Source organism: Cupressus sempervirens, chromosome 5, assembly GCF_028749045.1.
Source record: "Cupressus sempervirens isolate cs-2001-9-10 chromosome 5, ASM2874904v1, whole genome shotgun sequence".
NCBI classification, from domain to species: domain Eukaryota; kingdom Viridiplantae; phylum Streptophyta; class Pinopsida; order Cupressales; family Cupressaceae; genus Cupressus; species Cupressus sempervirens.
Genome location: NC_143122.1, coordinates 921,859,436 through 921,931,524, shown reverse-complemented (window position 1 = coordinate 921,931,524; position 72,089 = coordinate 921,859,436).

Here is a 72,089-nt window from a genome sequence, read left to right as displayed (position 1 = left end):
TAAATTCAACTCCCTTGTCAAAGTCTAGTAACCAACATTAAAAAAATCAATTATTAATGATCTATAAGGTTTCTGCAATTGCATGAATGTACCTAAAAAATCTCAGTGCTCGAAAAGAGGAGTAAAGTTACAGCCAATGAACGGCCTACAACTAGAAAGGTATCTCCTATTGGCATGTTCTGTGTGGACAAAGGCTTGATGCATTGGTTGGTTGTCATTTTCTGTCTTACATATACCTAGATTGCTAAGATTAAAATTTTAAATTCCATTTCCTTAATCCCTCACAATTTCTTGTTTCATTTTCTTGCTACTTAAATAGGGACTGAAGGATCTACTACAGATGCTGGCACCGGGTTTGATGTTTGGATAAGATATTTTTAAATTAAATTTGATGATTGTATAAGCTATATGTTTCTAATAGCACTAGAAATTTAAGTTGTTCTTTCATAGTCATGTACTTTTATTTAATTTTGAGTAAATTTTATTGACTGATTATTGATTATATAGCTAACTCTTTTAATTTGTTTCAAATAGATGGTTGAGAGAATTGCTCAGTGCAGTCTGATTGGGAAAAGGATGAAGGTACAGCTAGAGAGTGGGTTCACACAATAGGAAAATGGCATGGGGATCTAGAGGACAAGGGTGTGTAGTTATATCTTGCTATTTTGTTTTTTAATAACCTTTGAATACTTAAATGATTTGGCTAAAATCTTAATATGTTTAAAAAGATTTAGGACTTGGTTATTAAATGTCCTCTCATTAAATCTGAAAAATAACACTGCACCAGATCAACATTAATAAACTAACACCTACTTTTGTTTTATAGTTGAAGAAGTATAGGAGTGAAAAACAAAATCTAAGTGTAGACTTGTAAATCTGAAACAACTTGTGTGCCAAGGGTATGGATGCAGGCTGAGACTTTTAAATCTAAAATAAAAGGCTAGTAAAAAATTAAAAGCTAAACTTAGATGTGCATGCACGTTCCCTATCTCACATCACTAGGTGTTGAGAATTACAAATCAAAAAATTCATTTTAATTAGGCTAGCTACAATATGCTCCTATTGAAGCACCTTTGTTGAGAAGAACATGGACTAAGCAACTAGATAATAACTATAAGTAAAAATGTTGGATGGTGTCACAAAATACATAAAGATTATCCAAATGATGACATTTCAATGATCATTATTTTCTATATTGGAGATTGTAGGCAATAGATACATTTTTATTTCAACATTTTCTAGTAGGTTTTGCATATTCTTGGCTCTAACATCAGTTTTTATCTTTGTCATAGGTGCATCTTCACAATAGAATTTTTGGATCAAGCAATAGACAGAGTACCACTTACAAGATTGAAAAACACCTTGTCTCAATAATTAACAATGGTATTGAAATCCAAGTTGAGTTTGGGGGCCAAATGGGCTACTATATAGATGTCCTTGCTTGTTCATCACAAAACTATAATGAAACACTAAAATTTATGCACCATCTTGTTATTCAGATCATTCAAAGACTATGTGCTTCATATGTAGGCTGTCAAGGAGTAATACTCATTGAGGGTATTTTAAGACCACAATGTGTAGAACAGCTTTAGAAATTCTCTCTACAAAGGTTAATTGGACACTCCATGATATTCTTCCATGCTTGACTAGATTAGCAAGTAGCCTACATAGGTCTCTAATCCCAAATAAGCCACTATTGTGAACTCTAGCAAAAACTTGACCAAGTTCAAGGCTATGTTTTGTAATAATTTCTTATTAAGCATCAAACCTACAATAAATTGTATATTTCTTAAGCAAGAAATTAAAAGAAGTCTCTTCATCATAGCAAGAATAGATATCATCTAGTTCAAAAAATTTAGTCAAAGGTGTGGGAATTAATAGTGAACCCCAAGCTCCTAGAAATCACCTACAACCAAAATGCATGTTACATCTGTGTCTGAGAGAGAATATGATCAAAAAATCATGCCTACTTTGGTGGTTTGGCTATTATTGCAGCACTACAAAGTGTCTTATAGTATTTCTCATTTTCTTAAATAATAGGCAATTAGTTCATGATTTCATCATATCTTATAGTGGAACAACTCCAAGAATCTTTCATAAATTGCTTGCTATAAGACTTTCTTGTATAGGACACTCAATAATGTGGGCTAAGTGGTGGGCACAAAGAGGAACAAGAAAGGATCTCTACAAGTGCACGGTGCAGTAGAATTCAAAAATGAAATTGAAGTGCTCTCATATATTCATTATAAGAATCTAGTCAGGAAAATTGGCTTTCATCTCCATTTATGATGGAACTTACAATGATGCATATCCACAACAATCTTTAACTTCTAGCAAACAAGTTAAACCTAAAGATAAGTTGTTTGAAGACTTGGTTGACTTTGCCAAGGAAAAAAGTAAAACTTCACCTAGTAAAAGTGGAAGTTTTTAAACATTAAAGGTTGTTCTCTGGGAATGATGCATATCCACAACAATCTCTAACTTCTAGTAAACAAGTTAAACCTAAAGATAAGTTGTTTGAAGACTTGGTTGACTTTGCCAAGGAAAAAAGTAAAACTTCACCTAGTAAAAGTGGAATTTTTTAAAAATTAAAGGTTGTTCTCTGGGATTGTTTGTACTACATATCTTTAAGTAGCTTGCTACAAGTGATGGTTTAGGTGTAGCATCAGTTTTATTGAAGCCGCTATATAGTCTTTTGTTCAATTGAGGTTTAGTATTCATTATGTGTTATATTATTCCTAGTGCACTGCAATTTAATTTATTTCTTGTTAACTTTTTTTTTTTTATATGAAATTCCTTTCAAAGATTTGTATATTGAAACAAACTTATGTTCTTACCTAGAAGGTAAACGATTTTAGTAATAGTGCCAAAAGATCCATATATATATTGCAATGTATTGTTGAAGCTTGTTATATTTTAGATCTCAAGTAGTGTGTGAGCATTATCTTTTCTTATCATAGTATTTGTGGGAAGTAATTGCCTGTGTGGCCTTCCACTATTCTTTAGGTGGAAGGGTATTAATAATATAGTTAGTAGGTTAGATGGTTAAGTCTGGGTACAAATTTAGGAATTGTTGGGTTCCTAAATGTGTGTTTATTACTCGTATGTATTTTCTTATTCAAAATATTTCTATAACTAGTATGACTCTGGGAATTATTGATTCACAATGTCTATTTGGTTGGTTGAAATTATTGGTATTCTATCAGTGGAAATGCCATACTAATTTGGCATCTCTTGATTTTTTTATGCAGGTACAATTCTCACAAATGCAAAATCCGATTGGCATGGCACAAGCTATGCCAACTCATCTTCTTATATACCCTCCTTGGAGGTCCAAGTCTAAGCCAACAAATGTTCTATGGATAGGAGCCACCCACACTCATGCCACCTCAAGTAAATATGGTATATATTCATATTTTTTGATAATTTGCTGCTGATGTTGTTAATCTGTGCTAATCAATTCAAATATAATTTTGATACCTTTCAAATGGCTCTATACTCATCTTGAAGAAAAGGATGTGTCAACTTTTGTTTTGTGACCAATCTAAAATGAAAAGCTCAATGTTCATCATCTTTTATTTGTTATGTTCTTATATAAGAACAAATTGCCCTTTTTAACATGTCATGATTGGAAAACCATTCCAATTTTTTCAATTTCTTCATTCAGCATTGTTTTGGTTGGTAGTTTATGATCTGATGCCAGTTTTGTCCTAGGCTGGTAGATTTGGTTATTAGTAGCAACACTTCCCTGTTATTAGGCTAGGAAATGTACCTATTCCAAATTTCAAGAAATGAGCTAGAAATGAGGAAGATTTTTGCCTAAGATGTTCATTTGTCTGGAAGTTAACTTTATTTTTCAATTGAATGTGCAAGAATCCTTAAGCATTCACTTGTTCTATATAAGATTCTTAAATACTTTTTGTCTTTAACATTTTCATCTTTCTATCACACTTGACTTACAAATTGAAGGAATTTCCACCGCTACTCGTGCTTTCAGTTTGACTTGGTTCACGATTTCTACATTTTCATGACCCACCTTGATGACTCTCTTGTTAATGTCTCCATGACACTTTGTGGGAAACTTGTTAACAACTTCCTGGGTGATTTTCTTGATAATTTCTACCATTTTCTTCCAATCCTCAATGAATCTTAGATTGTGGGTTAATGACGCACTCACTTCCTAAGGAGAGGACCTAGAGGCCAAAGCAACTACCACAACTAAGCCTAAAATGACCATACCAATGACCAAGCGAGGGGGTCCCCATTTGCAATGGGGAAATATATGAAAAGGTCACAACACTACTATTATACACATACCCATTTAGAGTGGCCTTTTTTTGTTTCTACTATTTTGCAGGCTCTTCCCTTACCTTTCTATTAGTGATTGTACTGGCTTAGCAAATAATCTTCTCAAGTTCACCCCATGCTTCAATTAAGCCCACTTTTTTGTATTCTCTTTGCCCCATGACTATAGTGATTTTTCTTCACTCCCTTGCTATTGTACCTGCTATACCTTTTGCTACTTTTAATCTATTTCTAGTTATTTTTGCTAGACATTGGTATAATTTCTTGGATCAGGAGAAAATAGATTTCATTGAATTTTATAAAATAAGCATATGTTTTCATGTTATTCGTTGCCAGTATTTGCATCAGAGTGATGCTTGCATCATCTATTTTCCATTGCTTGCTATTGAAATGCATTCTCAACTAGTCCTCCTTTTGAATCTCTTCTCAAACCAACAGGTGCCACCTATAGACTTGATTCACTATGTTGTTGATCACTCTTCTACCATATTCAAATTTGTTGAGTGATTTGTATTGTGTTTAGTAGATGTATTCCTATTTTAAGCTATAGACAATGAATCAGATATATGCACGTATTATGTCAATGCTTAGCAATTTAGTTAATTGTCCTAGGACAAGTTTTCCTAGTTTTCTTCTATTATATCTAATGTATTTTCTAGCTTGTTGACTTATTCTTGGTCACTCATGGTCGTTAATAAAGTTTCTACCTTTTTTCTTTCTTTCTTTGCATTCTAATGTAGGCTATTACAAAAGCAAAGTTAGGTTATGATCCATTGGAAGTAAATCATGAGGATATGGTCCACTTTGCAATGGAAGAGCCACAGGTCAGTCATAATGATACACTTGAATATTGATGCTGATTTCTTGATTCACTCATTTTGTTCTTCACTAAAAGGAGTAAAAGATAATATTGCATTGCTATTTGCATTGCTTGTTTAACTTACTTGTCAGTGTACTAGTTATATTGTTCTCCATTTCTAAGTGCCATGATATGTTCTTTTGATGCTTATTTTGTGCAGACAATGGCTTCCTATTCAGTATCTAATGTAGTTGTAACATATTACCTTTACATGAAATATGTACACCCTTTTATCTTTTCTTTAGCAACAATAATCCCTATGCCCCCTGATGAAGTTTTACGCAAAGGAAATGAAACTCTTTGTGAAATGTTACTTATGGTTCAAGTGACTAATCCAAGCTAGATCTTATTAAGTGTTATAATGCTTAAATGCTTTCTTCAAGTCCCAAATTTTCATTCCAAAATAATCTATTTATTTTCTTTAGCGATTTCATCCTTTTTGTTCACAGGTTTTTTGAAAGGTGCAGTGGATGCTATTGCTTATCCCTTCAGATATGGTAAGTTTGAATGACACTTTAATTTGATTTTTAAATTCAATTGTGTAAATATTTTTAGCATCATCATTTTGGATCAAATGAATTTGTGGTTTAGCATCAATGTTTTGGATCAAATGAATCTGTGGTTTAACATCAATGTTTTGCATCAAATGAATTTGTGGTAAGCATAATCTTGTAGCTCATCAACATTAATGTATTTGAAAAGTAAATTTTTTGTTTTTCAACTTGATTGTGTATGGTATTTTTAGGATCAATTTTTTGGATCACACTACAAGATCCATCATCAAGAGACAAGAATGCAAGAGTGAAGTGTAACAAATGATTTGGTGTAGGAGATGGAAGTGCTGGTGGTCCCATTGGGGGGCATTTACCACATCAAGGTTCATGTCAACCAATTAGAGGTATGGGATCTGGTTTCAACTTTCTTGGTCTTCAAAATCCAACAAGCCAAACTTTAGTTGGAGGTCTACTATCTCAAACTAGCTTATTGAGTCAGGTAATCATGTATATTTGCTAGCTTTTCTTTGATAGGTAGGAAATACTGGTAGTTGTAGAAAGCTATGGGAAATGATTTTTGAACATTCGAATGAAGTTTGTATTAATGTGTTATGGTAGTTGCCTAATCAAGGATTGAGTCAAAGCCTATGCGCAAGATGGGAAATTAAATCATATTATTGGCTACAAGAATTGATTTCTGTGTATTCAAATTTGATGTATCACTTTTCAAGCTTGATATTCCTCATTGAATACTAGAGATTGTAGGGATAGATTTATCAATTCACCCCTTGTACCACAGTTATCCTAGTATAGCCATGACAGTCAAATAGTGAAGGTTGAACTTCTTTTGAGATTCTCATGCATGGCTCTGAATATATTCTTGTTACATTAAATGAATAGACAACTATTGTTGCTAAGAACACATTTTCAGTCTACTACTATTTTGTTTTTTTATGATCCATAGTGTTAGTTTATAGTTAATAAATTATAATATTAGCTTATCCACCACCTATGAGCATCATCTAATTTCAATGAGTGCTAAGTGTTCCACTCATTCTCATGAGAGATGAGTCCTTGTGAACTATTACTCATTAAACATGGGTCAATGAGTTTGACTTAAAATCTACAAAGTTGAATCCACATAGCAATATCATAATTTGACTTGCTATGGAAAAATTTTATGCCTTCAGATCTAATGTTTGGAGGCCTTTGTTTTATCTTCTCTTTGATGAATTGCTGGGTGTATTTGAATTAGGCACAAGTTACAAGTTGTCAACTTTATTAACACTTATATGAAAATCTTTTGTAGGAGCCTAATTGGATGAGTCTTGGAAGTACTTTACCTATATTTACATCTCTTTCTTGTAGATTTGAGGTGACATGTTTGGATTGGATCTAGTTTAGGTCCTTGTTTACAAGTTTTGTGCCCAGATTTGGGTCTTATTTCATGTGGCTAAAGCCTATATGTTTCATGTTCTGGGCCGAGGCCCACATGTTACCCTTTTGAGGTCAGATCTATCTCAAACTTAGCCTGGTATATGTTCCCAAATTCACACCCTATATGCTAAAGCCCTAGCATATAGGTAATAACTCTGCTTGACATTCAAAAGTCTTTGATCATTGTTTTGAGAAGTGATTTATTTGTGATTTTACAATTGTGATTTGTGATTCTAGACTATTCCATCCAGAATTTCTTTGTCAGTTGTGGAGGGAATTAATTTTGGGCTTCATCATTGTTGTGGTGTACACAACACACGCCCCATTCCTCACTAGTAATGGGGAGCCCCTATTTTTTTTGACTCCCAGACTCACAATTCGAGTCAGGAGAAGAATTTTTGTTTGAAAGTTGAGTCCAAAAATTACAATAAAAAAAAATTTAAAAAAAATCAAAAAATCAAAAAACACAAAAAATTTTAAAAAACAAAAAAAAAAGTTGCAAAAAAAAAAGTTGGAAAAAAATAATAATAATAATAATAAGAGCACCACGCGCACCTGCACACTCGCACCTACAACACTTGCATCATACACTCGCACCGCGCGTCTGCACTCTCATTGAGCGCGCGCCTACACCGCTCACATGCGCTCGCACTGAGCGAGCACACCAAGTGCACCCCTGTGCTCACGCTGCACATTTGAGCTCTTGCCGAGCATCGTGCATGCCATGTGCCCGAGCGGCATCAAGCGCCCAAGCACTGAGTGCACCGCAACACCATGTGCATCGAGCGTCGATCGTGCCATGAGCCTCCTGTGCAATAGTGTCGTGCCTCACTTGCATGCGCTCTTCCATGGGTTTTTGCCTCACGCGCGTGCACTCTAATGCATTTCATACATGTGCGTGTGTGCATGACCAAGGGCCTTGTGTGGTTGTCAAGTTATTGTTTCACCTTCAATTTTTTCGAAATAGTCATGAGAGGGGTTTAGAATATGTCATTTAAGTATAAGAAATTAAATATACATCAAATTAAATATACGTCAACTTATACTTAAGATATATTTTAATATATGTGATGAATCTTTTGAGATAGGTTTCAGACCTCCTAGAGATAAGGTAAAGATTCTAGGAAATTTCAGGGCTTTAGAAATCCAGACTTAGCCAAATTTTAGGGCTTTAAAATTTCAAACTTAGCTAAATTTCAAGATTCAGCTCCAATTTTATTTGAATGGCTAGTGTGTTTTTTCTATGCATTGTTAACTCTATGGACTAATGTTTGCTTCTTTTGCAAGTAAAAATTGCATCCTCAACTTGTCAAGATCATAACTTTTGACTCAGGCCTCAGAATTCAGAACCGCTTACACCGTTGAAAAGAAGAATTGAAGATCTAATTTTAATCCATAAAATAATGAGCCTTTGGCTGCCCAATTTTAGGGACCGATGAAGTTTCTGACTTGAAATTTTGAGCAGGAGAACTCCAAAAAGGTCATTTAAAAACACCTAGAAAATTTGTGAAAAATTATGAAAAGTTGCAAACATTTGATCGTCTTAGATAATCTGGATCACTTGGTTTCTCATCGAGGAGGATTGGATAGGTGGAGAGAAGACAAAGGTCAAAGATATAGAGGTTGGACACATAAAGAAAATCAGATTCCTCATCATATGCAGCTATTGGTGACAACATTCAATGCAGGTGCCTTGAGATTTTCAATTGAAGAAGCAGAGGGAGTGCAAGTTTATGAAAGTAATTGGGTATAAAGAGGGTGTAAATCATTAGAAAAGGGCATGGAGCGTATACAAAACTTGATCTAAAACTTCATTTGAGAAAAACCCAGAAACTGTTTTCAAAATTGAGAACTTTGATTTTTGGCAAATTCAAGTCCGCAGCTCCGCAAGTCCACAAATCCACAGCTTTGTAGGTCCACAGGTTTGTAGTTTCGCAAGTTCATAGCTCTGCATTTTCATGTAGCTCCACAATTCAAAGGTGTACCAACAGTTAACTACCGGGTTCCAAAAATATCACTTTCCATGCATTGCGAGCACATTCTGATGGCAAGTTTAACACTGGCACATGCCTAGTGAAGGGGAAACTTCTATTTTTGGTGTCTTCATGCACTTCTAATTTGTCTAATGGCTTCCTCCTACTCTCACTCTCATGCTTTCATTATTTTTGACATGTAAATGGCTCATGCATCCAATTAATGAATAAAATATGGATGGAGTCCCTCTAAGCACTAGTTAGATTGATAGTTTGTATATATTTAGTTTGTTTTTATTGTTAAAAAGAATTTTATTGCATCAAGATATCTCTCACTCTCAACACAAATTGAGGAGATGATTTCTTATAAATACCCCATTGTAAAATGTAAAAAGGGTCACCATTACTATGCAATAAAGTTATGCTTTTGGTGCTTGCATTCAGAGTGTAGTTATTCTTGCTTGAATGTGTCATGGTTTTGTGAATTTTATTCATGAGATTGTGATTGAGCCAAAGGTTTATTGCATTGTTTCTATTTGTGCAATCTTTTAGTTTTGGTGTTTGCTACAGATATATGAATTCTATTGACATAACGAGCTTGAGAAGAGATCACCTGATTGTGTCTACATAGCTTTTTGTCTCACATGAGCACACTTTTTGTGGCCTTGCGATTTGATGAAGAGTGAAACATCATTCAATTTGTTAAATATTCTCATCGATGATTGCATTAGTTGATTCTAGGAAGTGCTGCTCCTATTTTCATTGGTTTCCTACCGATTTCTTCAAAGGTTTAACTCGCAACGTGTTATGTTCTGTAGCTTATGTCCATTTAGGAATTTTAATTTCAAGTTATTTGATTTCATGCTATTTGCTTTCAGTTTCATTATTTGCTTTGCTAAACCCCCTGTTAGAATAGGGCCTCATAGTAGTTGCATTGTTAGAATTGCATTCATTGAAAAACAGAAAACACAAAAAATATTGTTCTTTTGGTGTGATATTTTTGAGATAGCAAACAGATTTTACTTGATTCCAAGGCAAAAGAGTTTTTGGAACCAGCAAAGACCTCCTCATGAATATTCACATTTATTTTCAATTGAGCAAATTTTGGTATATTGCAAGACAAACACTGAACCTTGGAGTGGATCCTTAAAAAAAATTTCTTTTCAAGAGAGGAATTATACTATGGATTCCTGCCGTTGACCTTGTGCAAAATGAACACTAAACAATCATCTACTCATTCTTAGTGGAACAGGTTGTCTTTCCACATTCTTTTGATTTATATAGACCTCACTCCTTAATCACATAAATGTGTACATTTAGTTTCGCTGATGTATTTGTATAAAAAATTCATGATGCATTTTGAACTAAATGTTTTTTAACCTACATATTTCTCTACTTATGAATACAACCTGACTTAAATAGTACAGGGGTTCTGCTATTTGTACCCTGGCTTTCAACAGTTTCATTTGGCTTTCAATAATTTCTTTAGTATATTGACAAATTAACTGTGTAATTTGGCTATGTTCAATAGGATCTAAAATTTGAAACCTAATCCTGAAAATGGTCCTTTATTTTTCTATATTTGTTGGGGTAGCTATGGAAAATGGATTTGAGATTTTTCAAGTAGAGATTACTGTAATTTTTAGATGATTTAAGTAGTTTTTGTACAAAAACTTATGTTTTTTTTTCTTCTAGGAGTGGTGTTAAAGTTGTGAACGAAATGAAGAATGGAAATGATAATAAATGATTAAATGCTACTAACAAAGATGAAATTCCAAATAGACCTTCACTTGCTAAAAATGGAGAAACTATTCCAAAAAATAACAACTCTATTGCTCATCTAAGCAATGATGATAAGTTATCCAACTTGCAGGATCTTAATAATTTTCTGATTAAAGATATTGCAACCTTGAGAGAAGAAAGAAAGGCCTGTCTCAAACTTAGCCTGGTATATGTTCCCAAATTCACGCCTTGTATGATAAAGCCCTAGCCACTTGGATCTAGGCCTAATTAGGCCTGTATGTCAGCTATTGGGGCCTAATCAAGCCCATTCTACATTGAATTATGGCCTTGTCTAATTAGATCAGGTCCATTCATTAGACCGAGAGGCTGTTTAGTCATTTTTAGGCTCCAATCTTGAGTTTTGAGCTTCATGTTTCATTGTAGGCCTGATTATAGGTATCATTATATCTAGTTTAAGCTTGATTTTTTCATATAACATGTTTCATTACAAAGGGCTCGCTGATTGGTTGATATTATATGTGTCTTTAGGATACATGGGTCTTTAGGATATTATATGGGTCTTTAGCATACATGGCCTTAGCTTTGGTGATTAAATTGGATTCTTATTTAACCTTGCCACATTAAAAAAAAAATTGTTATACAATATAGAAGAGGGCTATTTGGTCAAAAAGAAGTTGCAGCCAATTTAATACACATTTTGTAACTTTTAACCCCATTGGTTTCCCCTCCAATGACTGATGTATATATTCTAATCTACCAAAAGTCTTGTAGGCATAAAATTAATTGGCACTGATGTTGTTTAGGGAACAAACCATGGATAGGCTCTTCAAGTTGCACGAGACACATCCTTCCATTGTGTTGCTTATGTAGCAGCCAAGGTGTTGTTTGATTATATCCTCCTTGTTGAACTCCCTAGGTATCGTTAGATTAGACATTAGTTTGATAAGATCAACATTGGTCAATAGTAGTTATATTATTGATTGATACTGTAGTATTATTAATTAAATATATTTGAGTAATATTACTGAGGAATATTATTTTTGATTAGTAGTAGTAGTATTGATTAATATTAATCTCATGATTAATATTATAATATTATTAATTTAAAATTATTGATGTCATTAATATTTTTATTTTTTTTAAAGAAAAAGTGCCAAGCCATTATAATATTTATTAACCTGATTCAACAAGGTCAACTGGAAAGAATCAGTGAAGAAAACCCAACATCGTCCCTAAAGTTTACATGTATGTATATATTAATAGCAAAAAGATTACAAAGTATTACCACCCATCTAAAGATAACTCACTCTAAACTTATGCATAATACAAATACAATAAGTTTGGTGGCAAATAAATTTAGAGTAGCAACATAAGAGATACCCCCAATTGAAAGAAGAGTAATTCAGAGATGAACCCTTAAAATAGTGCTTTGCAAATCTGTCCAATCTGTAAGAACACAAACAGAGGCGCCAGAGACCAACAAAGGGAATTCCGTAGCCAAATCATGAAACTAAAGTATGAATGCCAATCTAAATCAGAATTTGGCACTCTGATAGAATCCCAAAGATTCTGTTCTAGTAGTTGTGAAGTTACTACCAATGCATTTAGCTGAGTGGGGGATGAAGCATTATGATCTCATTAATATTATTGACTAATATTATATTTTAATATATCAAATATATATATGAAAGTAATACTTATATGATGAACACATACAATAGTTATACTATATTGTCTATTCATGGTTCATGGACCAAGGCGAAAATATATGCTATCAAAATTAGATGAATAATCTTTGTAGCATCATCCCTCTCACTGCTAAATCAAGCTCGCTATATACTTCGCATGAGGAATTTGAAAAGAGTCAAACTTCAATATGATGGTTTGGCAAAATTTGAAACACAAAAATCTAACAACTATATGCATGTATATATACATATCCGTGTGTGTGTGTGTGTGTGTGTGTGTGTGTGTGTGTGTGTGTGTGAATCATCTTTGATTTCATCTCTTACCTCCTCTATATTATATGGGAATTCTTCTACTAAATAATGCATCAAAATTTTGCAAGTTAATTCTCTCTTTTCTATATACCAAGATAGAAGTTGTGATTACTATCAATTAAGGCTCTATGAGAAAATGTGAAAATCAATCCCATGCAAATATATAACAACTTTTCCCATAGAGCCTTAATTGATACTAAAACTTCTGTGGCAGTAAATAAAAAAGGGAAAATAAACTTGAACTACTCTTATACACTATTTAGTAGCAGAGTTTACATATCATAATATAGGGGAGGTTTGAATTGGAGGACAAGATGTTATGGGCTCAAAAGGAGTTTAGTCACTCTAGAGCAATAGATCTTAAATACCAAATCTAATGCTTATATAGATATTAGATGTCTAAATGTTAATTCATTAGAAGAGAGTGTAAGAGGAAATTTGATAACATGGATTTGGGTGCTATTATTGAAAAATAGGATTGAGGTAAAAAAGATGCAAACTTAAATCTAGTTGGAGAATAGCTTGTTTATTTGATCAAGGGATCAGTAGCCCTAGAAGAATTTGGTGGGAAAACTTCATTAGTGGCATATTGCATTGAAAACTTGAGCTAATGCTTGTGAACATTAGACGTCTAAGCTCTAATTTTATAAGAGAGTGATACAAGAAATTTCTTAACATTGTGATATAGGAAATTTCATAACATCAATTTGAGTGTTATTTATCAATAAAAATGATTGAAGTGAGAAAGATGGGGGACTTAAAAATGATATAAAAAGAGATCCAAACATAGTTTTGGTTTAAAGTCAGTTTGGTGAATAGCTTTTTATTTGATCATAGCTGTAAAAGAATTAGGTGGGAAAATCCTAGGCACATTATAGTAGATGCAGTAGTTTGCATATGAACCCTCTGGATTAGAGGTGTGCATCTTGTGCTAGAATGTTTCCATTACATTTTTTCTTTCTTTCTTGGTTGACCCCTTCCTTATCAACCTTAGGGTTCCACAATCAATGTGACAAGTTTAGGAAAAAGCTGTGTTTTTCTTTTTGCAACACACACAGACACACACACACACAGCTTGATCCCTAATTGTTCAAACTTGAATTTGTGGCTGCTGGATATTTCTAGGAATTTAACACAAGTGGTGTGAATGCAAGAGGTAAAACTAGCCTTGACCATTCTTCAAGAAGTCAACATGCATATTCAGGAGTTTTACACACAAAACTTGGTATGGTTGAATCTTCTAATGGGAATTTACTGGATACGATGTGAACAAGAAATGTCAAGGAACCAAATATTTTGTTTTCGTGTCTCTAAAAACACATATTAATATTTATCAGCAATTAAACTATACAATTTTCTCAAAAACCTGTTCAAATGCATCTTGTCTATGATGAATTTGAATATCTTGGTCATATGAGTGTTAATGGCTCTGTTGGTAACCCAAACATAAGACTGTTTTCAAGACATTTACTACTGATTCGTATATAATAAATTAGGCCATTTTACTGTAGAACCTTCTCCACATCCTCTCTTGGAATTGTTTGGACAGCTGATATGAATATCTCTAATACTATTTCAGGGCAATTGTTTATATATATCTCGTATCTATATCACAATTTTTTTGAAGTGTACTTTGTCTATGACCTATGTACATCATGTTGCCCTTATTTTTTTTGCCCTTTTTCTGGAATCTCTCTTATTGTTATTTTTTTATTAGTCAACCAGAGCAAGCCATTATCCTAGATGTTTAGATTCAATTTGGTAACTAATTTGTGTTGTATTTCAAATTTTCATGTAATGCCAAAGCCTCACCACTGGTTACCTATCTAGTTGAGTTTTTTGGTTAAGAGGTTGCTCAAGACTAATTAAAGGGCTTCATTATAACAAATGAAGCTTGAGTTGAGCAAATTGCGCTAGCCCCTATATTTGTATTGCTATGTTGGTACCTTCCTTGCTGAGGGGAACTTCTTATTTTTGTAGCATGAATAGCTTGTGATGAAGCACCAACAACACTAGGCATAGTTGGAGAAATAGCTATTCTTGGAGACATCTTCCACTGAGAAGACTATTGTCCTTGCTTCATATTTTGGCCTTGATAGGGCATAGATGCTAGAAACTTGCTGAGATTGGAAGTCGGTCGTGTTTAATCTCCTCCATAACTAGGCATTGTGATCTGTGTTGAAGTTACAGATGGTAGTACATTTGGGCTAGGCATGGATTTTATATGGATTGTAGCCTGCTTTGTATTCTGGTTCAATTATTGAGTAGAGGAAAGCTTGTTCTATTCTATTGTGCTAGAGAAATGAATCAATTTTCATCAAGTTTTCAATTAGAAGCTCTTTCCCAAATGGAAGGAATAAAATCCTTATGGAAGGCATCAACTCATGGAAATTTCCTTTTAGGTTCCTACCAAAAATGGTATGATTCTTCAGAATGATGGGGCTCCTGCACAAGTAGCATAATGATCTCTTTATGGGATATATTGGATTTTTCCCAAAAATAACAAGTCGCACAACACAAGTTATTTATAAATAGTATTCTATATATAAAATACGTAAATGCAATTCAATATAGAGAAAATTGTATCAAGGATTTATGATCATTATACAAATGATATTGAAAATAGAACACCCTAAATTCACTTCTATCCATTTCACTGCATACTTCTAATAGCTGGCCATATTAGGAATTTGGTGGAAAAGCTTGATAAGATGCTGGGAGAGTTGAGACTGTCCTCTTCAACTAAACTCAAGGGCACATAATGAGTGTCCAAGTCATATGGCCCCTTGCACCACAAGAATGGTAGGACGTCTATCATCTTGTAGTTTTTGTATTTAATGACTTGGAGGGGTGACTTGGTGAGCTGACTCAACAAGTTGACATGGTGAGTGGACTTGGTGAGAAAAATTAAAGAGTCAACTTGGTGAGGCGACTTGGTAAGCATACTTGAATAGTTAACTCAGTGAGTCAACTTTGGGAATAGACCTAGCAATCCGACATTGCCAGCGGCCTTAAAGAGGCAACTTGGTGGGGCAGATTCGCGTGCCCATGTAGAGAGCCCCACTTGGTGAGACGAGATGGTGAGTCGACTTGGTGAGACAACTTGGAGAGCTAAATTGGTGGGAAAACTTAAGGAGTCAACACTTTGAGGTTACTCAATGAGGTGACTTGATGAGCGAACTTAGAGTCAACTTGGTGAGCATAATTGAACAATTGACTTGTTGACATGACTTGGTGGGGTGACTTGGCAAGCCCACCTGGGGAGCGTTCTTCAACAGTCAACTTGGTGAGCTGAACAAGTGAGCTGACATGGTGACTAGACTTAGAGAAGCAACTTAGTGGGGCAACTTGGCAAGCACACATAACAAGCCAACTTTCTGAGGCAAGGTGGTAAAACCACTGGTGAGCCAACTTGGTGAGTTGACTTAAAGAGTCAACTTGTTGAGGTGATTGGGTGGGGGTGACTTGGTGAGTTGACTTAGGGGCCAAACTTGGTGAGCGAACATAAAAAGTAGACTTTGTGAGTGTACTTGAATTGTCAACTTGGTGACTGGACTAGGGGAGTCAGCTTGGTGAGCTGACATGGCGAGTTAGTGGGGCAAGTGGGGGTGAATTGATGAGCTAACCTGGAGAGTTGGCCTAGGTGGCAGACTTGGTGAGTGAACTTAGAGAGTCGACTTGATGAGCTAACCTGAAGAGTTGGCCTAGGGGGAAAATTTGGTGAGCAAACATAGAGAGTCAACTTGGTGAGTGTACTTTAATTGTCAGCTTGGCGAGCTAACTTGGGGAACTGACCTAATGATCTAACATGGTGAGTGGGCTTAAAGTGGCAACTTAGTGGGGAAATTTGGCGAGCCAACTTAGTAAGGCCACTTAGAGACGTGACATGGTGAGCTGACTTGGTGAGCAAGCTCAATGAGCAGACCTAAAGATTGATCGTGATGAGGCACTTTGGTGGGGTGACTTGATGATCGAACTCAAAGAGTCAACTTGTCAAGCATACTTCAACAGTCGACTTGGTGGGGCAAGTTGGCAAGCCAACTTAGTGAGTCCAATCAATCAAGAGGAAATAATTGAGAGCTTAGAGACACAGTTCTTAGATGATCATATGAAATTAAATGGGTGTGCAAGTAGAAAGAAACTAGAAAGACATTGTGTATAGATGAAGGCATGAAATGGATGGTTTTGGAGCACTCAGCGCAGACACTCAACATTCAGTACATATCATCATTCAAGATCAAATGGGTGTATGGGATTATATGCATAGTGCATAATAAAGGAGGGAATTGAACCCTCCCTAAGGCTCATAGTTGTTGAGGTCCACTTCAGCAATGGCCCTTCCTATGAAATTTTCATCTAAAACCTTTCTACTAAGATAATGTGTTATGAGCTCTTCATCAGTGGGATGGAACGTGAATCTAGGAGGCAGTTGTGCATCACCCATATCATGAACCATTTCAACCAATGTCCAATAGTTTTTTACAAAGAATTGGTCAAAATTTTGACCAATGCCCAGTAGTTTCTACCAATTATTGGTCAAAATTTTGACCTATGCCTTGCAAAAAATGCGCTAGCAATTTGAATAGTTTTTGACCAAGGTATTGGTCAAAATTTTTACCAAAAAATGTTTGAACAATGTTTTGGTCAAATTTGGTTGAACTTTGGTCAAAAACTAGGTCAAAATTTTGACCAATAAAGGTCAAAAAATGAGCCCAAATGTACTAGTGAAAGTGTTACTTACACGAAGGTTGTGCACAACAACCCTCACCATGTTCACCATGTAATGTCGCAACTAGCACATACATCTATACAAGAACACATAAAATTAGAGATCATGATCCATAAGATACTATAAAATAGTAATATCTATTGAACTTCTATTACTGCTTTAGTCAAATTACTGCTTACCTTCAAAGATTGGATTCTGTAGTCCAATTCTATTCTCAGTTCCTGTTTCTCCTCACTTCTGTCACCCTCGATGAGAATGTTAACAAGTTCATCAGTGTATCTTTGCACTATTTTTTGGGTGATGAGCATAGGGTAAGTACTAAGGGCGATGTCACGTAGATATGATGCTTGTATTTTAGATCGCATTTGATCAGTGATCATTCTAGGTTTTTCCTATCATTTTTGACATCAAATATCAGTAAAATTTCATCAAAATAACTCCAAAGCCATAAAGAAAAGAACATAATAATACAACAATTATTTCTATATTAACATTCAAATTTAAAATAATTAATGTTTACCTCTATTGAAGGTGTCTGAGATGGTGCATCCATATTGCCCTGTGAAAAAAATTAGTAAGTCTTAGAAATTAGTAGCGAAATTAAAGTAATAGACTTACCAAAAAAAATATTAATAATAAAATAGATTTTATATGTAAATCATTTGTCTTAAGTTAAAAATTTAGTGTAACTAATGTTTATATCAAAAAAATAATTTGACATGTTCTACTTAATGTTTATATGTGCACATATGGTTTGGAAAGAAAAATTGACATTGATCCTACCTAGACATTTCATTGATCATCATGATCTTCATCCATGTCATCATCATCATCATCATCATCATCATACTTGTCACTTTGATTGTCATCGTCACCACCACCATCTTCATCGCCATCATCATCTTCATCACCATCATCATCATGACCATCATCGCCATGATCATCACCATCTTCATCACCATGATCATGATCGTCATTAGCATCATTATCATCATTATCACCAGTATCATCAACATGACCAAAATCATCACCATCTTCTTCTTGTTCATCATTGGGTAACTGCCATTCCTACTAACCATTTTCTTCCTCTTGTGCTTCTTCAATATCTTCTTCTTTGATCACATTATACGTTATCAACCTTCCTCTTGGGTCATGTCTAACAACAAATGACCAACTTGGTTTGTGTGGAACACCAAAGTAAAACACTTTCTTGCATTGGATTGGAAGAACAGAGGCCTCATCTTTGACTGGCTCAAATGACCTTGTATTAATCATAGTAAATCCATTAGCGTGTTCAATAACATTCCTATCAGGATCATTTTGATTTAGTCATAACCTGAGCAATTTGACGACAAATATAACTAATTTGAATGAATTGAAGTTTCACTCAAGTATATCATCCAAAATGCCATAGTATCAATTTTTAGATTGTTGAGGATGTATGTCAATTCTAGATGAAATATTGCTGACTACAAAGACAACACTTACCTCAAAATCACACATTTTCTTCATTTCATCTATCTTTTTTGTGTAGAATTTATAGCCATGGTAGTACATAGCTTTTTGGTGTTTCATCTGCAATTATTCAAACATGTCAAGAATCTTTCCATCAATCTGTGAGTTGATATTAAACTTATGTCTCATGATTAGTAATCGTATGCATACTCTTGTATCCCTTAAGCCATATATTAGATCAAGTACCATTTGCGTAACATTGGGATCTTTATTACGATGAGATTCTTTAACCAACAATGCAACACCATCCCATGTTAATGAGCGACCATTTTCTTGAGACTGTTCAATCCATACTGTCATCCAATCAAGATTGTTTGCAATATACAAGTGTAGTGCATCCCACTCATGACCAACTAGAAAGAAGACAATTACACCAGTTAAAAACAACTTATATATATTGATGATGGATAAGAATTATTAAATTACAAAAAAAAAAAATTATAATTACCTCTCACCCTCCTCAATCTACCTTTCCTCGTCAGGTACTCCCCTTTCAATTTTTCATTAGAGTTGGAATCCCAAATGCGATCTACATGGATATCTGCTATAAACTTTGAAAGATATTCTCTAATGTACACTATGGTCTGATATATCATATATCCCTCTATCATAGAACCCTTAGGACGTGCTCGTTTTCAAACCAAACCCTTTATTAATTTCAAATGCCTCTCAACCATCCACATTGATCCAGCTTGTACAGGTCCACACAATTCAATCTCCTCAACTTGATGTATGAGGTAGTGTTTTTGAGCATTGAAAAATGTTGGAGGTAAACACTTTTACATTTCACATATAAGCTATGGAATTTTTCTCTTTTAATATTTTACATCTTTTTTTATCAATTTCTTTAGATGATAACCACCTAAAAGAGATTCAACATGTAAAAAAATGTAAACAAGATTTTAAATAAAATTATACAATAGATTTTAGATAAAAAGCTACAAATCTAAGAAAAAAACACTTCTAACCTCATTTATTTTCGAATATTATATATAGCTTTTTTAATATTATTATCGAATTATTGTGGAAGGGATAGAGGTAGGACGAACTACAATCATTAAAAAATGATAATTTCAATATATTATTAAATAATGCAATTGGTAGTACATTCAATGTTAGAAATATACTTTAAATAGAAACATGACTTACCTTGACGAAGGTATGCCAATCATATTTTTTCAGCCTTGGCCCAAAATCACCTTTCTTTGATAGAAGAGTGTTTATATTTGCAGCAAATCCTATTGAATTTTTTCTTTTTTTGTATCTTCTTTTAATGCATCACTTTGTTGCTCTGTTAATAACCAATGAAGGGCACTTATATTTATGTGGTCTCCATTCCTATTTGATTCAATGAAATCTTTTAGCGCATGATTGGATTCATGAATGTCAGTAAAAATTTTGGCAATTTGTTCTCTATCACACCTTACATCCAACATTTTCTATAGTGTCTCTATTACATTCTTTTTATTATGCATAGTATCAAACAAATGTGTGATTGGAAGATCCTTGTAGTATGATAACCTACTAAATTGAGTAGGACAACTTTTCATTCATCTAGGAAGTTGGTCATTGATGACTTGACAACCTTCATGAGCATCAATTACAGCATTAGTAAATATAAGACTATCAAAATACAAATTTTAAACTTTCGACAACAAATTGGACATTACCTCGACGATTTAGTCGATTGTATTCCAACTTCCATAAATGAGGTGTTATTCTTCATGGTCTTGATGATGTCTCTTCTTTCTCATTGAAAAGATGTTTTTTTGCAATTTGATACCTATGATTATTATGGAGAAAGTGTCTTAACTCATCAAACACCTGCTTTCCTAAACTTCTTGAATGATGAGATTTCATCTTTGGACCACAAATTGGACATGCAAATTTTTCCTTTGTCAAAAGACCTAAAAGATCATGTATAATTGGATCATTATCAATTATCATGCACAACTTAAGCATTCGATAGTAATGCGTAAGCAGTATAATAGCCCAAAAATATGTGATCTTAACAATATAACATACTACAAAAATGAGTTAGCCAAAGGGCATCATGTATTGTCCATACAAGCATTGCATGGAATTGAAATTGTTGATGTCTTATCAATCTAGAAATGTCATACATAGTGATACCATTCCATAACTTCAACAACTTGTCAATTAGGGGCTCAATATACACGTTCATATCTTTAACTTAGTATTTACCTAGCAATTGAATGAACATAAACATTACATAATTAATATGACCATTTTCATGCACTATTTATAAATTAATTTAGATAACTATAAAATGAAAAAAAACTTCGCACAATCATTGACAACATTATGTGCTCCCTCTTTATGGACATCCAAGCAGAAATATTATTGTTAATAACAAAAATAGGCCACACTGAGTAAACAGATCTCATATCTCCATATGGATTGACACCGTCTGACAACAATGAAAGCTTTAGATTATGAGGTTCTTTAAAGTCTGACCATGTCTCTTCTATCTCTTTAAATGTAGAATCATCGATAGGCATTTGCAAAATGTCATTTTGACTTCGATTGCATGGATGGTAATCCATAAATTGTGGCAAGCTAGTGCAATTGAATAACTGTTGAAGACGTGGAATAATGAGAATGTACCAAAGAACCTTGTGAGACACTTTTTTTGTTATTTGATCTGACCGATATCTACTAATATGAAAATCAAGGCATTCTATTGCAAATTCATGTTGTTTATGATATAGAATGTGATCATTGGGACATGCATGTATTATCTGATACTTTATTCTAATCTGATCCATAATGTTAGAGAATTCTTGGTACGAACAAGAAAAAATATTTGATGGTGGTAAGAAAAACTCACTAATTAACCTAGAACAACAAATATTCATTGTTAATATAATGAATAATAATTGTATGTTAACATTGAAGACGACAATACACGAATGGCTCCCGCTTCTGTTCAAATCGCTGGGTCTCCCAGTCTTGTTTCAAGTGTTGGATCTCCTGCTCATGGCATTCACATATCCTCTCCTACAATGAAATTTGATGCCCCTACTCCAGGTGTCCCTATGTCCTCATCCTTCATTGCAGTGTCTGCTTCTACTGGTCGTGTGGGTGGTTGTGATGTTGGGCAGTTTGCGAAACGGGCTGCCCTACATTTGGCCTCTACTGCAAGTGGGGTTAGGGCTTCCTCTACCCCTTGCTCAACTCTTGGTTCACCTCATTATTTGAGGGGCAGGTCTTTTGTAGATGTGGCTACCTTTAAAGTCGGCTTACATGGCTCTCCCCCTCGTACAGGTTCATCTAAACCCCCTCTTGTGACACCAGTAAGTTCTTTAAAACCCATTAAGGTTTCTCTTGACCTAGATTCTGTTGAAGATATTTTTCATACAGTTGAAGAGCTTTCCTCTTTGGCTGCCATTTTTTACTTCTGAGGTTACTGGCCCTCTCTTGCTGATCTACATGTTTGGATCTCCAAGAACTGGATGGCACTTATAAATAATAATGTCCACATCTTCCTATGTGTAAAATTTTTTTTATAGCTAAGTTTCAAAGTTCTAGTGATATGAAGATTATTTTGTGTCACAATAATTTCTCTTGGCTGGGCAGATTTCCACTTATGGCCAAACCGTGGCATATGGATTTTAATCCATTCACAGAATCCTTTAATAAGTTCCCTATTTGGGTCTGGCTTCCTAATCTTCCATTACATCTTTGGCAAACTTTATTTTTTGAAACTATTGGAAATGCTATTAGCAATTTCTTATATGTGGATGCTGACACTTCGAATATTCTCCATTCAACCTCTACATGCTTTCTTGTTGACTTGGATGTTTCTAAGGGCCTTCCTAAGGTGATTTTCTTGAATTCCTCAAGGGGTTCTTGGAAACAATTGTTGGATTTTGAGGGTATCCCTTTTCGTTGCAGGAATTGTCTCTTGATGGGTCACATTGCTGCTTGTTGTGTTGCTGGGAGATCCAAATCTAAGTGACCACCTTCTTGGTGGTCAGGGGCCTCCTCTGAGAGCTACATGGTTAAATAGCCTTGGGTTGCTCCTTCAAATTTTTGATTAAGGCTAGCGTCCATTCTGAGCTAGTGGTTAAGGAGGATGCTTTGGTGGAACATTCCTTGGATGTTCTTATAGATTCTATGGCTGAGGATAGCATTCATTTTGAGCTGATGGTTGAGGTGGATGTTTTGGTCTCTCCCCTTATTTTGGATGTTCCTCCTAGGGGCCAAAAGTTGTCTGATTTTCACAAGGAGTTTATTGCGGCTTTTGCATCCCCTGGGTATCATGGGTCTTTGTCTTTTGAGGATTTGGTTGCTAAGGAAATGAAGTTAGAGGATGGTTGGATTGCAATTAAAAGGAAGAAGACTAAGTCTTCTACTCCCCCTTTAGATATGATCCTTCGGTCGTGAAAGGGAAACTTCAAATCAAAAGGAAAATCCTATGTTCCCTTTTGCTGACTAGTTTTTTTTGTGTTGGTAAACTGGATGCATTTTTGGTTTGTTGGATACTAGTTGGGGTGGTTGTTTAGGCTGCTTTGCTCCAATCTATGGACTGTCCAGGTTCCAGTGTTTTTTTGGTTTTTTTCTTGGTCACATCTGTTGGTCACAGGTCCCTGTAAAACCTAGTTTAGTTGTTTTGCTGGTTTCGGGTCCTTTTAAAACCTAGTTGTGCTTAATGGTTTATCTTTTTGTTTCATGAAAAGGGCTTCGAGGCCCCTTCAAAACCTACTTTTACCTTAATCTAAAACATTGAAGATGACAACAATGACATACATTAGCATACATGACATTGCTACATTGGATATACCATTCATAACCTTTAAGTTCACCAACAACATTATAGCTAAGAGTAGAGTTGTTTGGTATCCTTTGTATAAGGGCTTGTGTGCCTTATTAAGTAAAGGTATATCAAGACCATCTTCATCATCATTATCAGATTCACTAGTACCATCATTGTGAGCCTCTTCATAACCTGCCCCAATACCATCTTCTTCAATCATGTCCTCTGGCACATTATCATCTTCTTCCATGGGAGTGTTATCCTCAACTTCAATATTTACACCTCCATGTTCCTCCAGTAGGAAATCCACATTTAGCAATGGAAAAAAATTGTGGCCCCCTTCAACATGATGAGATTGCCTACAATGACTCTAGGTTGTTGTGATTAGAATTCTTCAATTCTTTAAGCCCGTACACTTTTTTAAGGAAAATAAGATTTTTTAGGTTTTCTTCGAAACTGAGCCCACAATGCAACCATTGTCTCATTATTTTCTTCTGGGTTCATATTGTTAGGCATGGTCTTTCTTCATAGGAAAATATATCTGCAAATAAATTGGACATGTTGTAGTTAATGTTTATTTTTGCACATATGTAAATTGTTGATTAATGTTTTCAAATGTAAGTAAAATGATCCTATAATTTCTAAAAGGCCTAGATGTTTGCAAACTGTGAATTTATAGACAATGTATCTTAGTTATTTGCAAAATGCCTCAAAGAGATTTCACAAGGTGAAAGTTACTTAGGTTCTAACAGTAGCATGCCATGACTAATCCTGATAGCAATGACTAATGTGATTAATGCATCAACTAATGAAGACGACTAAAAGATTGAAACATATTAATGCAATCTTCAATCAAGAACATGTGAGCTCAAAAGATGGGTAAATTTCAAAAAATTGTGAGCTTAAGATCATTATAATTTCAGCCATGAAATAATTGCAATTGAAATTTGTTGAAAAATAGGCCTGGGTGGGTTGGCGTAAGGGTCAAAAGAAGAATTCAGATTTCACTTAATTACGAATCAATTAGCTTATGCAAGTTTGGCCTCATGGTGGTTGCAGAATTCTAAAAAACTTATTCCTTAGACCATTTGGGCCTAACATCAAGGGATGTGAATTTATGACTCAAATGTCTATAAAGGTTGGATGTTGAAATTCTTTGGAACATCCAAAACAATTCCATAAGCATATAAGAAGATCATATTGGCGAGTTTCACCTTGGAGGATGATTTTGGAAAGGAAATTAGAGATCAAGATATCTAAACTCAAATGGATTTAGTGTTAAACTTAGAGTTTATAAAGGAATATTATATTTGGAGGGTTCAAATGCTTGTAGATCTGAGTTTAGAAATGCAACATTTTGTTACAAGAAACAAGGTAAGTGTTGATAAATATTTTGTGGGAATCCATAAATGAGAAAGGAGCTGTTAGATATCTTCTTTAAGGAGAAAACAGATTAGATGAATTTTGTGATTAAGTTTTCTAATTGAAATTCTCATTTTGTCTAGAAACCACAGAATGCAAATTGTATTTAAAGAATAGATATTATACTCATAGAAATCATCTAAGTAGGATGTCTTCATTGGATTTTTCTTCTTAGAATTTGGATTTTAGATGAAATATGAAACCCAAATGTTTGACAAGTGGTGTTATCGTGCAGTTTAAAGATGTCGAGAGCTCAAGGTGGAATGATTTCAAGGTAGGAAAGCAAGCTCCAATAATTTCTCTTTAGAATTGCAGCTAGAGTCCTAAGCATTCCAATCCAAATGATTGTGTATCAATATGATTTAACACAAAATAATCCTAAGAATGTTAAGTAAGTTAAGCTAAAACATATAAGAAAATGAATACATGTTCCTAAAATCAAATAATTATTATCCAAGATTCAATAGTTAAGGGTCCCTCAAGACTAAAATATAGATGAGCATAAACTTTTAACATGAAGGAGAAGATCTTCTGCTTGATTTTTACCATTACAACACAATAATGTTTTGTCATAGGAAAAAAAGTCTTATTTTGATTCACATTACATTTGTGTTGTTTTCATTTTACTTGTTCTTTAAATTCTATTTCTAGAGACTATCCATAATTGTCCTAGATCACCATAGACTAGGACTTGTACAGATTTGCATTCTTCATTTCCAACCAGTCATATGAGAGAGGCTAAAGGTGGTGTCTTAAAGAGAGTGAGCTTTTATCCCATGGTAGAAACCAAAACTTTCATCTATGTTAAGATATCCTTTAGATGGGAAATCATTAGATTTTTATCAAATGCTACTTTATGGAAAAGATATAATGGAGCATGCTTCCTCTTGCTTGTATTGTGCAGGTTACCCCTCAATTTTATGCATTCAGGTGGATTACTCTACTTTTCACAAAAGAGTTTAGATTCCTTGATATTCTAAGGATTTGGGACTCACTTCTAAGAAATCCCTATGCGCCTATCGTATGTTTTTGTCTTCCATCTAAAAGAGAGAATCTTCTATTAATCATTTACACAAAGTTTCAATCAGAGTTTTACAAAAGTTATAAGCTATCAAATACCCAAAAACTAAATAAAGTAAATATGTGCTCTATTAATTTTCTTGATAATGAAATAAAAGATATTGGCATATTGGAGAACTTGATTCGGTGCTTCTGAGGTGTATCACATTTTTGCATAAAATTTTATGCTATCTGGTGACTGGGCATTGCCTACTATGTTACTAGAGGACATATTACTCTGCATATGTTGTGCTATGCTAATGTGCATAAGAAGTCGCTTGTTGGCTGGTGATTTTACATCAAATCTAAAGTTGCTTCAACATTATCCATTGATTGACATCAACCATCTCTTGCATGTGGCAGATGAACTAAAAAAAAAATCTTAAAAGTTTTACACTATTCATATTTGGTCATTCAAAATGTAGCAAAAACTGCTTGTCAATTTCAAATAGGTCTGAGATTCTTTTTTATAGAGATAATAGCCCAATCCAGAACAAAAATATGATCTAATAGAAAATTCATATGATTGTTTAATGAATAAACTTGTTTTAATCCAATTATTTTGATATTTTCATATACCTTGAAGGAAAATTAATTCCTCATTCCTTTTACCTAGAATTCCACTAGACAAATTATATCATTGAGTACAAAGCCCTAATCATGTGGGTACATGTCGTGATTCCTATGGAGATTAAAAGCCTTCATATATGTAGAAACTGTATGTTGATAATGAATCCAATAAAAACTTAAGGGGAACCAATCTAGGTTGTCTTAGTATATAGAATTACCATTGATCTTAATCAATTCTATTACTACACCATAGATAGTATTTTAAAGAGAGAAAATTGGTATGTGGATGCAAAGGCTAGTGTAGCCTCTTTGGTCTAACCTAAAATCATCACCAATGCATATCAATTCATGCTACAAGTGTTGAGATCTCATGTAGTATCAGAATTGCCAAGCCTTGGTAATCCCATTTGTGTACATGTAGACTCAAAAGAATGGCTTGTTGGCATCTATGGGTTTCTGAAGAGAAAAATTTTGCAAATTGAGTTGATGAAAATACTTCTATTAGGATAAGAAAATCTTTGGTTGCTATCTTGTCTTGTCAAATGCCTTGTATTAGAGATCCTATAATGGTCTCCTCCAACGATATTTAAACAAGGGTGAGATACCACTCATTATTTGAGAGGCTCATTCAGGCCGCACTAGAGGACATATAGGTGGTAAGGCCCTAGTTCAAAAGGTAATTCATGTTCAATACTATTATAAAATGATGGAGAAAGACTCCTTTTCATTTATCAAGAGTACTCACAATGCCAACAACATAGAAATTTGATTTAAGCTCTTGGACAAACTCACTAAGCTTAAAACTCTCTGTGGCCCTTCTAGACATGGGGTTTAGATATAATTACAAAAACATCTATGACACTATTTAAAGGGCATATTTTTATCATCATGAACTCATAGTATTTTAGTAAGTGGGTGGAAGGGGGCTCATTAAGGTCTACCATCACTAAAATTATCTATCAATTCATACTAGACAATATCTAATTTCATTTTGGTTTATCTTTCACTATTGTCTCAAATAATGGGACATATTTTTTAAATGAGGTAAAACAGTTACAGAAATATTTTGTGTCCTACATCATTTTTCTATACCTTATTATTTTCAATCCAACAGTTAGGCAGAAGCCTCTCACAAGACCATTGAGAAAATATTGCAAACATTTGTAACTAAGAATGGGAGAGATTGGCATAACCAATTAACCTATGCTTTTTGGGCTTATTGAACTAGTGTCTCTATAGATACATGATCTACTCCTTATAGCCTAGTATACAAAGCCAATGCTATCATGCCCCTAAACTAGAGATACCATCATTATGTGTCTCCCTTAAAGGAGTGATTGGTGATGACACTAATAGTTTGAATTATTTTCATGGGTTAAAAATGTTGGATGAACATACTCTATGCCTTTGAGCTTATTAGAAAGCACTCTCATAACTTTAAGGTAGGTAATCTCATTCTTTGAAAATCCAAATGAATGTAAATGTGTCACCTAGTCAATGAAGGAAATTCAGCCCAATTGGCTGGGGCCATATGTTTTCACATTTTGCTTATATGTATGGAGCCTAAAAGTTAGCCCCCATGGACAATACCCCTCTCAAGGAACCCATGAATGTGGTTCATCGATAATGGTGTTATGCCTAAATGTGTCATGTAGTATGAATCCAAGTGATCCCCATGACATATTGTCATCAACACAAGTGTTTATCTTTTTGGTAACAACCATGTTTGTGATATGTGTGTGCATGTATGGTGTCACTACAACTATAAAATATACATAAAGAAAGCCAAGATAACAGAAGAATGGAATCTGAACTCCAAAAACCTATACAATGCTAGAATGCCTACAAACTAACCTAGTCAATATTGCTACTAAACAAGAGTCTGCAGCCCAGTCGATATAGCCAATATCTTGTGATGGGAACCTGATCATACTAGATGTTTAGGTAGGGACCTAGGTCCCCAATTGAAAAGCCATGTTGTCTAGAACATACCTATTGTTTACAGTTAGTAAGTTTCTATATCCTCTAATTAAGTGAATTTTTTGTCTTTTTAGACCGCAGTTCTAGGACTTTTGTAATAGTATTTGTTCTGATTCTATGCAAAATGTGTATGTTGGATAACAAGAATATCATAAATTTGGAAGTTTATCTTGATGGACAATTCACAAGAAGGAATTCAATACATTTATATATTGTCTAGTGTCTTGTTAATATTGTCATTAGTTGAGACTATTATTTATATATCCTTTGGAGATGTAAGACTATCATGCTTCTAGCTACATGTACAAATGGGAAGTTTGAAACACTATTGAAGCATTTAGCACACACTACTATCAAATCAACTTGGTGATAAGTACACTGCAGCTTTATTGAAACTTAATGGAAGATGTTTGGTATCATTTATTACTAATTCCAAATTATATATTGAGGCAATAGTGTGTTTTAATTTCAACCTTTTCTAATAGCCCTGGGCTAATAGTTCTGAGTGGTTGACTATCATGTTCATAATTCTGCCACATTCAATATGCTAGCTGAATCAAGATATTAATCCTTGACTAGAGAAATGGAGATATGGTGTATTCATATAATCATAACTATAGGCAAGTCATCTAGACTCTGGTGCAAATTTGTAGAATCATTTAATCTAATTGGTGAAGAGATAGATTGGACCTGAATATCGAAAGCAATCTTTAGCCACTTTGTGTTGTTACCATATTGTTAGGAATCTTCTGATACAATTTTCTTTGGGTATCCCATGAACTATTTTGAAATTTTTCTTAAGGTTGATCCTTCCAATGTTTTATACTATGTCTTGTGAAAGGGGATGTCCTAAGGATAGGGACAACACATCCTCCTTCTTGCCCCTAGGGGATGTCTCCTAGGAATCCTCCTCATTGGGAAATCAAAAGGGGATGCAAGCCCATCCCCAACATCCCCGTGCTATCTCAGAGATGTCCTAAAGTCCCCTACAGCAACCAACTTTCAACATGGAAAAAAGGAAAACTTTAAAATTTTATGAAAAAAATTCATGTTCCCATACCCTGTTAAAGCTAAGCAAAAAAATTTCTTGGTATTTCAAGGTTTGAGATAGCAATCCCCATCAAAGTTTTACTAAACATCCAAACCTTTAAGGGTAAGCTCATGTTAGTGACCTCAAACCTCAAGTCTCAAGATCCCTAATAGGAGAAAATAATTCAAGTACTTTGGAACTCTTTGTTTGAGATTCTCATTTCTATAATGATAAATTATTAGAAATTTTAAGCAAATCCAAAGAAACACATTTCAAACCAAAATTTCTAAAACCACACCTTTAAGCAAGCAATATTGTATAGTCCCTTACTCCAAAATCCTTGTTCAATGCATATCAACCAAATTAGGCTTTGCTCCCGATTTTTCTTCCTGCAATTTTGTTTCAGAGAGGTTTCCAAAGTTGAGTAAACTAGTATTCATAGTCAATATTTGCATGGAAGAAAAAAGAGTAAAATACTCATCCTCTTCATTATTTGTAGTAGAAAAAGAAAGAATAAATTCCCATCTAAGGAACAAAAAAGAATAAAAACACAAATTATTCATGATCTATAAGATAGGAAAAAGGTGAACATGCATCCAAATTATTGTTTATACTATGAAGGTGGCTTTTAACTCAAGAATGATATTGAGTTAACCAATTGGTTGTTATTGACAAATAAATCAATATTGCAGCTTACAAATATGATATTGCATAGTAGCTTGGGAAACCTCTAAATAAAAATAAACTATTTTAAAGAGTTGTAGAATACAAATTTATGAATGAACGACTCAATTTTAGTTCTATTAACAATAGTTTAAAAAAATTAAAATAGTATAAAAACTGTGAATTGCTACATGCTTGAACACTAAACCTTTGGTGTAAAATGAAGATAACTATCAAAAATCTTACTCATTGCTAATGCATTGCCCTAGTTTAGTAAAACTAAATAGCTTGTAAATACAAACTAATTGCAAATGGTTATCATGCCAATGGTTTATATGTTTTAAATGATGTGTATATAGCCACTTCCCCTAAGGAGACTAGTTACAAGTATCAATGGATAAAAAAGAATCTATAACATGTAAAGTGTTGTGCTCAATAATAAATTTGTTGTTATTCCAATCTTAGAAGTGAGGAGAAATTAGGCTTCCACATTAATGGCTAGCTATCTTGGAAATTGAGTTTATTGCATTATATTAGCTTCCATACAGTGACCCTAGAATGTGTTGCTTGCAATTTCAATCTAGTGAAGCGGGGATCAAAGGTGTAAACTTACCATAGAGATAAAAGGAGCCCTAGACAAAATAAGTTGTTATTATGCAAAATTACTCATAGTTAGGCTCCTCTTGTTAAGATAATGATCAACATTCCTCATCTCAAAATAAAATAGAGAGAATAGATTTTGAAGGGAATTTTTTGTTTGGATTCATCAAATGCCATTTTAACAAGATGTGCTATGTGATTTCCAAATATTTGATAAGGAATCTATATAATGGATGAAATTCAGCTTACTAAAATTTGTTTGACCTAAGCATAAATCCATCTTGACTTCCATGTAAAGACGTATGTTAATTACTAAACAATTGATTTGTTATGATTCCTCTGCCACTAATATTACCTGATACATAGAGACATGCTAAAATCAAAATATCTAGATTATAAATATGTGCTAAATAATGACGATTCTGATAACTAGTTGTATAGCCAAATTTGGCATTAGCTTTATATTTTGGGCTTAAATTGAAGTTTTATTTTCAAGATTGGACTTCACTATTTCCTATAGATGTAGCAATATTGAAGTTTTGAGATAGAATAAAATGTGCTTCAAAAGTTTAGGGACATTCAACTATAAAATACAGGGGTTTGAAGTCTACAGAATAGTAGATTAGATATTCAGAATGTGCTCTATAATTCTACCCAAATAAATTAGAGAAGGACAACTTATCAACAAACTCAAACTATTGAATAAAAAATATCCAGCAGTGTATCTAAAAAAATCTTATTGCTATAATTTGACACATTTAAACCTAGAATATATTGACTCTAGTTGTATTCAAAACAGTGAAATGTTTCAATGGATCCTTGGTCTTTTGGTGAAGTTGAAAGTTGAAATCATCTATAACATAAAAAAGAAAATAATAAGTGATTTCCTTCTTATGATAAGTTTGAAGTACTTACATTTATTTTCATTATCTCTAAAATCATTTTTTTTTTGAGATCTCCCTATTTTCAAATGATCTCATATGGAATGTGGTGATGCCAGCTAGTGGCCCTAAAATTCTATGGCATTAGATATTGAGCATCTAATTAGGGACCTCAAATGTCGAGAGGGGGAAGATAGTTATCCAGAAGTTTATGTGACCGAGGAAAGTTATCCAAGAAATGGTTCGAGCATGCTTTCATCCTAGTAACTAATATGGTCTGAGCATACCATCTAGTTTCTTAAAAATTCTATTTCATATGAGCCAAACTTTTTTCTTTTAACTTTGGAAGGGAAAATTTAGCAGCAACAGTTTTCCAACAAGGTCAGTTCACCAGTCATATGAGTGACTCTGCATAATAATCAAGTTAGGAGCTCCTAAAATTCTATGGGGCCCAACCATTATTAACCCTAGCACTACCCCACTGGAACTATAGGCTATGGTTGGGTAACTTTTACTATAGTGTGAGTGATGCAGATTTTTTATGAAAGCCTCAATTGGGGCCATGATAGATAGTAGGGCAGGGCTCATATGATCGACATTAAACATTAAACGATTGAAAATTATATGATTGAGCAAAGCCATTGGATTAAACTAAAATTTTTGTGTTTCTAATGAAGAATAGAAGGGTAAGAACCCTTACTATTCTGGAGGTTGCATTAGTGAAGCTCTCAAACCCTATTTGCATTGAAGCTATAAAATGTTGTTGGCATGTAATCCTCAAACCCTACCGCTGCATATAATCCTAGCACCACAATATGCAATGAGGAAAAAATTAAATGCACAAGCTATCTTCCAGTCACATAAGAATGAAATTGGGTAGCAAAGAGCTTTTAAGTTTTTTTGACATAGTGTAAGCCTGTATTGGTCAAAATTTTGACCAACATGGGCTTGTATTTATAGTGTGAGCCTATGTTGGTCAAAATTTTGACCAACACAAGATTGTATTTAAAAAAACAGTGTTGCCTTCCATATTTTGACCAATTTGACCCCATTTTATTAGATGGTCAAAAAGTTTGGTCTAAAAATGGGGTCAAATGTACTAGTATATTTTAGTAACTTTCTCTTCAAAATTATTCTTACAATGCATTAAATTAGTTAAAGAAACTTGTGGACCAATATTATTCTAAAATTGTTGGATGAAAGAATTAGAAAGACTTTAAAAAGAATTAATATAATAAGGAGATGGAGAATAATACCATTGCAGTGCTCTATCCCTAAAGGAGCATGCAAACAACTTATTCATAAGCCTATATTCATCAGAAACATCACTACATATAGTTTGAGAAGTTTTAACATGAATTACTCGATGTCCCTTACAATTATAAGTCTTAAGAGGAGGTACCTTAACATGTTGTGTAATAATCACATGAAGGATATCTATTTTAAAATTATTTTCCACATCATATGAAGGAATATTGTACTTAGATTGGGTTAAATGAGAAAGTTGGTGTTGTAAAGAAGAGAGGGTTTGAGCCAAGGTAGTAATAATAGGATTAGAAGATAGGCTATTAACCATAGGCATACTAGATGGATTAGTAAATCTATAAGAAGTGGAAGGAATATGTAAGAATCTCGGTGGAAAACTAAAAGCAATGGGTAAAGGGTTTAAATAAGTAAATGAAATAGCATTATATGAAGGTAATGAAGAAGGAATGGAAGTAGGAGAAACACTCATAGGAAGTGAAAGAATATGAAGACTAGCACTTAAAGGAGTGGAATTTTGTGTAGAAGTAGTCATAAGAGGAAAAATATAGATAGGTATGCTAGAAAGAGTGGTAGAAATTGGGATGGAAAGTTCAATGGTAATTGAAAGAGTAGTATATCTTAACTCTTGAGAACATTTGGTCAAAGAATTAGAATGAGTATTAAAAGGGTGAGATATACCACACAAGATATAAAACTTAGTATGATTGTTATCAATGAGCTTTTAAAGAACTTCAATGGTAGCAACACTATCAGGATATTGATTTTCTTGAGCAAGCCCAGTTTCCAATTTATCAAATTCACTACAAAGCCTATAAATTCACAAACAGAGGAACTCTTCAAGAATCACACTCATCATGAGATGAGTGTGAAGATTTATGCTACATGATAGGGCTAATATCATGAGAAAAATGTGAGAATCATCAAATGAACCCATGAATCTACAAATTCTCCTAACATGAATGCTATAAGTAGAGATTCATATAAATATGCTCATAAAAAAGGAGATCACAAAAGGAAAGCCTATTGAAATATAACCAAAGTAGAGAACATCAAATTTAACTAGAATATATATGCAAAATAATCCAAAACCAAAAAGATAGGTGGCTCACAATGGGTTCACAAAAATGTTCAGTGGTGAAATAGAAGCACTTTAACAGGATGTAGGCCTCCACTTTATGGGGTACCAAGCTATTAAATTATGTCTATGAGAGGTAAAGAGGTGGATTTTGAAGTATGATTACATTTATGATATGAATTAGATTAGCTAGGACCCAAAGTAAGAAGGTCACTCATACTAAATTAGTATTGTAAAAACGAATGCAATACAATGAAATATCCTCTCTTTGGCTCTTAATAGGATAATGTGAATGTGAAATTAAACAAAACCTAGAAACATCCCTAGAAATTCAGATTGAAGGACTAGGTTGACATGGAAGGACATCCTACAACTAGGTTGATGTAGCCTACGACTCAAAAACTAACAACTCTAGAAAGATTGTAAACTATAGATTCCAAATATACAATTCTTTTTTATCCCAACCTATGAATCACCGTCGAAAAGAAAGGTTTGGGTGTTGGGGTTTGATGAGGGATTGAATTGGCCACACCCAAGATTAAGGAATTAACCATAAATGTGAAATGTAAATATAAAGGACTGCAAGAACAAGCTAAATTTTAGGATTTAAGTTTCCTATATGTATGTAATGTGTATGTAATGTAGATCTTGAATTAGAAATGTAGGATATCTCCACACTTTGTGATGGACCTATCATAACTCCTTCATGGTGCCATGGATATGGATATGCATCAATGAAGAGGAGAAATGCTTCAATGCAGATCTCCTTCATTTATGGCTAACAAACACTAGATCTTCAATAGGAAATACTCACAAAGGATTTTGCAATAATAGATAAAATATCCTTGCTTGAATACTTAAAAAAGGCTTAGATATATTCACTAGATAGAATATCTCGAGAATGAGATGCATGATGTTCATTAGATTCAAAAATTAAGCCTCCAAGTCTCCTTATATATGGGTTTTTAGGTGGGGAAATAATACAAGCCAACTAGATAATGGTCATAAACTAATTAAACCTTTAAGGACTTTTAGGCCCTAAGATCTAGAAATGTCAAGGAATAGGTCAACATAGGTTGACATAGTAGAGGACTATGTCTACCTTGGAGGATTAGGTCAACCTTAGTTGACCTTACCCAATAGGACAAGTCCTAGGTGGCATAAAGACCTAGGTAGATGCCAGAGAGATTAGGTGGAAAGATGGAAGAAAGAAGAGGAAGAGGATTAAAAGAATAGTGAGCATGAACATATCCATCATTTGAAGAGGGAACCATAAAGAGGAGGGAGCTCAACATTCTTAAAAGGAAAGTGTATCCATTTTAAGAGGGTACAATGCTAAGATTGTCCCCTGACATATAAGGTAGATATATATTTTTATCATGTAATAATATTATTTAAGTGTTGATGTGGAGCCTTATCAGACTCAAAGTTCACCTGATGAAGAGCACTCCCTTTAACAACATAAACACATAACAAAAACCAAGAAATAAAACAATTTGTGATAACAAAATATGGGATTCTTATTATCACTACAATTGTGGAATTACAAAATTTAGAGTTACAATATGTTAACCAACATGGGCATCTTCATTATAATAATTTGCAAGGCAAAGCTATGAACTATCACCCAGAGCTATTTTAGACAATCTTTGAGTATTTCTTAAATAGGCAATTTTATGCTACTTAGGAAGTTTCTAGATACTCAAACTTAATACCTAGGGCTGAAAGACCTTAACAATGCATATATAGTCAGCCAAATACATTTTTGACATTTATTTTTGAAGTTTTGGTTGGCCCAAGTCTGAAAGGCCATAACTCTCAAATTATTACTCTGAATGTCTATAATAATCACTTTTTAGAAGCCTCAGCATCTTATCTATAGGATCAAATTAGCATAAGCACCCATCTGTCAAGTTTTTGGGCCTCATTCAGACACATTTAGGTCCTCAATAGTGAGCTTGAAGTTTATAAACCAAAATTGCAAACCAAAAATCTACATTAAATACATGAATGCACATTATATGGCATTGAATGTCAACTAGTAGGTTGATATATTTAATATGAATATCCAACTTTGAAATTAAAATGTTTTGAGCTCATATGGATGACTTACTAAGTAGAAAGGATCCATAGATAGAAACTTTACACTAAGATAACCCTTATTCAAACAACTAAAATTAAATATTTTTGGTTGATGTAATATTTCTCTTACACATAGGATGCTACTATATTAGACACCCAGGGTAATTTGAGAAGTGACCCACCATGTCTTAGGTGTGTAGAAAAAAATCAAGATGATAAACATCCTCCCTTGGTAGGCATGATGGATCTTCTATAGTCCTTCCTTTCCATTTGATCAATTATTATTCATAAGTTATGTTCCTTTTACTTTTTCCAACACAACTATATAATATCTCTTCAATCTCCTTTTAGGTAGTAGAATACTCCATCAGACTTCTACAACTTCATCATTGTTACCTCCTTCATAAACCCTTGTCAAATCTAAAATATTAAATACTAGTGAAATATTCAATTTAGAAGGAAACTTCACTTCATAGGAATTTCTAGAGTCATACCTTTTCACTATATTGCATGGTCCAAACTTCTTCATTTTTAGCTTATTATTCATACCCACTAGAAAATGAGCCTTTCTTGAATGAACCATGACTTCATCTCCAATATGAAATTCCTTATACCTCATTTTCACATATTCCTTAGGCATATACTTTGTATTCATCTTTGTAATGTGCTTCCTCACCTCCTCATGACTATTCTTCAAATGTTTGGTGAATTATTTTGCTTCAACATTACTTATCTCTCCTTTATCCAACCACCTCAATTCAGAAGCATTTCTGGTACTACTCCCATATACAATATGGAATTGTGATTTAAAAGCACTCACATTGACATAATTATTGCATTCACAACTTCTAGTTTCCAAACTTCTATTCATAACTTGTATTCGTCCATTAGTCTGTGGATGATGTGATGAACTAAACTTCCAAATTTTCTTCAATTTCTTTTGCAATATACACCATAAACACCCAAAAAAAATTGTATCTCAATATGAAACTATACTATTTGGTAGACCATGTAGTCTCCACTTCTCTTACAAAAATATTTGTCACATGAATAGTGTCACTAGTCTTCTTGCAGGGACTGAAATATGCCATCTATGAAAACTTGTCAACCACCACAAAAATAGAATCATGCCCTCATTGAGTACTTGGTAATCCAATAATGAAGTCCATGTTGATAGACTCCCATGGCTTATCTGGTATAGGTAATCATTGATACAACCTCATTTTTCTTTCACTCCTTTTTTCATCTAACATACTCTGCACAAAATTCTTTGTATCTTTTTATAACTATGACCAAGAATAATTCTCTGCAACCAAAGAAATGGTCTTATCTCTCCCAAAGTATCCAACCAATCCTCCACTTTGGTTAAATTCCTTGATGAGATTCTCTCTCATTGAACTCCTTGGAATGCACAACTGGCTCTCTTTGAATAACATGTCATCTTGGATTATAAAGACAATCAATTTTTCATGTCAAGAGTAATAGGTTATATAAAAGCCTTCCATGCTTCACCAATATCAGGATCCTCTAGATACAAATTAATGAGTTCATTGAACCCACAACCTTAATTAGAAATACTACTATATTTCCCACTCTTGTGTTTCAAAATAAATGTATAGCTTTCCAAAAACTCAACCCACTTTAAATGCCTTGGGTTCAATTTCCTTGACTATTCAAATATTTTAATGCTTGATGATCCGTATATAAAAAATATATTTAAGAAGAACATAATTTCTCCACTTCTTCAATGCTTGAAGTATAGCATACAATTGTTGACCATAAATATTTTATTTTATTTTGGCATTATTCAATTTATCACTGAAATAAGAAACAGGTCTACCTTCTTGGCTCAAAATAACTCCTATTGTAGTACCACTAGCATCACAATGTAATTGAAACACCTTTGTTAAAATATAGAAGTGATAAAATAGGCTTCTTTTTAACTTTCTATTTCAAAAGATTAAAACTCTTATCTAGTCCTATAGTCCACTTAATTTCCTTCCTATCCATTCTCATTGTTTCAGCCAAGGTTCCACAAAAATTTCCAAAACATCTTATGAAATTTCTTCAAAAACTAGCAAGTCCATTAAAAGATCTCACCTCTATAGCACTCTTTGGATTAGGCCATTCAAGAATAGCCTTCACTTTATTTGGGTCTAATTTTGGACCTTTTCCTAAAACTAGAAATCCCAGGTACACCAACTCCTTCTTCACAAAACTACACTTCTTTGGGTTTGGTAGCAACTTTTCTTCCATCAACTTATCAAACACTTTTTGAACATGCAAAAAATGCTCCTCCAATGTCTTACCAAAGATCAAATATCATGTAGGTAAACAATGTCAAACTTACCCTGGAAATCCTTCAGCACTTCATTCATGAGCAACATGAAAGTGCTCGATGCATTGGTTAGCCCAAAAGGCATGACTAACTACTCATATAGTCTTTCCATTTTATTGAAAATAGTCTTCAACTAATCTTCTTCTTTGATGTGGATATGATGGTATCCACTCTTTAGATCTATCTTTGTGAAATATGCAGCTCCACTCAAACAATCCATAATATCATCCATCCTTGGTAATGGAAATCTATACTTGATTGTGGGCTTATTGATAGCCCTCAAATTTTTATAAATCCTCTATTGTCTATTCTTCTTTGATTTTAATATTTTTGGTACAACACATGGACTCAACCTCTCTCAAAGCTACCCTTTTTGCAATAACTCATGAACTTTTCTGCTCAACTCTTCACTTTCTATTGGTGTCATTCTATGCACTGCCTTGTTTGGAAAAGTGGCTCCTTGAATCAAATCCATCTGGTGACTGATCTTCCTTAATAAGGGTAATCCATCAGGTACATTGTCTGATACAATATCAGGAAACTCTCCCAACACATTTGCAACTTCTATAGGTACCTCCTCTACTTATTCTTTACCATCTAGTGGAATTATAGAAAAACACACATGTTCATTCTTCATACCTTTGAGAGACTCATTTCCATCAACAAAACATATTCTAGCAGCACTACATACCTTTTCTTCTTTCTCCTTCAATGGATTCTACTTATGTTTCACTTCATCCTTTGTCAAAGTATAGGTATTTTCTCACCCATCATGTAGAACATGCCTGTCAAAATGCCACTGTCTACTAAGCAACATATGACATATGTCCATTGGTATGATATTGCAAAGCACCTCATCCTTGTAGCTTCCAATCTCAAACTTCATTGAGCATTTCTCACTAACCATGACCTTGTGGCCATCTTAAACCCAAGCAATATGGTATGGATGAGGATTTTTTTACCTCTTCATAATTAACTTTTTCACAATCATTTCTAACACTAGATTTTTAGTACTTACACCATCAATGATCACATCACAACACTTATCTCCACATTTGCACCTTGTCTAATATAAGCTCCTTCTTTAAACAGGTTCATTCTCACCAATTAGTAGGACTCTTCTATTAACTAGGACTTCTCCTCTATTAGCATCTTTAGAATGTGATGATCTAGCACCTTCATCAATATGTGAAACTCCGGCCTCATGTTTTTCTCTCTAATCTATCATTCCTTGGTGTTGGGAACACTCAAATTCTTTATGCTCTTCTTCTCCATAGTGAAAAAAATTCCCACAAAAGCCTCCTCTTGTAGATACTTGTCCTTTGCCTCTTCCTTTTTGATCTGTATTATTTTGATCATGGAAATGATTGGAATTATTTCCTCTCTAGTTCTAACTACTACTTATTACCACATCCTTGTTCTTCTAATCACCATTTCAGCCTCCATAAGATCATTTTCTAGGTCTTTCATCATGACCTATACCATATTTTTGTTATGAAAATTTTTACTCAACTTCTCCTTTTCTCTTAGGGAAAACTAGTATGCCTCCTCAATTCTAGTCATTCAAACCAGGCTCAAATCATTCTGAATGCTTAGCTTTAACCCATTAAGATAATAGGCAACTTTCTCCATATCAAGTTCTACATTTTTGGTTCTAGTGAGAACTTCGTAGAGCTCTTTAGTATACTCTTGGATGGATCTTCCTACTTGCTTCAACCCTTGCATTTTCTTTAGCAGATCTAGCTCATAATCTATGTGAATGATTTGTCTCTTCAATCTACCTATCAACTGGTATCATCTGATGATTTTTTCCTTTCCTTTACTATTTCTCTCCAACTAGATCTCTTATGACTAGATCTTTGTGTAACCCTTCAGTTTGGCCTTTGTAAACTTGACCCTATCTAGATCTTCAATATCTTCATATTTGGAGTACTCTTTCAATTCATTGATACAATTGATTAGCTCCTTTGGGTTAATATTTCCCAAAAAATATGGGAACATCAAACTTAGGTCTTTTTCTAATCTTGAAAATCACTTTAGAAATATTTTCCTCTTCTGGGTTTAAAAATTCATCTTCTACCACTTGATCTACATTTCCTTCTTCTCTTTCATTCCCACTTTCGTAATCTCCTACAACAAGATTCATTCTTTTAATTCTTGTATTTGTCTTTGTAGGGCTCTAAATCCCTTATGTGTAACACCTATGACTCTCTCACTAAATTCTCTTCATGGAGGCATCTTTGTGCTTTTACTAAAATCATAGTGCAAATTGCCTCACAATCAGTGATCTGTTAAACACTCATCATAAACCATGGTATAGGTGAAACTACCTCATAGTTGGTGATCTATTTACACAATTAGGAGCCCTAGCTTTGATACCACTAGATGAATGGTGATCCCCTTAATATGATAAACACATAATAGAAACAAGGAAACAACAAAAATTTGTAAGAAGAAAATATGGGCTTCTTATTATCATCGTAGTTATGAAATAACTAAATTTAGAATTACAATATGCTAACCCACATGGGTACCTTAATTATAGTAATCCACAAGACAAAGCGATGAACTATCACCTAAATTTGTCCTAGACAATGTTTGGGCATTCCTTAAATAGGCAATTTTATGCCACCTAAGAAGGTTCTAGGCACTAAAACTTAATATGTAGGGCCAAAATACCCTAAAAATACATATACTATTGGCCAAATACATTTTTTACATTTATTTTTGAAGTTTTAGTTGGCCCAAATTTTGAAGGCCATAATTTTGTAACTGTTGCTCTAATTGGCTATTATAACTACTTTTCAAAAACCTCAGCTTCTGATCTATAGACTTGGATTCATGCAAGTGCCCACTTTCCATATTTTTGGGCCTCATCTGAGCATATTTAGGCCTTCAATAGTGAGCCTGAAGTCTATATACAAAAATTACAAACCAAAAATCTATAATAAATCTATGAATATGCATGATATGCCACTAAACTTCAATTGGTAGGTTGATATATCCAAGATAAATATCCACCTCTAAAATTAGGACATTATGAGCTCGTATGACTGACTTACTAACTATAAATCCTCCACAGACAACAACTCTGTATTAAAACAACCCTTATTCAAACAACATAAATGAAATATTTTTAGTTGATGCAAGATTTCTCTTACACCCGGGATGCTCCTACTCATCAACACGGTTGCCTCCTCTAGATTATTAGTATGGGGGTTTTGGGGTAGCATCCCCAAGATGGGGTCAAAGAGTAGCACTCTAAAGGAGTTTTGAAGTAAAAAAATGATACTATTCTTGTAAAAGATACCAACTACTATTTTCTTCTATTGGACGAGTTATTCTAGCCCTAATTTTTTAAACAACAAAAAGCTTGTATAAAATGGCTTAGGGTTAGGGATTAAACATTGTGTGATGATATTTTATATTCTTGCAGTGATATTGAGTTGTAAGGGATTGTAGATTGTAATCACTAGATAATAATAATATTGGACTTGTTGTTGTTGGATGTATCCTCAGGATTGGGTGAATGATATTGAATTCTTGTGTCCAGTATTCTCTTATATGTGATTTATTATTTTCTAATATTGATTATATTTGTATGTAATTGTTATTTCCTTCTATGGTTAATCATAACAAGTGGTATCAATGCAATGTGTCATCATTTTCTTAATAGCTATCATTTGTAGGAAGGTCTTACAGTTGAGAGGGAGTCTCAAGACTAAGTGGTAGAAATGGTAGATGGGGGTAAGTTGAAGGTTGAGAAGTTTAATGGGAAGAACTTTTAGTAATGGAAGATGAAAATGTAGGACTATCTTTATTAGAAGTATTTATGGTGACCATTATAAGGAAATACCAAGAAATTGACTATTATGACTGATGATGATTGGGAAATTTTGGATCAAAGGGACTTGGTATTAGTCATTTATTCCAAGAATAATTGATTGCATTTAATATATAAAAAGCTAATATGGTAGATGATTTGATGCACACCCTAGTAAAAAAGTATTAAAATCCCTCTACTTCAAATAAGGTATTTCTCATGAAGCATTTAATTAATATGAATATGGAAAGAGGTGGATTTTTTGTAGATCATTTAAATGAGTTTAATATAGTTATGATTTAGTTATCTACTATGATTGTTAATTTTAATGAAGAAATTAGGGCTCTCTTTATTTTGTGTTCTTTTCTTGAAGGTTAGAATGGCTTGGCAATTATTGTGAGTAATTTTGTTATAGGATCTAATGATCTAAAATTTGATGATGTGATTGGTATAATTTTGAGTGAGGAAAATTGTAGGAAAACATCATGTGGATCTACATTGTGTAGTTTTTTGAATGTAGAAACCAGAAGCAAAATGACTGAAAGAGGAAACAATTCTATAATTCATGTTAAATCAAGAGAAAAGTTAAAGGGAAAGAGGTCTCAATCTAGATGACTGAGAGATTTTTTGTACTATGGAAAACCAATACATAAGAAGAAATATTTTTTGAATCAAAAGTAGAATGAAGTGGAAAAACAAGAAGGGAACAAGGAGGCAAATGTGGCAAGTAATAAATCCAAAGATGATGCTTTGCTTTTTTCTTTAGAGAGTGTTGATGATTCATGGGCTTTAGATTTTGGGACTTCATTTCACGCTACTACCCATAGATGTTATTTTATTGATTATGTACAAGGGGATTTAGGGATTGTTTATTTGGGGGTAAGAAACCTTTCTAGATTGTTAGAAATGAAAAAATTAAAATTAATTTGCAAAATGAGAATTATTAGCTACTACAATAGCTAAGACATGTTGCAAGGCTATGTAGGAATTTTATTTTAGTAGAGCAACTGGGTGATGAGGGTTTCATAGTTACTTTTAATGATAAAAACTATAAGGTTCAACCAGATCCCTTGTAGTAGAAAAAAGGTGTGAAAGTAGGCACCTTATATCTTTGTACATGTCATATTGTTCCTTCTACTTTAATTGTTTAAGAGAAAAATTAATGTTTAGGAGAAATTTCTATAGTTGACCAAGGAGAACAAATAGCTATTGTGGATTCTAAAACAATGCTATGACACAAGAGTGAGGAAGGAATGAATTGATTCATTCATTGAAACTTTTCCCAGGTTTAAAATGTATCAACATGGATCTCTATTAAAGTTGTGTGTATAGAAAAAAAAATGAGAGTTATTTTTGTGAAGAATGGGAAGGAAAATAAAGATGAGAAATTAGCGCTTGTGCATACAGATGTATGGGGACTAGATTTAGCATCTTCCCTTGGTGGATATAATTATTATGTTTCATTTATTGATGATGAAACTAGAGAAGTATGGATTTCTTTCCTTAGATAAAAATCTAATGTGTTTGAAAGTTTTAAGAAATAGAAATACTTGGTTGAGAATGAGAGTAGTAAAAGATAAAATGTCTTAGAGCTGATAATGGTGGTGAGTATTGCAATAAAGAATTTGAAGATTTTTTTTTTCTACTAATGGTATTCATAGAAACAAAAATGTTCCTAGGACTCCATAGGAAAATAGAGTGGTTGAACACATGTGTAGGAAAATAATGGAGCATGGAAAGAGCATTAGGTTACATGTTGGGATTCCATTAAACATTTAGGACAAGGTTGCTCTCAAAAGTTCTATATATTTGATCAATAGATGTTCCTCTACTCCTTTGGGTTGTGGTATTATAAAGAAATCATAGACATGTAAGAAGGTTAGTTATTCTTTTCTCAAAAGCTTTGGTTGTAAAGATTTTGCACATGTAGATTTTGAAAATACAACCAAACCAAAAGAAAAATAAAAGAAATGTGTATTTATTGGATATGGAATTGATGAATTGGTTATAGGCTTTGGGATTTTGAAAAATGTAAAATTATAAGAAGTAGGGATGTCATATTCAATGAGAAAGTGTCATCAAAATATCTATTGCAGAAGCATGAAAACAAAGAAAGTGAATATGTAGTGCTAGATGATACTCCAAAAGATGATGTCCTATTAGTCCCCAATGCTCTACACCAATCACAACAACAAATAAAACACACCCTTATGAATATAGATGATCAACAAGGCTAAGTAGACCTCCAAAATGATTTTCTCCCTCCTTGTATTCTATTTTATAAAGAAATGCCGATGATCCTAAATGTTATGACCAATTTGTGTAGGTGGATATAAAGATTCAGTGGGAGTCTACAATGAAAGAAGAAATAGACCCCTGGCTAAAAAATAAGACATGTGATTTATGCAAACCACCAATAGGAAAAAAAATTTAGAGAATAAATGGGTTTATATGTTGAAAGAAGAGGATGGAAATAAGAAAAGCTTTAAAGCCAGGTAAGTGATAAATGGATTTTCGAAGAAAAAAATCATTGAACTTGATGAGATATTTTCTCATGTTGTTAAAATAACTTCTATTCACACTATTTTATGTATTGTGGCTACTAAAGATTTTTATTTCTAGTAGCTTGATGTTAAAAATATAATTATTGATGGAGATTTTGATGAATAAATAAATATGGTAGAGCCATAAGGATTCAAGGTCAAAGGTAAGGATTAGTTAGTGTTCCAATTGAAAATTTTAAATGGATTAATGATCTAGGGGATATTTTCATAAAAAATTGAACTAACTCCAAAACTCCAACAATCGACATTAGTTTAAAGTTCTCAAAATTCTAGATCCAATGCAATTCGAACGAGCAAAAATGGAGTATGTATGCTCAAGTTACGACTTGTCAAAGTTTGGTCAAATTTTGGTATAGAAGTCGTCAGAAGGGAAAATTTTCAAACTCCCCAAAATCAGTCAAAGTCAGCGTCAGATCGAAGGTCCTGTTGAGAGCTCTTTGATGACATTTGTTTCATTAAAAATGGAGTTTGTACATGAAAATGATGCCCAATCAAAGTTTGGGATGGTGTGCCACAAAAAAAAAATATAAATTAGAAAATCAAAAAAAATATTTTTAAAAAATGTCATGCAAAATAATTGATTCAGTGGTCTACAGGTCTGCAGGGTCAAACCTATGACCAACAAGCCATTTGACTTATCTTGCTGAAAATTGAGAGTTAAAAAGGGCCATCAACAGGGTTGTAACCTCTCATTGGTGCCCTTGTAAAAGGGTTAATTTCATTGTGCTATTCATGCACTCAAAAATTTAACTATAGTGGTTGTTATTTATTGTTAAAACAAACCCGCCCACCTAAATTTAATTAAGGTATATGGTTATGTGTTTATTATTTTTAACCCCATAATTGCATATAGCCAAATATTTAAAATATCTAACGGGTTTTTTTGAAGGGTAATTAGTTGAAGGCCCTAAAATTATAATATTTTTTTATAGCCTTATTTTAGGCCTTTTTTGTATAAAAGGGGAGTTTAGGACCCTTTTGGAGATCATTGAATAAATGAAGAATTTAGAATTGCTAAGCTTGGAGAGAATTTGCTAGGGGGACATTTTTTAGTCCCGCACACCAAAATGATGCTACTATGCTTTTGAGGGAATGAAGTTGTAACACTGTACCATATTCTTGGAGTTAATCAAATCAGTCCTCCTATTGAAGTAGGACTCGAAGACATAGTCCATACTGGACGAACTCCAAAATCAAATGTGTTGTGTCCCTTTCTCTCATTGCTCTTTCTATCTTTTATATTTGTGTTGTTCTTATTTTTCAATTATGGTAATTTGATTTGTTAAAAGTATTAAATTAACTTTATGTAATTGGTTAGCATTCCTTTGTAATAGTCCTATATCCTAATCAAATGAATTAAAGTAAGAACCTCAGTAATGGTATCTTAAATTTAATATTTTTATGCATGAGGATGGTTATACTCGATGTCATTCTGACTATTGAGTGTAATTTAAGAGGTTAGATGATGCCAACTACACTATCATATCTTGATGATATGCTTATAGATGGGTGTAACATAGACCACATTAAGTGGTTAAAATAATAATTAGAACATTAATTTTCTATGAAGGATTTGGGGTCACAAAAACAATCCTTTGTATGAAAATTTGTAAAGATGGGAAGGATAGAAAATTGACACTATCTTAGGTTGATTATATTGAGGTGTTTCTATATTTCTCTAAAGAGAATGCTAAAGATATCAATTCTCGTTTACCTAGTCATTTGAAATTGTCTAAGGAGATGTGTACAAAGACACCAAAAGAGGAGGCTAAAATGTCCAAGATACCTTATGCTTCAGTTGCAAGGAGCTAAATATATGTGATGGTATGTAATAGGCCAGATATTGCACATGTACTGGGAATTGTTAGTAGGTATATGAGTCAACTTGGAATAGAGCATTATAATGCAGTTAATTAGATTCTTAGGTATTAGAGAAGAACATCAAGTAATGGTTTACTTTTTGGGAGCTCTACTATTGATTAACAAGGCTATGTTGACTTAGATTTGGCAAGGGATATTGATATGAGGTGGGGTACTAAAAATTATATATTTATTGGTATGGAACAATAATGAGTTTTATTTCTCAATTGCAAAATGTTAATGCTTTATGCACTACAGAGGAAAAGTATGTTATTGCTTCAGAGGTTACCAAAGAGATGATAGGGCTTCAGCTCTTCCTCAAAGAATTGGCACACACATAAAGGGATAATTATTTGTTTATAGATAGCCAAAGATTCATTAATCTTGCTAAGAAATTAGTGCTACATTCAAAGACAAAGTACATATAGTTGTGGTACCATTTCATTTAGCAAGTTTTGGATGATGGATAGTTAAAGTTGGAAATTATACATATAGAGGATAATCCAATAGATATCTTTACAAAGGTAGTGAAAAGGGAGAAGCTAAATTTCTCTTCAGCTTTGATTGGTCTTCTTGAGTGAACATAATAAAAGAACAATGAAGTGTAGGATGGTTGGATATTCTATTAGGAGCTACAAGTTTAGAAGTGCTATGATTACTCTCTTAGTGGCAGGTTATTCGTGTGGATTTTGATCACTCTACAAGTGGGAAATTATTGTGATGTAGAGCTTTATCAGTCTTGGATTTTAGCATGGTCCCCACCAAGATTATTACTACAGGTGCTTGGGGCAAGCACCCCCAAGATGGGATCAAGGGGTAGCATCCCTTAGAGGGTCTTGGGGAACACCACAAGTATGCTCCTTGTTGCAATATAAGGTGGAGTCAAGGGGAAAAAACCCATGGGGATTTTTGGGGGCAATTCCGTTGAAGCCAAAAATGACTCTATTATTGTAAAAGGCATTTTCTATAAAGTTTTTTCTTATTTGGATAACTTATTCTAGCCTTGATTTTGTAGGAGGCAAAAATCTTGTATAAAATGGCTCAGGATTAGGGGTTTCATAATGTATGATGATATTGTAGCTTCTTGTAGTGGTATTGAGCTATAAGAGATTGTGAATTGCAATAAGTAGATAATAATAATATTAGAGTTGTTGTTGGTGGATGTAGCCGAGGGATTGGGTGAACTACATTGAATCCTTTTGTTTTGTGTTCTCTTGTGCGCAGTTTATTATTTTCTAATACTAGTTATATTTGCATTAATTAATTAATTTTAAAAAAAAATTTGTGGTTGATGCTAACACTAACTCCATCTAGATTTAGAGGTTAAATATTAAATAGCTCCATTTCTTAAAATTTCAAATCTTTCCTTTTACCTACTTACCAGTCTTGCATGATGATGCTGATAGTTTCATTTTTTAATTATAGCTACAATGAATGAGGAAGACCAGTTCCAGATGAAATTTCTTAGAGATAAGGCTCTTGCATTAAACTATTATTCTAATGAATATATTTTCCTCCAATTTTTCAAACCATGCACAATTTGAAAATTCTTGTAATTATCAATAATCACTCGAAGTAGACCACTCTCAAAGGTTTATCATTTATATCTTCATTATATGAATCCAAGAGTCTTAGGTTAGAGAGAATGATTCCAATCCTAGAAAAAATAGTAAAAGTTATCTTTGAGTTTATGTGACAGTTTTAAAATTATTAATTGTTTGCAAAAAAATTTGTACTTAAATCTCCCAAATCTTACTAAGCATATCGTTGATCACTGGAGTAACTTGGACAAACTTTCTGCATATATTTTTATTATGATCTCGCTTAAAAAATTGTATACATTAAAAACTACTATGATATTTTTAACTTATTTTATAGTTTAGGAAATCTTAATTTGTTGGCAATGTTACAATTGTATGCATGCTCATGTATGGAAGAGCTTCCAATCTTCCATAAAAAACCAAAATCTCACAAAAGAAAAATAATTCGTCTAATATTTGGCAAGAACATTGGTGAATTGCAAGTCTTGTTTAAATTAGAATCTTAAAGAACTGAAACAAAATTTTAGATATTTTAATCCATAGATTCATTAACTAAAGAGCTTCAACTTTATGTACAATGTCTTATAGAGCATTTTAAAAGTGTTTCTTAAGAAAATAGAGATATTTAATATAGGAAATAGAATATACAAAAGAAAACATCTTAAGAAGATTCAAGTAAGCCAAAAATGATTTGGATACATAATATGTTCTTATTCTTGAATAATGTGTTAAAAGAGTGATATAAGGAAAACACTTTCAACATTAGAAAGTGATTTATGTTATAAAATTATAAAGATAAATTAACACCATTCAATTTTTTTTGCATAATTGAAGAAATAATATAAGCATTCAAAGAAGGACAACCAATGTGACAAAGAATAGAGTGGGATTTCATAGGAAAGGGAAGTGGATAAATTTAATTAAGATGCAAATGAAAACTATATTTTCTTACTAGTGTGGATCTCTATAGCCAAATGTTGGCCTTATTCTCTTATGGTCTCCTTTTATCTAGTCTTGTGGTCTCTTTTTGTTTGATTTTTCGTGATTTCTCTATGAAACACGTTTAGAAGTGGAGTGTTCCCCTATTAAAGAGTGGATTTCTATTTATGATGAGATTGGGTTTTGGCTCATTACATATGATTTCCTTCATCTTCTATGAATCCTAAGTTAAGGTGGAGGAATCTTCTATGTAGGTGAAGAATTTCTTGTTAGTAGGGGTTGTGAGTTTCTCTATGTGTGTCTTCTTAGTTGTTGGAAGTTTATAAGTAGGTGCCATCAAGATATTGGATTATGTTGAAATTTATTTCATCTTAGATACTCCTATTACTGTTGCTTCTTTTTCTAATCAACTGATGAAATCAGTAATATGCTTAATATGTATATTTTTGGTGGGAATGTGTGAGATGGTTTTTATTAAATGGTTATGGGTTCTATTTTACAATCTTATTTACTAGTTTGGGGAGCCTATTCTAAAATCCACGTACTCATTCTTAGTTCATATTCATTGGAAGGTCTTTTCAACAAAGGATGCCTTTGTGAAGCCTATATGATAGAAGTTTGTCTTGAGGATTTGGTTTCCTTGTTAAAGATCAAGCTTCCAGATGTTTGTTAGTACTTACTCTTTTGAGGTTGCTAGTTATGGTCACAATAGAAATTGAAACCTCTTATTAGGTTATAGGTTTTTAGTAAAACCTATTTTTTATTGTATTCAAGATTAAGGTAGCCTTGGAAATCTCTATTTTACAACTTCATAGGCTTAGGGTTATTGATATTTAGCTAAAGATTTAGATATTGTAATATTTTCAGTTGTATTTTTTGTTTTATTGGTTAGATGTTTGTATCTATTGAAGTACTATTTTTTGAAATCCCTCTCAAAATCTTCTTGTCAATGGGTTTTTTGTGTTCTATCAAAACCTATCTTATCCTTAATAAAAGACGCAAGCATGATGTCAAATCTTATTAGATAGATCGAATGATATTAATATCTAAATAAATGAAATATTGTTAGTTAAATTTATAATCTAAAATTGTTGTAGTTGACATTTAAATTTATTTTATCTAGATAATAGAATTATTCATAGATTATTCTCAAAGTTATGCAATAGATTGTTCATTGTATATCTCTAAAAATTCATCTTCAACCTATAAGAATGTGTTCATATTGCTTCACCATTTTTTTTATATGGTTGTGATCCTACACATTTCAAGAATATTAACTCCTTTATGTCAAACCTAAAAAGGATTACATGTGATGACTTCAGGAATGACTAAAGACATTAAGAATATATAATACATGTGTCATAAATATTCCATGAAAGTAAAACATGCAATTTTTTTTTTTATTAAATTCAATTCTAATAAATATATGTAAAATATATTTACTAAATTTTTACATAGATTATAGTTAAAAAGAGGGACAACAATTTTTATACAACTTCAATGATTTTTTAAAATTAAATATTAAATATTTCTATCTAGCAATTATTCCTTGGTCTGTAATAGGTATTCCAGAGATATATTAAATGCCAATTACAAAAAGAAATATGAAGAGTAGAAAGGTGGATTGATATAAAAAATATTACTATTAGTGAATAACTCTATATATATCTCTCTATCTCTTTCTATAACTCCATCTACTTGTATTTAATTATTTTTCTCTTTTTAGCTCTTTGTATAGTTCTAGCTCTAGCTACATCTCTCTATATTTCTCTATCTCTTTCTATCACTTTTTATTAGTCACCATCTCTCTATGATTTTAAGTCATTTCTTCCCTCCTATCTCATTTAATCCATCTCCATTTAGTCCTCTCTATATTTCCTTATGTCCATATACTTATCTATGTTTATCTCCTTATAATTATACATATTTGTATAAATAATTTTTTTTTATCTCAAAGATATTGATGATCCAATAGAAATATTCATATCAAGATTTATTACTACCAATTTAGTATTAATTTTTAAAATATAAATTTAGATCATTATACTATGAATCTAATTTTCTAGGGTTATCTTTCTAACCTTGAATTTATAATTGTTTGATTTGAATTAAGAATTATTTAACTTAAAATTTTAGAATAATTTATAAAATATTTATTAATAAGAGAAGATAGATCTTATTTTTGTTAAATTAAGTGTTGGATCAAAATGTGTAATCTAGCAGATACATTGATGTTGGTGCCCTTGTTAGGTTGTATGGAATTCAACAAAATATTTCTTGTATGCAATCTATTGATGTGTAATAAATTTGAAAAAATCATGCCTACATTTTCTAATGGAATTATGGTTGATTGTTCATTGACTCAAGTCATAAAAACATTGCAAAATAGATAAAGGTTAGAAAAAGGGGAGTAAAAGAAAGTCCAAAAAAAATAGTTAAATTTTGATAGTTTATTAACCCTACCTTTATAACTCTATATTACTTTCCTTCCTATCTTTGTTTTCCCTATGGGTATGTGCAAGATCATGGTCAACCAAACTATGCTCTTAAGTGGCAATAAAAAAAAATTAGAAAATCAGGCTTATGTCAACTTGACGTGCAATTTTCTACTTGTTATTAACTTTATATAAAAAAAATTGAGAGAAAAGAATCTCTAGCAAATTGAATCTAGTTTCTAAACTACTAGGACTTATCTCAAAACAAAAACAAAAATTGATTAGTCAAAATTTTGAATTTTAATGCAATATTACAACAATTTCAGAACAAAAATAAGAAGTAGGCATATGTCTAACCACCTTAATGAAAATAAAATAATAATTTTTTTTAATAATATTCTAGATATAAGTAGTAGACTCATGCTTGGATGTGACACATATTTTTGGGTATTTTTATTCTTAATATATAATAAGTAAATAAATTTTCAATTTAGTATTTTTGGAATAAAAAACTATCATGTCGGACAACCTTAACTAATTCAAAAATCTACAAAATTCAAATTTTCACTTTTTTTCCCAATAGTAGAAGAAAAAAATGTTGTATCATTTGAAGTTAGTTATTTTTCAAGTAGTGTGTCAGTCAGCACTTTATATGTAACTCCATTAGAAAATAAGTAACAATTACCTAGTTAACTCATAATTTGACAAACCTTACATTTATGGAAAGATAAGAACATTCTTAAGAAACCCTTTTCATTTCATCAAATTTTGGTGGAAAAAAAGTTGTCAGCTACATGTGTGAAGTAAAAATCAGATATAAATAGGCCAAAAGCATATTTTTAGGATGTTTTAAAGTTGTTTATATAGGGTTGGTATCAAAAGATATAGTAGACCTTATAAAGATATTAATTATTTTCATTTAGTATCAGGGTGGGTGGGAAAAATGTTGGAATAGATTTTGAAATGGTTTGAGATATTTAAGAACTACAGATTTTTTAGATTGTCACTTTTTGGCACACCATGATCCTACACATACCCTTGTAGTTTTCTCAATTTATACTTTGATTCCCTCTGGTGAATGTTCTAATACTAAATGTTTCTGTTTTAAGGCTTTCAAAACTAAAGATTCCTTGTAATGGGTATGGTTAGCAGTGTAAGAATTATTTCTTGGAGAAATATTTTGCATCACTATTAGAACTGATTGGTGGATAGATAAAAGGTCATGGATTTAATTTTTTGATGTGAGAAAGGAGGTATAGATCTCTAAAATTAGTGATTTTTTTCTTAAATGTCTATCTTGATTAATTGTTAATTTTATTTTGCTCAATTGTTATTCTAATGTTGATCAATTATTGGTCCCCATTTTTTGTATCCATGTTTATTTTGGTGATGATTTTTAAGGATTTAAGTTATAAATAAGAGTAGATGATCTTGCAAGATGAAAATGTCATGGATTTCATAAGTTTTGTATGTGTGTGCATCTTTCATCATTAGTAGTGTGAGTGATCACACAAATAAAAGTGACTAAATGATAGATTACTAATCCTTTAAAATATTTTTGATCAAATGAAGTACTTAAAAATTATTTCCAAGGATCTCAATGCCAAGATTTTAGACCATATGAAAAAGGTTTGTATCATCAATAAGTAGTATGTTGGTGCTATTATAGGCATTGAACTCAAGGTGGCAACTTCTAGTATCTATAGGGTTCAAAAGGAAATGATGTGGAAGGCAATTTTTGGTGCCATTACTAGAAAATGAAAACTCAAGAAGGCAAGTCTACTCAATGACAAAAAATGGGAGGAGGTGAAGATCCCAAAGGATGTCACCAATTGGATGGAGGACCTTAAGTTCCAAGTGGAAGACTAGAAAAATGTTAAGCAAGCTTAATTATTTTTCCTTTCTTTTTTTTCTTCATGTTTCTATTAAGTAATTATGTGTTTCTTTAGGATAAAATTTGTGGTTGTGCTATTGGTTGTAATTTCAAGACACAATTTAAATACAAATATGTATGTGGTAGATCCCTATTCCCATTAGGGTGGGAATTTTTTTTTGAACTTTCCTAGTTACCATAGTTAAAGTAATGGTGTTAGTATAGTTAGACTATCCATACTATAAAAAAATTTCAAACTAGATGGTTTTTGATTAATTTTTGTTATAGTAGGACTCAAACTATTCAAAAGCCTTGAGTTTCCCTTTTTGTTGCTTGGACATAATGGCCTAGAGTACTAAAAGGCATGTAATAATCTTGTTACTTAGGTTTAAGACACTCAACCTACCTTTTCTAATCAAAAAAGAATTGTTTTCCAATATTGATCCTAGGTGAATTCTTAATGGAGTAAATGTTTATGATGATGATATTCCATAACAACCTTCAAAGTATATTATGGAGACCATGAGTTTGAAGTAGTGTCACTTGATTTAACTAAATTATATTGTTCGAGAAAGACTTGGCGATTTGTGAAAGGGTCAAAAATAAATTTAGATTTTTCTACAATGAATTTGAAGTCAATGCAAACCTTTGTAAAAAAATGCCCATTTTAGTGACACCCTCAAAAAAATTCAACATATAAATTCTAAATATTTAAATTTACAAAATTTAATAAAACAATAATAGATTGAATATTTGAGATCTTATGTTTTAATTCATCAAACATTAATTTTCTTTCTAAAAGTAATATTTAATAAAATAAAAACTTATTAAATTTTAACACATTGTAATTTAATTTTTATCCTCAAATCAACTTATCTCAGAAAGTTAATGTGTATGTATCGATTATCATTTTTTTGTATTTATGGTATAAAATTAATTGAAAATTACCATATAACTCACAATCAACATTCAAAACAAAAGATTGAAAGTAAACCAACTTTTATTAATAAATATAAATAACATTAAAAGAGTATAAAGAAATTTATGCATATTTAGAGCAAGGGTTGAAAAATATAAACTATAATATATAATGTATTAAATACTATTAAATAGTTTATAATAATCATAAAGAATTATAAATTATAAATAATAAAAAAATTATTTGAAATTTATATATGAACTAATATTATAACAATACACATTTTCAATTATAATTAATAATTAGTTTTATAATAGACTTTCATACAAATTCATATGTATATTGTATTTTATTATTTACCTTATATGTGACTATACATATGTGTAAACGAAGTTATTTTATGTAAAAATAAAATAAAAATTTTCATGGTAAATTAGTTTATTAAAAAATATGATTGATTATTATTGAAAGAATAAAAAGATTTAGAATATGTTTATAATAAAATGACTAATAATGAAAATTTATTTTTTCAAATTAAAGTGAACAATAAATAACAACTAGCCAAGCAAACAAAATATTGTAAAACATCTGAAAGTTAGATCCACCACATACTAACCTATCAACTTTCTTAATTTCAAAATATCTTACTATCTAATACTTTCCAATAAACTACAAGTGGTCATAAAAATAATATATACAAAGCCAGTTAAAACAGAAAGTCTAGAAAAGAACCATGAAGAATTCTTAAATGGATCAAGTGCTGAATTAAAAAACATAATAAAACCTTAATGGAAAAAAGAGAGTTGGCTCTCTTTATTCTTCTCCTTTCCCTCCATCTTTTCCAACAATAGTTGTAACCAATCATCATCTAGGAACCTATATAAAGAGCTCGTGGTGTCCACTCCCATTGTAGTTCACTAAGTCCCTTTTCACCATGAAGAAGATGAAGAGTTGAAGCCACCAAGTGCATAACCTAAACCAAAAACCTGGCCACATCATCAAATATTTGTTCAAAAATTTCCTATCTCTCTTTGAATTTCTAAAATATTCTTTATAGAAAGATACTCCTCTTTATGGGTCTATTTTTCACTTCTAGGGATTACCTGGGGAGTTATTGTCCTAGCTCTACTTATCCTTCTCATTTTGATGAGAAGAAGAACTAATGGTCTCACCCTTATCACTCACTCATTTAGGATTCTCAAGAGTATCAAATTTTGAAGGTATGAGAAACATGGAATGAAATATGACTTAAATGACTTGCAATATGACTAATCTCTCCCCCTTTCCCCATACTAGCTATTCCATCTTCATCATTGTAATACCCCTATTTTTTTGTCATTGTAGACTTAGTTGTTAAAGTTATATATGACTCTTCTATATATATGTTAGACCTTATTTGATGTTTGAAATGTGATACTTTGGTATATTGAGTAATTGATTATGTCATGTTGTAAAAATTTCCTACCTGTAGTGATGATGCTTTATTTGCTCTTAGTTAGTTATGAAATTACTTTAATGATGATGCTGTTGGAATTCTTTAGAATAAATGAGAGGGGAGGTGAATTAGTTATCTAATGTCAAGATGTACAAATAAAAAATTTAAGTTCTTAGTAGAACCATATACATAAAACTTCAATATGCATACATCCATTAGATCATACAATACTTAAACTTTTTAGTTTATTATCCTAGGTCAAAACAACCTTGGAGAAATGTAAACATGAAACAACATAAGAACATTTTCACAATTTGACACAAGGATTTTATGTGGAAACCCAATTTGAGAAAAACCACCAATAACATGCTACTAATTCTCACTCTTCTAAAGTGATGCCCTATGAAAAACCAACCCTATTAAAGGTTACAATACAGACTATTAAATGTGACCTAGTTAAGGATTTCAATCAACAAGTTAGGAGTGAGCATTGTTAGAAGACTTTAGACCATTCCATTAAAATTTCATCTAGTTAAAGGATTTACAAATGTTTGTTAGGTCAACCTTAATCCAAAGCATTTACCTTAGACTGATAAACTAATTAGAAAGTAATGATAAGGCTTGATCTGATAAAAATTTACAACTCACTTGCATATTACATATCTTTATTTTAGTCCTCTATTCTATTTGGCTTTCACACACTTTAGCTCTAATAGCTTGTTTACCCATCAAGAGTTCATGCTCTTAAGCCTTCTTTCTTCACATGCCAACTATAGTCACCTTTTTTTGGCTACTAAATAAAGAAATACCCTAGACTTCTTGTCTTCCTTAGGTTCTTTCCCATGATAACCTTTCCATCTGACCAACTATCTCTTTAAATAGACAATTTGGATCATTTTTTGCATAATTACAATCATCCATTTTAGGGTTAGGTAGGATACAATGAATCTACCCACTTTTCCATTTGGTTCCTCTAGAAACTTCTTCTACAATCTTCCTTGAATTCTCCTCAAAATAGTTTACCTTAAATTCTATGCCACCAGCTCATCATATTTATCTTCGACATGCTTCACATAATTCAAGAAAACAAATTAGTGAGCTTAAATTCATCAAATCTTCACTTTAATTTGTTGTCACTCAACATCTATACTTTTCTATCACTCATCCAACACTAGTTCATTTGGAAAAAATTAAAGTTTACTAATGTTTAGAAGCAACTAAACTTTACTTGACATATACTAATAATCACTCTGCTTGTTCTCAACACCTCTTGATTTTTCTCAAATTATAGTAATTTTTTCTTGGCTTGCATTGACTTCTTGACAAGGCTTAGTAGACACATTTATTACTTAATGTTCTTCTAGTCTTAACTTTAGTAATCTTTCATTTCATACTTTAAGTAGACAAACAATACACTATAGTGTCAATGTCTTACTTTGTCTTAGTGGTTCTTTTACATACCAAATAACTCAACCTTTCTCTAGGAGCTATTATTATCTCCTCTTTTCAAATACTCTTCATTAATCAACTAAATGATAGCTTTTAGACCAATAATAACTTGTCTTACCAATAGCTAGCAGGTTTGACATCATTGACAAAATAATTATTGTTCCATTACTAGTTCTTCACTTCAAAATAATCTCATATTTGCAATATCTCTCTTTGGTATTGATGGAAAACTGATCCAACAACAATAACAAAAAGAAAATAATGTGTTTGAAAGTTCTACCTGTATCAGTATATGTCCTTCCTCTGTATAGGGTAATGTGAGCTTTATCAATCTCCTTTTATATCTCCCTTTGTAGGTTAGGTTTCTCTTTCTTATATCTCCGTCTATAAAGTATCTCTCCCTTTTTCTGATATTTAGAAATCTATCTCTACTTATCTTTGTTAGTATTTATATCTCTATGTACTTATTTCTCTCTCATTTTTATATTCAAGTATTCTATCTCCCTCTTTGACAACCATGCCAAAGACTTTTCATCTCTGTATGCATATATAATCAATTTAGATTTTGCCTCTGTCACCTTTCATGTGACTATAAGTCTTTGAATTCAGCTCCATTACTTTAGGTAGCTCCTAAAGTAATATGCACCACATCAAGTTTTAAGATAGAACATTCAACTCAGTTGAGGCTGGGCACTACTCATGCTTCTTTAAGTAGATTTGGATAGGGGTATCACCCCTAGTTTACCTCTAAGATATTCATGTGCATCCTTAGGTAAAGATTTTGTGAATATATTAGCTATTTATTCTTTTGTATTCACATATTCCATCCTCACTTCTTTTTCTTGAACTCTCTCTCTCTCTCTCTCAAGTAATGATATTGGATTGCAATGTTCATAGTCTTTGTGTGCATCAAAGGATTCTTTGATGTGTTTATAGCACTTGTATTATCACAATAAAGTATCACATGTTTAGTGATTTCTTCCTTGGTACCTTTGAGTATTTGTTTGATCCATACCACATTTGTATAATTTACTTTAACAACCACATATTTAGCCTCAACAATAGATTGAGATATGCAATTTTGTTTCATCCTGGTCTAGGTGATCAATCTCTTTCCTAAGAAAAATGCTTCACCACTTGTGCTCTTTCTGTCATCAATATTTCTAACCCAATCAACATCTGTATAGGCTCTTAACTCAATTCTTTTCATTTTTCTTGTAGTATAGACCACTTTCTTCTATTCCTTTTAGATATCTCATATTCTCTTAATAGTCATCAAATGATTCTCCTTAGGATTTGCAAAAAATATTGTAATAATACCAATAGCTAATGTAATGTTAGGTCTGCTATGTACTACATATTGTATCTTGCCAATCATAGACCTATACAATATTTGATTCATATCAGCAGAATCGTCATTCTTTGATAGTTTGTGTCATATCACCATAGAAGTACTAATTGGTTTTGAATCCTCTAATCAAACTTTTTTCAATATTTCCCTCAAATACTTAGACTAAGTGATGTATATACTATATTTTATCTAATATACTTACAAACCAACAAAGAAATTGATCTCTCCAAACATAGAAATCTCAAATTCTTTCTTCATTTTATTTGCAAGTGCCTTGCATAATGTATCTTGACTTCCAAATATGATATCATCAACAAAAATTTCAGCTAGTAAAATACATTTAACTCCTTCTATCTTCAAGTAAAAATTGGTGTTATCATTAGTCTTCTCAAAACCATTCTTCACAAGATAATTGTAAACCCTTTCATACCATGCTCTTGGGGCTTGCTTTAAACTATATAAACTTTTGTGTAATATACATACGATGTTCTTTTTGTTAGCATCAAAAAATCCTTCAGGTTTTTCTATGTAAACTTCTTCTGATATACCATTTAGAAATGTTGACTTCACATCTATTTAATAAACTTTGAAACATTTCTATGCTGAGTAAGCAAGCAGAGTTCTTACTCCTTCCAATATTGAAATAGGGCCACATATTTCTCCAAGGTCTATTCCTTCTTCTTGTGCATACCCTTTGCATAACTTTTGTAAACCCACTTGGTTCTAATCAAATTCTTTTCCTCTAGTCTGTGAACTAGAGTCCATGTCTTGTTCTTTACAATCTGATCAATCTCTTCATTCATGGCTGTACTTCAGTCCTCATTCTCTATGAAATATTTTACTAGATTAGGCTCATGAATACTCAAAAAAAATGTATCACTTTTCATTCTATTCCTTTTCACTTTTCTAGCATCTTTATCTCTAATAATTTGTTCAAGAAGGTGAAGCCTTTTGACATACTTTGATAATCTTGGCTCTCCTCTTCTTTCTTCAATAGGTCTATCAACTTCAAAATCATTTTGTACTTCTCTATTAGGTAGATTGATACCCCTTTCATGTACACTTATCATAGAATCAGAATGTGCCTCAACTTATATTTGCAACTCAGCACCTAAAGGAAGCTTGGTTCCTGAATGCAAGTTGACATTCATTATATCTGACTCAACAGTCAAAAACACTAGATGTTGATTTACAAGTTGGTTTATGTAACATATTCATTAGTAGGCATAGCTTAATAAATGTATACAAATGATTTTCACTCTTTAGGTTCCTTCATAGGTTTAGCCTCATGTACTTTCATATATTCATCAAATTTCACATTTGCACTTTCCACAACTTTTTTAGTGCTAGTATTTAAACACTTATAAAATTTACTTCTTTTGGAATAGCCAAGGAATATACCTTCATTAGTTTTAGAATCTAATTTACCATTCCTAAAATCCTTAAGAATGTAGCACTTCCTTCCAAATACCTTAAAATATTTTACATTGGGTGAGTATACATACCATAGTTCAAATGGTATTGAATGAGGACCTTTCTTGACTAGTACACAATTTAAGGTATAGACAGCTATAATAACAACTTCTCTTTAGTATTTTAAGGAAAGATTCTTCTCCATTATGAGTTTTTTAGCTCATTCCATTAGAGATCTATTCCTCCATTTAGAAATTCCATTTTATGGAGGGGTTCTAGGTGCAAAAGTGTTGAAAAGAATTAATTAATTGTGTATTTTCTTTGATGTTACACAATGTCATATCTTTGTGAGTTAGTTTATTCTGAGCTCACTCGAATGATGAAGATAGTTTCTAGTGTTTGCCAAGCATTCCAGTGATTTCCAAGTTTTGAAGATAGTTTCTACCAAGCTAATGAAAGAAAATTTGGATGGAACCAGTGTTAAAGAAGCTTAGATAGTTACAAAAGAAGTTTGTAAAGATCCAGTGTTAACCTAGATCACTTAGTTAATATAGGAAAAACATTCTGAGCTAGTGTCTATCAAGTAGGGTTGGCTAACAAAGGATTTTCTTATTTTTTCATAATGAATTCAATCGATTTATTTGTTGGATCTAGCTCACTGAGCTACATTAACTATTCTAATATGTATTCAAGTGAACTTGAAAATACATAAGGTATAATTATAATGTAAAATTGAGGATTGAATGTGTGCAATTGTATGGACGAATAGAAGATTCTTAGAGGAATCAAATTAGAAAGATATGAAGAACATCCTTGTGGAGGTGCAAAGATACATTCGATCAGGAAGGATTGAGTATTCAAGCTAGAATTGATATCTGTAATAAAAAATTCACTTGTATCAAAAATCAAGTCATCTCATTTTTACTCTCTAACCGTTATATCAATGATTTAAATCTTTTAAGAAAGTTGGCTTAACAACTATTTGTAAATCCTCTAACAAGGTGGCATTTCTAGATCAAAGTGTCTAAGGAACTCTAAAAAGGCCACTCCTAATAGTATGATTAAGTCCTCTAATAGGGTCACACCTAATAGTTATTATTCAAGTGGTTACTGTGTTACAACATATTATCAGTATTAACCAAGTTCCTATATATTTACCAAGCAATAGTATTTTAATTGAAGTTTGTATTTTGTGTTGACATCTAAGGGATCTGGGATTTATTTTAGTAGGAACTAATTCACCCATCCCCTCTTAGTTACTACTTATATTTCCAACAATTGGTATAAAATCAGTTTGGTGCATCTAGAGAAGGTTTCAAGGACCTCAGCTAAAGATCAAGATATCTTACAGAAGAGAGATTCCCAGGTTGAATAGATATAACTTCGAGGAATGTCAAGAACTTATGAAGTTGTATTTTTTAATCATCATCAATTTAGGGTTTAAATATCTAGAATATGCTTACAAGGCTCCTACTAGAACATTGATTGTGGAACAAATTGTTGAAAAGAAAAATCATAACATTATGATGATTGACATTGCATCAACTCTTAACTATGTTGAATTTGATGAACTCAAAGGATGTGCTACTACTCATGACATATGGACCAAATTGAAGGATATCTATGGAGATGATGATAATGTGAAAAGAGCTAAGGCAAAAAACTTGAGAGGCCAGTTTGATCAGATGAAGATGAGAGATGATGAAAACATTCCAAAATATGTTGAGAGATTCAAAGCTAGTACCAGTGCTATCAAAGCCTCTCGAGGGACAATTCAAGATGTGATAGTGGTAAGAAATGTACTCAGAACCCGTCTTTCCATCTATGTAATTAGAGTGTCTACTATTCAAGGGATGACATGTGATCTAAATAACAAGATAAATTTGAATTCTCTAGTTGGAAAATTGACTACATTTGAGATAGATAACTATGATAATTATACTCCTAGCTCGAGCAATCTTTAGTATACATTTGAAGCCAAGTTATCACTAAATAAGAAAACTAAAAGTTCCAAAAGAAAACAATCTAAAAGTGAAGAGGAAGATAGTTTTGATAGTGATCTTGAATCCCTTGAAGCATTACTTGCAAGAAGGTATACCAAAGGCAAAGATAAGTAAAAAGGTAAAATTCCTTTGATCTATTTATTTTGTGAAGAAGTTGGAAACATTGTTGCAAGATGTCCAAACAAAGAAGATGAAGATGAAAAGAAGCACATCAAGTACAAAGGCAAAAAAGATTTTAAGAACTATAAGGAAAAAGGTAAAAAATCTTGTTTTATGGCTAAAGATTTAGATAGTAGTGAAGATGATGAAATGGTCTATATTATTATAAAAGATGAATCTAATGATGAAGGAGAGAAAATAACGTTTATCTCTCATGTTAGCAAAAATCATACATGGATTATTGATAGTGGTTGCTCACATTATATGACTAGTGAAAAAAAAAAGTTTGAACATATGAAACATTATGATGGTGGAAGTGAGATATTTGGAAATAATGAACCATGTTATATAGATGGAAAAGGTTGTATCTCACTAACTAATGAACTTAGATGTGATAACACTTATTGGGTTGAAGGAATACAACATAATATATTGAGTATAGAATAGTTGAATAACATTGGATTCAAGGTAGAATTCATGAATGGGAGGGCCAATCTATTGGATGGAAAAGGAAATCTAGTTGTGTCTCATAAAAAAACCAAAGGTAATATATTTTCCTTAGATGTTAGTGAAAGATCATGTTTCATTGCTCAAGTAGAAGAAAGTTTTTTATGACATAAAAGGCTATGTCATGTGAACTTTAATAATCTAGTCAAAATAAGAAAGAATAAAAGAGTGAGAGGTATTCCTAGTCTAAGGAAACCTGATATGGGCCTATGCTAAAACTATCATATTGGTAAGACGGGCAAGACAAGTTTCAAAAGAAAGAACTATAATTCTAAAGAAGTCTTGGAGTTGGTTCATACAAACTTATGTGGACCTATTGGAATGGAGAGCTATATATAATGGAGATAAGTATTTTTATTCTTTTTGTTGATAACTATTCTAGAATAAGTAATGTATCTAAAGGAGAAGTCAGAAGCTTCTCAAAAGCTTAAGTGGTATCTAGCACAAGTAGAAAAGGAAACTAGAAAGAAGCTAAAGTGTTTGAGGTCAGATGGAAGTGGTGAAATAATCTGTAATGAATTAAATGAATTTAGTACTAAAAGAGGAATCAAAAGACAAGTATCAACTCCTAGTACACATCAGTAGAATGATATAACTAAAATAAGGAATAGCTCCATCTTGGATTGTGCAAGAAATTTGAATATGGAAAATAATGTTGCAATAAAATATAGGAAAGAATCAATAAGTACTACAGTACATACCTTGAACAAAGTACAACTAAAGAAAGACTCAAATCAAACTCCTTATAAACTATGGTATGGCTACAAGCCCAATTTGATGTCAAAGGTGATAAAGGAATATTCCTAGGATACTCCATTAGAATTAAAGCATATAAAATTTTGATTCTATCCACTCATAAGATCATAGAAAGTGCACTTGTAAGAATTGTTAAGTTTGTAGAAAAGAGTAAAGAAGAGAGCAACAAAAAACCTAAGGATTACAAAAGGTTTATTTACCTTGAACTTGATACATTGCCAAGTCTAATCGAAATTTAGGAGACTTCATCTCCTGAGGTTGAAAAATCTCTAGAAGAACTTGAGTTGCAACTAGTGTAACCCGATTCATGGTTTGAAGGACCTGAGTCACAATCAGAGGCTATTGAGTTGTAGCTAGAGAAAATTGAGTCTAAAATACCCAAGTCACAGATAGTTGGAACTAAGAATGGTAGAAAAGATCATGGTAATGCTAGTGGAACTAGTTCTAAATCCAAAGTACCTATGTTAGAAAGATATATTAGAAGGCACCATGTACCTAATTAGAACATTGGAGACAAGTTAGATTGAACAATGACAAGAAAACAATTAAAACCTACATGTTTTCTTACTAAATTTTAACCTAGATCATTGAAAGATGCTTTGGATAATGAAAGCTAGATTGAAGCAATGAATGAAGAGATAGAACAAATAAAAATGAATAAAAATTATACTCTTGTCCCTAGACCCAAGGATGAAATGGAATTGGCACAAAGTGGATTTTCAAAAATAAGTTCAATGAAGATGGAGAAGTTTTCAAAAAAAAAGAAAGGTTAGTATACAAAGTTTATTCTGAAGAAGAAGCTATTGACTATGGTGAAACTTTTTCTCTTGTTGCAAGATTAGAAGATGTTAGAACTCTATTTTATAATGCTAAACATAGAGGATTTAAAGCTTATCAAATGGATGTGAAATTTGCATTCTTGAATGTTATTCTTGAAGAGGAATTTTACATAGAACAACCTAAAGGTTTTGTAGATCCTAAAAAAAGGATTTGGTTTGTAAATTATGCAAAGCATTTTGTTGTCTCAAGAAAGCTCCCAGAGCTTGGTATGAAAGACTTCATATCTATTTGATGAAGATTGATTTTGAAAGAACAAATGATAACAACAACCTATATATCAAAGAAGAACTAGACAAGAATATTTTATTGGTAGAAATCTTTGTACATGAGACATTGTTCACTAGAAATGATGACTTGTGAAAAGCCTTTTAAGAAGATATGAGTAAATAATTTTAGATATGTATGTTTGGATAGATAAAATTATTTGTTGGATTATAAATTCAAAAGAAGAAAGATGGTATCTACATTACTCAATCCAAATATATGAAGGAGGTACTAAAGAAGTTTAGAATGAAAGATTCAAGACCAGTTAGAACACTTATGTCTACGAGACATAAGCTTTCTAAAAATGATGGTTCCAAGGAGGTAGATCATACCACATACAAATCATGAATGATTGGAAAACTATAATATGTAGTGCATACAAGGCTTGATATTGCATTAGCAGTTGGTGTGGTGCCAAGATTCTCAACAAATCCTAAATAAAACCATATTATAGCAATCAAAAGAATCATGACGTATCTAAAGGGTACTGAAGACTATGGATTATGGTACATGAAAGGATATAATTTAGATTTGAAAGCCTTCACAAATGCTAATTGGGTAGAAAGTGTTGATGAGAGAAAGAGCACCAGTGGTGGAGCATTTTTTCTTCATAAAAGACTAGTGTCTTAGACAAGTAAGAAGTAGAATTGTATTTATCAGTCTACAACAAAGGAAGAGTATGTGGCAACAAGAGTTAATTGCTCCAATGTTATTTAGGTCAAGCAACTATTGACAGGTGTGAAGGTAGAGAACAAGGATCCGGTGGTTATCTTCTCTAATAACCCTAGTGTAACTAATATATCAAAGAATCCTATGACTCATACCAAGACCAAGCACATTACAATAAAATATCATTTTTTGAGAGAATTGGTGCAAGATGAAGAAGTAAGATTGGAATATGTGAACACCAAAGAACAAATTGTAGACATATTCACTAAGTGATTACCTAAGGATATATTTATATATCTAAGAGGTAAGTTAGGGGTTATTCCCCTATTTGAAGCTCACTAAAAGAAGTTTAGTGATGTGTCAACCAAATAATGTTGAAGATTAGTCAAGTTGATGTTGTATTGACATGACAAATAATATATGAATCAGTACATAAGGTACATTGATATTCATTGAATATTGTCTTTGGCATAAGATGTCAAAGAGGGAGAGATTTTTCATATTTATAGAAATTTTATAAAGGGAGAGTCCTGTGATGAGGGATAATTTGTAGGGATTTCAAAGAAGAAGAACTTGGTCTACTATCAAAGAAGTAGGGTTTTCTATCAGTGGAAGGTGTTGAAGATAGAATTTTCTGATAGAGGGAGAAACTAAAGTGAGAGAGAGTTCACACTGATAGAGGGAATTCTCATGAATGAGAATCAAAATGAAACAAGGGATACTTTCCTTACTAATGTTTTTCTCTAAAAATTTCATTGTATTATGACATGTTTTCCCATCAATGCCAAAGAGGGAGATTGTTGAAAACAATTAATTAATTGTGTATTATCTTTGATGTTACACAAAAATATCATATCTTAGCTAGTTATTGTATGATGATCTCACTCAGGTGATGAAGATAGTTTCCTATGTGTTCAAAGCATTCCAATGTTTGCCAAGTTCAAAAGATAGTGTTAGTTGATTGTACTTGAGTGTCAAAGAATAGTTTGTAGAAGTTATTAACCACGCTCACTCAGTTAATGAAGGAAAAGTTGGATGGAACCAGTGTTAACTGAGCTCACTCAATTACCAAAGAAGTTTGTAAAGATTCAACATTAACCAATTTCACTTGGTTAATATAGGAAAATCATTTATGAGTTAGTGTCTATTGAGTAGGGTTGGCGAATGAAGGATTTTCTTATTTTTGCATATTTAGTTCAATGGATTAGTTGAATGAGATGATGAATATTAATTATTCTAAGATGTATTCAAGATGACTTAACAATGCATAAGGTATAAATATAAGGTCAAGTCGAGGATTTAATGTGTGGAATTGTATGGAAGAATAGAAGATGCTTAGAGGAAGTGAATTGGAAGGATAATAAGAATATCCTTATGGAGGTGCAAAGATACATTCAATAAAGTAGGATCAAATATTCAACCTAGAATTGAGATCTATAATTAGAAATTTAATTGCATTAGAAATCAAGTCATCTCATTTTTACTCTCTAACCATTGTCCTAGTGATTTAAATCTCTTAACAGAGTTGGCTTAACAACTATTTGTCAATCCTCTAACAAGGTGGCATTTCTAGATTGAAGTGTTTAAAGACCTCTAATATAGTCACTCGTAACAAGTTGATCAAATACTCTCATAGGATCAAACCTAATAGTGTGCTTTATAACCTTTAACTAGGTTGGATCTTAACATGGCTCACATCAGTAGAGTGAAAATCAATAACTAGTTGTAGCTAGTGGTTTTTCCAAAATTAGTTTTCCACATTAAATATTAGTATCACTTGTGTTCATGTTATTTCCTTTATTTGTATGCAACTAAGTTAAGTAAGGTTAATCACAAATAATATCATATTATTTGCATTGATCGAGTTACAACATATCATCAATATTAACTAAGTGTATGTATGTTTATCAAGAAATAGTAGTTTTAGTAAACTTTGTATTTTGTGTTGACATCTAAAGGATCTGGAATTTATTTTAGTGATAATTGATTCACCACTCCCCTCTTAGTTACTCCTTATATTTCCAACAAATATTTTTCTCTTTATTACTTTATCATTACAAGACACCTCAAACTTATTTGATGTAAATTATCCACCTCTATTAGATGTTAGACATTTCAAAAAAATTCCTATCTCCTCTTCAACTCTAGCTAAGTACCATTTAAAATTTTTGAAAGAATCATATTTATGTTTTAGAAACATAACTATCATCATCCTAGAATAATCATCAACAAAAAGGATAATGTACTTGTAACCTTTGTAGCTTTGCACAACAATTTTTCCACACAAATCAATATGAAATAATTCCAAAATTTCTTTAGAGGATTAAGTCTTACTTTTAAAGTAGATTTTATCATCTTTCCTAACTGAAATTGTTTGCAAATCATATTGTCAGGTTTCTTCAATTTAGGAAAATCTTTGACTCTTTTCATGTTACTAATACTTAGTAAGTTATCAAATTTAAAATGACATAACCTCTTGTGTCATAACCACACATCATAAAATTATAAAAAAGACAAGTAGCATCATTCATATCAAGATAAAATAGATTATCTCTAGTCTAATCACCTTTCCCAATTAGTTTCCCATCAGTGTCATAGATCTTTTCTATCTTATTCTCTAACTCAAATTTGAAACTTAAACTATTTATTTGTGACATACTCAACAAGTTATAGTTAAGTCCTACATAATAAACATTGTCACACATGAACTTTTTTATGAGTTTGATTGTGTTAGAAACAATAGTCCACCAAGATAACAAGGAGGGTGAATCAGTTGTCAAATAATTCAAACACTTATCATCTTTCAACAAAATTAACCATACAACCAAAGTTAACAACAACCATAAAAAAATTGTACATAAAAAATTGCACCAAATATGATTCCTAGGGAAACCCTTGATCAGAGGGAAAACCTTGGTGGAAATGATGCCCACAAAATTATGTACTAATATAATATTCCTTGTTAGAGAATAGACCTTCTAAGGTGTTTTTTACAACATTGAGTACAATGAGTGCCTATTAGGAGCCTTTGAATACCTATTAGGATATTTTTGCCCTATTAGGAGTTGTAGAATAATATATGCAAGAAGATCCCACTGCTCAAACATGCAATTTCAACTACAAGAAGAGCTCACTGCTCAAACAAGTAATTTACTGGTGTCTTCTTTCATTTGTCTATAGTTTCCTCCATCTAATCAACTAAACCAATCACTAACATACCTTGTAGACTAGGTGAAAATCCTTGTATCCAAATACCAAACCTCAAATCACTTAAGAAAACCTCAGCAATGAAGTTTCCTTCACTTCCACACTTCTCTGCTAAACTTTTTATTTTGCACTCTTTGTTGCTTATCATCAATCATTTATTCATAGAAATTACTTCACATAATAAAGGAAAATGTCCTTCCTTTATATCAAGTCCATAAAAAATTCCCGAGCCATTTGTTAGTCCTTCTCAATTAATTATTATAGGACCTCACTAAGAACACATTACACTTAGCAATAACACAAATCTTTTTCCTTGCAACTTGAATAAATTTTTGTACACACAATATCATGATGAGTGAGCTTAACCACATCATTATCAACAAGTCTTCATCATGTTTTCAACCTCAATCCTCAAGATATCAACTCTTCTTAGAGATTTAACAACTTTACTAGAACATGCCTCTATAAACTCTATCTTAGAAAAAACATTAGGAAAAATTACAAAACTACTTCTAGACATATCCTTTCTACTTTTGATGTTAACCACATATCCCTGATACTCCAAAGTATCTCTGATAACCTAGGATGGTTATTATGCTCAACTAGTCATTCATACCAACTTAATCTTTCCATTTTTCTTATGTCAAATACCATAGAAAACATCAAATATGCTATGTTGACATAAATAACAAACTTTGACATGAATGTAACATATCCTCATCAAAATAAACTCTCCTATCTTCCAAAAATATTGCCAATATTCTAACAATCTCCCCTTTGGCACTGATGGAAACATACATGAAAAACCATCTAGTTCCAAGAATACCAACAAAAGAAAAATAGTCTTAAAATCCTCTTCATTTATCATTCTCCCCCATTTATGTACCTCAACATGCTCTTAACCAAAAAGTTATTTCAAATTCATGTGACACTCATCCATACTCATGCAAAACATCTTCTTAGCATAATTATTTCTAGCAATACTTCTCCCCCATACTTTAATGTTTTTCATGTCAAACTCTCTGCCATTGACATCAATGTCAAAGGTTTCTGCACCCAACATCTCTGCATCAAATTTTGCAACAACTGATACTTACTTATCTCGGGTATCAAAAGAAACCATTCAAAACAACATCAACAGGAGTCCTAAATGAGTCTATCCATCATAGATACTCCCCCATATAGGAAGCATCAACATCCAGTCCAAACAAACAATGGTTCTTTGTTACCCTAGATTGATGTATTCTTGTATCTTCTTACTTTGATGTAGGAAGGGGCATAACCCTAAGCATACCTCACAAATACTCTAAAGTCTATTTGGGAAGAGGGTTAGTGGATATATCAACAATCTTGTCTTTGGTGCTTATATATTCCAATCCGATTTCCTTTTTTGCAACTTTTTCTCTTAACATCTGATACTGAATAGAATGTGCTTCATCCTTGAATGCAATACTAGATTCTTAGACATATTTACCATGCTTCTATTGTCACAAACAATAACAATATTTTCGCTGATATCTACCCTTATATCCTTCAGCATCTAATTCATCCAAATAATTTGATTGCAATTATTTGTTTCTTTCCTCCAAGAAAGAAAGCTCCTCCTCTAGTGATCTTTCTGTCATCCATACTGCCTACCAAATCTACATTAATATAAGCACTTAGAGTAAAATCATTAGATCTTTCATACCATAATCCAAATTCTAAAGTTCCTTTTATATATCTAAATATCCTTTTTACTACTACATAGTGTACTTCTCTGGGATCATCCTAGAATCTTGCAACAATTCCAACAACATTTTCTATATCCAACCTTCTAGGAGTTAGATATCTCAATCCTCCAATCATAGATCTATACTTCTTCTACTCAATAGTAGGTATCTCATCCTTAGTAAATAACTTGTTTCTAGTTACCATAGGTGTTCCAATTGGTTTACATGTTTCCAAACCAAACCTTTTCAACAAATCCTTCAAGTACTTAGTCTGAGAGATAAACATTCCTTCCTTATTTTGTATTATCTACAATCCTAGAAAATATTTCATCTCTCCTATCATACTCATTTCAAATTATTTCTTCATTTCTTCTATAAACTTCTTAATGTCTTCATCATTTCCTATAAATCTAATATCATCAACAAATATTACCAAAATCATCAAACCATTACTATTTTCTTTGCAATATAGGTTACTATCTGCCATACATTTTCTATATTTGAGTTTTGTCAAATGTTTGTCTAACCATGCATGCTAGGTTCTAGGTGTTTACTTCAATCCATACAATGTTTTCCTCAATCAGCATGCTATGTCCTTTTCATCTATTAAAGTTAATCCTTTAGGTTGCTCAATGTATACCTCTTCTTCAAGTTCTCCACTCGAAAATGTTGACTTGACATCCATCTTATACACTTTGGAATTCTTTTTTGTTGCATAAGCTAAGAATAGTCTTACAACATCTATTCTAGCCACTAGAGCATAAGCCTTCTCATAATATATTCCTTCTTGATATGAGTAACCTTTACATACCAATATTGCTTTGTTTCTTACAACTTCTCCTTGTTCATTCATCTTGTTCCTAAATACCCATTTGGTTCCTATCAGATTCTTATTTACTAGTCTAGGGACTAATTCCCATGTCTCATTCTTTTCTATCTAATCCAATTCCTCTTTCATAGCTTTCTTCCAATATTCATCTTTACATGCTTCATCTACATTCTTTGGCTCAACTTGAGATATCAAGCATAGTTCTTCATTAACTCTGCTTCTTTTCATTACACCATTATCTTTGCTTTTGATGATATGTTTGGATGGGTGATTCTTTATCATGTTATTTCTAGAAGAAGGAGTTTCTTTCTCAAGTCTTAGCTCTACTAAAGGTTCCAAGCTTTGTTCTTTCCTTTTCTCTTCTTTATTCTACAAATCATTGTTAGTCTCAAGAAATATCTCATCATTCCTTGGCTTAGTAACAACAACATCATCATCTAAATTGTAATTAATTGTTCTCTCTTGTACTCTAAACTTCTCATCAATTCTCACATTAGCACTTTCCATAATGGTCTTAGTTCTCTGATTATGATGTCTATAAGCCTTGCTATTTTATAAAAAATAAAGAAACATACCTTCATCACTTCTCGCATCAAACTTACCAATGTCATCATCTCTCTTTATGTAACACTTACTTTAAAATATTCTAAAATACTTAACTCTAGTTAAGTGATGAAACCATAGTTCATAGGGTGTTTTGTTTGTCCTTCTTGACTTGAACTTTGTTCATAGTGTAGACT